Source organism: Perognathus longimembris, chromosome 14, assembly GCF_023159225.1.
Source record: "Perognathus longimembris pacificus isolate PPM17 chromosome 14, ASM2315922v1, whole genome shotgun sequence".
Lineage (NCBI taxonomy): Eukaryota > Metazoa > Chordata > Mammalia > Rodentia > Heteromyidae > Perognathus > Perognathus longimembris.
In genome coordinates, this window is record NC_063174.1 from 1,060,943 (window position 1) to 1,130,433 (window position 69,491).

The following is a 69,491-nucleotide window of genomic DNA, read 5'->3' on the forward strand; positions in this document are numbered from 1 at the left end:
TTAAATACTCCAATTTGAAGACTTCTGCTCAAATTTCAACACCAAACCCTCCCCCCCCCCCAAAAAAAAACATCTTTCTGCTTCTCAAGCATGAGTTCTTCTAAGTATTGTTCTTAGTTTAGAATCGATATGGAATGAAAGGAGAGTGTGAACTATTTTTGGTCTCTGGTCAAAACCAGTACAAACAGACAATACATTAAATTTTAGCATTCTCAATTTACAAACCAGGAAGCAAAGTGATCAAAGACATTCTTGGGATATGATATAGTACCAAATTGGGAAAGGAGGGTTGTGGAAGATTACTATTTCTATTTCTATGTACTCTGAACATACAAGTGGCTGATGACTGTCTATTAATGGTTCAATATAAATAAAAGCTAGCATAGGACTCTCCTCTCCTTCAAAGGGATAATATTACAGGTCTCTCTTTATACTGGAGTCCTTTTTTTTACATGAACTCTAAATGTATCAAAGTTTCATGTGACTAACATCAAACAGGACAGAAGAAAGGTTTTGTTTGTCCTGGGGCTTGAACTCAGGGCTTGGACTCTGTCCCTGAGCCTCTTTGTGCTCCAGGCTAGTTCACTTGAGCCACAGCGCCACTTCCAGCCTTTTCTATTAATATGGTACTGAGGAATCTACCCCGAGGTTTCATGCATGCTAGGCAAGCTCTCTACCACTAAGCCACATTCCCAGCCCAAGAAGAAAGTTTTGATGTTATATGTTGAGACAAATCTGTAAAGAAAAATTGTAGTTCACATTTTGAGCACTGAATTCTTTTTCATAATTTTTTTCATAACTCTAATTGACATCCACCTTCCTATTTTTATTTTACTCTCAGCATTTAAATAGTGCTTTAGAGTCTACAAACTGTTTTCTAAACAATAATTGAAATTTTTTCCTTCTCACTAAATATCTTGAGTAGACAAAGCCTGTTATTTTTAATTTCTGTAGTGCTGAGAATCAAACATGGGGCTTTACTAGGAAAGTATCTACCACTGAGCCAAACTTCCACCATCCCTTATTTTTAACATTTTAGTGGTTTAGGACGTTGAGCTCAAGGAAATATCTCACCTAGGTCAAAGACCAGACACTAAGTCAATAAACTAAGATAAGAAGGCTAACAGTGGTTTATACTTAGCTGTTTTCAAAACCTCAGTAGCTACTTGTCAATGCTTCAACTCTGTCACCTGAGAGAAAAGACTTTAGATTGGACCTTCCTTCTTCTTACTCTTATTATTATTATTAGATATAGGATCTCTCTATGTAGCCCAGGCTGGCCTTGAATTCTGGCCCTCTGTATGTTGTTTTTTGTTTTTGTTTTGTTTTGTTTTTTTTGGCCAGTCCTGGGGCTTGAACTTAGGACCCGAGCACTGTCCCCGAGCTTCCTTTGCTCAAGGCTAGCACTCTACCACTTGAGCCATAGCGCCACTTCTGGCTTTCTCTGCGTATGTGGTGCTGAGGAATCGAACCCAGGGCTTCATGCATGCTAGGCGAGCTCTCTACCACTAAGCCACGTTCCCAGCTCCCTCCTTATGTTCTCGAGTTGGTGTTATCACTGAGCCTTTTAATTGATTGATTTTTGAAGTGCTAGAGATTGAACTCAGGACCACACGTTTGTTAGGAAAGCACTCTAGGCTCCAACTCTTTCATTTCTCTTTTGTGTTTGAGATAAGGCCTTGCTGAATTTGCCCCCACTGGCTTCAAACTTCAAATGATCCTCTAGCCTGTGGCTTGGCAGTAGCCACCACACCTGGCTCTAACTGGCTATTTAAGACATTCACCTTGAGGGCAAGACTTCCTCTCTTCACCGGGACCCACAGGGCTCCATCTGGACCTCCTGATACTTGTCACCTTCTTCATGCAGCCCTCTGCTTGTCCATATCTTCAGGGTTTAACATGACTTTAGTATATGAGTGACGGTTCTTGTTTTGCATGCCTACAAAGAGAAGAACTCAATCCTTGTAACCAGAGAAAGGGTGAGTTCACTTGCGGATTCTGTGTGGACTCTGGGAGAGAAGGGCTGTGTGTAGGCTGACACCTACTGTACAGATAGGGAGATGGCAAGGGGGACCTGTTAACTTGTAGACAAAACACTGTCATGTTGTGATAGTCCCTTCTAGAACCGACATACGTAAAATGGCTGTTAATGGGTCACAAAACTTCATGCATTCCAGTCCTGGTTGTTGTTTTCCTGGAGCCAAATGACGGGATTTTATTCTTGTTCTTTATAATAGAGCAGTGAATTCTAAGGTTACCATCAAAACCCAACTCAGTCTCTCTCCCTTTCCCTTCCTTCCTCCCTCCTTCCCTCTTTCCCTCCTGGTCCTGGGGCTTGAACTCAAGGCCTGGATGCTGTCCCTGGTTTTTTGCTTACGACTGGAGTTCTACTATTGGAGCTACAGCTCCTCTATTGTCTTTTTGCTGGTTAATGGGAGAGAAGAATCTCAGCTCCTTTCCTGCCTGGGATAACTTCAAAACTTGATCCTTAGCTCTCAGCCTCCTGAGTACTTAGGATTACAGGTGTGGCCGTACGCAACTCATATCTACATGCCACAAGTCAGAAGGAATGAAAGTTTATGGTACATTACTTCATGGCTTCTGGAGGCAGCAATTCTGGACATTTTTTTTTTTAATGACCCCAGGGTTTGAATGTAGTCCTTCATGCTTGCTAGGCAAGTGCTGTAGCAGCAGCCTCTAGAAGCTGTCACAACTTTAAAAGCAGATAACAATTCACAAGAAAAAAGATGGGACTTTTTTTTTTTTAAAGTAAAGGTCAAAACAGGTCAGGAAGATGAGATGAGGAGACCCAGTCTGTTGATAAACCCTTTTTAGTTTGCCTCTTTGCCTTCTGAACACATTCACAAGTTCAAAGGCAGATGTGTCTTCTAGAATTTGCTCGGTGCTGAGCACTTGGATAGAGGAGACTATCTTGTTATGATGGTCAATTCATTCATGCTCTCTGGAGAGGATGATGAATCCTTGCTCTGACACTAGAGACAGACATTCCAGCAGCTGATCTCTCTGTCTGCTGCACTTGGCTGGCTTCACAGCCCCCAGCCCCGCACTAGTGGGAAAGGAAGGCACCAAGATGCACTCTTCAAAGCAGGCCAGGGTGCCCGCCTCCTCCGCCTGGCCCAGTCTCTCATTCTGCTTTCCAAACCTTCAGGTGAACTCTGGAGGATGGATTCCTGCGTCATTCCCAAGGTCAAGCAGGACAACAGGCTGGACCACGTGCCTGTCTGCAGGCAGGTTATTCCACTCTGGGCCGCAGGGGGCGGGGGACGGTGACCCCTCACCCAGGTGGAGTATGCCACTGTGGGGCTGGCCAAGGACCTCGCCCTGGGACCAGAACCCATTTTCTCTTTTCTGTTTCCTGGTTAAGCCCACCCCAAAGCCCAGTCAGCAAGCAGCACAACCTCCAAACCCGCAGGGAAGGTCTGTGCGCCTCGCTGTTCCTCAATAAACAGTTCTATGGGAGATCAAATCCAACCTATTCCTTTTCCGTTCTCCTCCATTTTCCCAACAAACCCTAGTTCTATTTATTTAAATATAGAACTATACTGCTCAACTGCTTAAAAAATATCTATCGTCAAAGTGATGTACAGAAAGGTTACAGTTTCATACATAAGGCAGTGTGTACATTTCTTATGCAATGTGTTACCTCCTCCCTCATTTTTGCCTAATTACTTTTTAATATGCTTATCCAAGATGAAGGCTCAAGTCATTTTTTTTTTTTTTTGCCAGTCCTGGGCCTTGAACTCAGATCCTGAGCACTGTCCCTGGCTTCTTTTTGCTCTAGGCTAGCAATCTGCCACTTGAGCCACTTCTGGCTTTTTCTATATACATGGTGCTGAGGAATCGAACCCAGGGTTTCATGTATGTGAGGCAAGTACTCTACCGCTAGGCCACGTTCCCAGTCCTTTACTTGTACATGTATAAACTAGTTTTAGCTTCTATATATGAGAGAAAACATGTCACTTGTCTCTCTGTGTCTGAATTACTTCACTTACTGCAAGGTTCACCAAAAGGAAACTGCCATTTTATTGGGGGGAGCAAACTGCCAGCCCACATGAGATGGAGGCTTGAGGAGAGGGGATGGAAAAGGAAGAAAAAAGAGGAGGGGATTATACAGGGGAAGGCGGGAGACAGGACCACAGCTGATGCAGAAGGGATCTCAGAGCCTGGGGAACCTCTCACTGACTGAGGGAGGCGTGGCCAGGGTGGCTCAGGAAATGACCTCAGTGGATGAGGAAGTGACCTTAGATTCTGGGGTGCTGACTCACAGTCAGGTGATTGACACCCAGGTAATTACAGGTTTCAGGCAAGTGCAGAGGAAGCTGGGAGGGGCTGCTCTCCCCGGGAGACCTCACATTCCTGGCTTTTGATTGATAGTTATGAATGGGTGGCGATTCTCTTTGCTTAATTCCTGCTGGCAAGAGGCATCAATGTTAGGGAAATAAGGCAGAGTTGTTGTCCAGTCCAGGAGAAGGCAGCAAGCCTTGGTGGTGACCGTGTGTGTGTGTGTGTGTGTGTGTGTGTGTGTGAATCTGAAAGAAATCTCACAAGCCAGGAGCTGAGCAATAAGAAAAAATATTAGAGGGCACACAAACAGCAAGAGGAAGGGCTCAGGGCAGAAAATGAAAGATTGCATGACGTGGCTAGTTCCTATCTCCTGCCTTCCAGGTGGTCCTGGAGTTGGAAGAAAATGTCCCTAGCTCCTTCTGACATCAGGCAGCAGGGCAGGGGGGAGCACGTCAGAAGCTGGGGCTGACTGTGGTTCAGGGCCCCAGTAGGAAGCCTCGGTAGATGTCTGGATCCTCGAGATGGATGGCACCCGGGAGTGTCCAAGGCTCACATTACATTCCTGTTCAGTTAGAAGACAGGTATGGGCATTCGGCATGCGCATTAACGGTTTCTCTCCATCTCCCAGCTCAGGTTAATCTTGAAAGGGCAGGCACCAAGTGGCTCCACTTACGATGTCACATCATCTCTCTCTCCTCTCCACGGCCCCTGGTTGCCTGGACTGGCTTTGTCCTGGGGATCTAGGTGCTCCTTGCTGGGATGGCTTGTCCCAGTTGGCATTTTTTGCCCATTGGCCCTGGTGTTGTCCCTGAGCTCTTTTGCTCAAGGCTAGCACTCTACCACTTGAGCCACGGCTCCATTTCTGGCTTTTGAGTGGCTAAGTGGAGATACAAGTCTCAGAGGAACTTTTCTGCCTAGGCTGGTTTTGAACTACGACTCTCAGGTCAAATAAGTCTCTGCCACAAAAACCCCTCTCATTTCCAATTAAAGCAACAAGGAGACCAAGGCTTACCTATAACTTGTGAAGAATTAACCAACAAATACTTGTCCGTTATTTTTTTTCCCTGTGGGCCCGGCTAGATACTGTAGAGTGTAAAATCTACAATGACAAAACTCAGTAAATATGATGAGAGTTTTAAAACTGCTTAACTGAGTATAGCACTTTAAGACGAAATGAACCACTGTCGGCTCTGTATCCAAGGTGGCTTGCATACCGGCAAAACGCCCATCATTTTCTAGTTTTTCTATTATTTCTGCTGCCCTTTCAAAGGTTCTGTTATTTTTATTTTTTTTTTTTTTTTTTTTTGCCAGTCCTGGGCCTTGGACTCAGGGCCTGAGCACTGTCCCTGGCTTCTTCCCGCTCAAGGCTAGCACTCTGCCACTTGAGCCACAGCGCCGCTTCTGGCCGTTTTCTGTATATGTGGTGCTGGGGAATCGAACCTAGGGCCTCGTGTATCTGAGGCAGGCACTCTTGCCGCTAGGCTATATCCCCAGCCCCCTGTTATTTTTATTTTAGGAGGTTCAGTTTTCTGCCACTTGAGGATGGCATAGTGTTCTCGTCGGGTAAATAAACTGAACTTAGATTTAATTTACTACGCTTTCCACAGCAAATGTATGAGATTAAGTCATCATCGTGACCCGTCCCCAATCCCTGGGATACAGGTCCCAGGTTCAGCAGGGGGCGGGGCCGACACGTCACGCCGGTCCGGCCCCGCCCACTCCCCGCCCCCGCAGCACGCCGGCCCCGCCCACTCCCCCGCCCCCGCAGCACGCCGGCCCCCACGCCGGCCCGGCCCCGCCCACTCCCCCGCCCCGCCGGCCAGGCCCCGCCCACAGCCTGAGGAGAGCGGCCACGTGGCGGGCCCTCTTTTCCCGCCCTTTCTCGCTGGCGGCGAGGCCTGCAGCCGGGAAGGTGCGGCGCGCGTCGAGCGAGGGTCCTCGCGTCGGGAAGGTAGCCGGGTTCTGAGCTCGGGGCGGGCGCCGGCCCTTCCGTGGCTTCCGGGCGCCGCGGTCTTAGTGGGGCGGGCATGGCGGCCTTGCAGAGCTGGAGGCCCGCCCGGGGCCGGGCCCCCACCGGTCGAGCGGACTCGCACGCGCGTGCACACACACACACACACACGGGCACAGGTTTAACACAAGTCTAGTTAGTGCAAGAGCAAGAACTTCACCCAGAAAGTCTGAGACCTCGGTCTTTTTATTTTTTTGGCCGTGGGGCTCAAACTCGGGGCTGGGGCACCGCCCCTGAGCCTCTTGGTGCTCAAGGCTAAAGCGCTACCTGAGCCGTAGCGTCACTTCCGGTTTCTGGTGGTTATTGGGAGATGAGCGTCTCCTGGGAACTTTTCTGCCCGGGCCGGCTTTGGACCGGGATCCTCAGACCTCAGCCTCTTAAGTAGCTAGGATGACAGGTGAGAGTCACCTGTACCCAGGAAGGCTTAGATTCTTACTTCAGAACTACCACTAATTAAATATGGAACTTTAGACAACTTAATTTCAGTGATAATCATGTGCATATTTTGAAAAAAAAACTGAATAAAACATCAAATTATTATTTTATTTATTTATTTTTTTTTGCCAGTCCTGGGGCTTGAACTCAGGGCCTGAGCACTGTCCCTGGCTTCCTTTTGCTCAAGGCTAGCACTCTGCCACTTGAGCCACAGCACCACTTCTGGCCATTTTCTGTATATGTGGTGCTGGGGAATTGAACCCAGGGCCTCATGTATACGAGGCCAAAAGCACTCAAAACATCAAATTATTTTCAAGGCACCTTCCAGCCTTATGCTTCTGAATAACTGTAGAGCAGAGGGAAAGTGTACAAGCTGAGACTCATCATTTGTCAGCCCTGTTTCCCTCACACAAAGTGTGTCTCAAGTGACCAGAGTATGATTTTTCTCTGCCCACTACCTCCCCTTCACTCCATTCCCCCCATGTCACAAAAAAATGAAGAAATAGGGGCTGGGAATGTGGCTTAGTGGTAGATTGCTTGCCTAGCATGCAAGAAGCTGGAAGTGGTGCTGTGGCTCAAGTGGTAGAGTGCTATCCTTGAGCAAAAGAAGCTCAAGGACAGTGCCCAGGCCCTGAGTTCAAGCCCCAGGACAGGCAGAAGAAAGAAAGAAAGAGATGAGAACTGAAAGAATGGCTTCATATTAGATAGCATTCACTGCCCCTACAAAAAAATTGTTTTTGTTTTTACCAGTCCCTGGTGCTTGAACTCGGCCTGGGTGCCATCCCTGATCCTGTTTGTGCTCAAGGCTAGTGCTCTACCACTTAAGCTAGTGCCACTTCCAGCTTTTTCTGAGTGGTTTATTGGAGATAAGAGTCTCATGTAGGCTGGGAATATGGCCTAGTGGCAAGAGTGTTTGCCTCATATACATGAAGCCCTGGGTTCAATTCCCCAGCACCACGTATATAGAGTGCTGCGGCTCAAATGGTAGCGTGCTAGCCTTGAGCAAAAAGAAGCCAGGGACAGTGCTCAGGCCCTGAGTTCAAGGCCCAGGACTGGCAAAAAAAAAAAAAAAAAGAGTCATGTACTTTTCTGCTCAGGCTTGCTTTGAATCACAATCCTCAGATCTCAGCCTCCTGAGTAGCTAGGATTATAGGCCTGAGCCAATGGCATCGGCTTAATAGTTTACTTAAAAAAATTTTTTTTCCTACTCAGTGCTGGTGACTCACACCTAATAATTCTAGCTACTCAGGAGGCTGAAATCTGAGAATCTTGATTCAAAGCCAGCCCAGGCAGAAAAACCTATGAGATTCTTATCTCCACTAAACTACAAAAAAAAAAAAAAAGCAGTAGAGCTGTGGCTCAAGTGACCAGATGTGCATCTGTGGCTCAAGTGGTAGAGTGCTAGCCTTGTGCACAAAAGCTCAGGGACAACCCCCAAGTGCAGAGTTCAAGCTCCAGGACTGGCAAAAATAAAATCAATTAGTTACAGTTGCTTTTTCTACTACAAATTGAGATGTTAATCTAGAATGCTTGAACACAAAGAAGAGTAGAACCAGGCATAGTGCTCATACCTGTAATCCCACTACTGGGGAAACTGAGGCAGGAAGTTATGAATTTAAGGCCAGCAGGTGATAAACAGTGACACCCTAATCTCAAAAACAAAAAATCTTGGGCTGGGGATATGGCCTAGTGGCAAGAGAGCTTGCCTCGTATACATGAGGCCCTGGGTTCGATTCCCCAGCACCACATATACAGAAAACGGCCAGAAGTGGCGCTGTGGCTCAAGTGGCAGAGTGCTAGCCTTGAGCAAAAGGAAGCCAGGGACAGTGCTCAGGCCCTGAGTCCAAGGCCCAGCCAGGAATGGCAAAAAAAACAAAAACAAAAACAACAAAAAAATCTTGCTACTGCCTTCCTACTGCTTTTCTAAGATAGAGTACTAAATGGACCAATAGAAAAGACTTGATGACATCATACTTACAAGCTTTCTCTAGCTTTATATGTTCTTTCTTATGACCCAATGGAATACCCACAGTCATGTGCTCATATCTCAGACTACCAGAAACTAAACCAAGTATTGTATCGATTTTGGAACATCTCATAATTCAGTTATTCTTCATATTGTTCTTACTCTTTATCTGCTACAGAATGGATTGGTTTCATTGCAACCTTTGTTACCGAAAAGATGGGGCCCACTTCTTTGTGACCAGCTGTGGCCATATTTTTTGTAAACACTGTATGACTCTGGGTAAGTGACTTGTTTTCAATTTCTGGCAAAACTGTTTTAATCTAGATATAATGATTAGCATTTCCTCTGTGATTTAGAATACAAGTCATTTGGTAGGCCTGTGGTGGTGTAGAGCTATAAATAGTACTGAGGATTGGTCTCAGGGCTTCATGCTTGTTGGGCTGATGTTTGCCACTTTGGCCATACTTCCAGCCCAGTTTTTTATTAAGCAGAGACTCAAACTTTTCTGCTGAAGCTGGCCTTGAACCTCCGTCCTTCTACTCTCAGCCATCTGAGTAGCTAATGTTGTGCCAAGTCGCAAGACCACCACCAAGGAAGACCACCAAGACTCAGACATTCCGAAATGCAATAGCAAGGCAAGACTTTATTTAAGCGAGCTGCAACTCGGGCCTCGTCCTACCCACCGACACAGCAGAGGTTAGGAGGAAGCCCGAGTTGCAGCTCGCTTAAAGTCTTGCCTTGCTATTGCATTTCAGAATGTCTGAGTCTCGGTGGTCTTCTTGGTGGTGGTCTTGCGACTTGGCACAACATTTGGGGTTTCGTCCGGGATGGCCCCAGAGACCCCCGAGACCCCAGACTCTGAAGGTAAGAAAATAGCGCTGTTCATTCTGTGTGTCTGTGTCTGTGTGATTTGTAGTTTTGTTTTCTGTTTTGGTCAGCCGCCTGAATCTGAACCTGTAGGTAGTGAAGAACCAGCCGGAGTGGACATGCTCGTATGGGCAGTCCTGGAGGACTTGGGGAACACCTCAAGCCCTCGACGGGGCTCAGGCTTCCCACTACCACCCTGAACCTGAAGGACTGGACCGGGAGGCCCTTCTAACGGGCGCCCGTCCGGTCCACTCTATATTCGGGGTTGTCTGGTCCACTCCTACACAGGAACGAGAGAGAGAGAGCCTCAAGACTGTGTGGTCTACCCCCTCACAGGAGCAGGAGAGACACAGTGAGACTGTGTGGTCTGCCCTCTCAAAGGGGCAGGAGAGACACAGTGAGACTGTGTGGTCTGTGGTCTGCCCCCTCACAGGGGCAGGAGAGACACAGTCGAACCTGTAAGCCGCGGCTCCCTCCTAACCTCTGCTGTGTCGGTGGGTAGGACGAGGCCCGAGTTGCAGCTCGCTTAAATAAAGCCTTGCCTTGCTTTTGCATTTCGGAATGTCTGAGTCTCGGTGGTCTTCTTGGTGGTGGTTTCGCGACTTGGCACAACAGCTAGGATTACAGACATTAGCCACAGAAATCACAGGTGTCTGACTTCTTATATCATTTTTAAAATGTAAAATATACTTATGAGGCCTGGGCAAGTGGGCAGTAGAGGGGCCTGTAATCCCTGCTAGTGGGCAGTACAGGGACCTGTAATCCCTGCTAGTGGGCAGTAGAGGGGCCTGTAATCCCTGCTAGTGGGCAGTACAATGAGTGGCCTGTAATCCCTGCTGGTGGGGAGGCTCAAGCGTTAACTGCGTGAGCCCAGGTGTTCAAGTTGCCTAGCCTGGGCAAACACAGTGAGACCTTGCCCCCAAACCCAAAGATAAATGAACAAAGAAAACAACCTTAAGATGTGTGTAAATTCCTTGCAGAAGAGGGACATAAGGTAGGATATTTTAGCCAAACTTTACAGAAGAAGTTTGTCCTATTGTTTGGGTTAAGAAGTAGATAAAGCAAGTCGTTGTTTAATTGAATATTCTAGTTTGAGACAATAGCAGTGCATAGACACAGGACATCATAAAACCACAGTGCAAAGGACTACACATACTTGGGATTGGTAGGAGATAAGGAATAAGGTAAGAGATGAGGAGAGATGAAGCTAGAGATCTGCTACACGGTGGACGTCTCTGTGTACCCAGCCGAAGATCCTGGACTTTATCCTGTAGGATAGGCAAGGCTTGGACGTGTTTTAGCATGCTTTTTGTTTTGTTTTAATTAAGTAGAAGAACATTTTGCACTTGCTAGCTAATGCTGAGAACAGTATGGAGGACAGACTGGGGAAAAAAAATCTTCTTTCCTCTTCCCCAAAGGAAAACAGGTAAGGTAATCTTCAGAGAAGCTTTTTCTCTACATGGGTCACATGACCCTTTTAAGTTACCTGCTGATGTAACAAGGCAGTTCACTATAGTAACAGCAGCTCTTTTTAGAGTGGTTTGTCTCTGAAGCATAAGCCATGTGATGTTTTCTCCTGACATGGCATTTATCTTAATGAATAACTAGCACCACCACTAAGTTTCCACTTTAGAGAATAGGAACTTGAATTTTTGCTTCTTTTCAGATGGGATAAATTGGAGCATAAGAGCTTCAAAGCATGTCTTGGAATACTAGCAAAGTGATAAAAGGGCAGGAATCACTGGAGGAGTTCCTGATAGAACACAGTATGTGTCTGCTGTCAGGCAGCTAGGATAAAAAGTATACTAACTTAAAGTTAAGGTCATGGTGTTGTTCCCATACTCCTATAAACATCCTCTTGCTCTCCCATTGAGTGTTTAAAATTGTCCTTTTGTCTCACAAAGGAAGATTGAGATTTTTATTTTTTTAGGACAGGAAGATGGGTTTGGGGATTTAGCTCAGTGGATGAGCATTTCCCTAGTCAGTTCAAGGTCCTGAGTTTGGTCCTCAGCTCTGGAGGGAAAAAAAAAAAAAAAAAAGACAGGAAGATTAGCCAGTTGCTCATTCCTGTAATCCTAGCTACTCAAGAGGGTGAGTCTGAGACAAAGCCAGCCTGAGCAGGAAAGTCCATGAGACACTTATTTCCACTTAACCACCAAAAAGCTGAATGTGGAACTGTGGCTTGAGTGGCAGAGTGCTTGCTAACTTTGAGTATGAAAGCTGAGACAGTGCTAGCTCTGTGTTCAAGCCCCAGGACAGGCACATACACACAGCACACACACATCCTACACTGACAACACACACAAAAGATGAATAGAAATGTAGTGTGAAAGCTTTCGTACTATTTCAGCATATTTGTTTGGCAATACTGACGTGGAGCATAGAGCTTAATGTTCCTTTATAGCACAATGATACTTCAAGTTCAGTAAGAACCCTTTTCTTGCTAGCCTCCTTGATTATTATCATATACATTAGGAAAATCTTTATGCCCATGAGAATCAAACTTTTTTTAAATCTTTCAGGAAAATGTGCTGTTTGTGGTACTCCTTGCAAGTATCTGGCTCTTTCTGATAATGTAAGTCACCTCTACTTCCCTACACCCCACCTCTGTTACAAACCATCTTAACCCATTCCTGGCTGTGGAAAGTATACAAAAAGTGTAGATGATACTTTAAAAAAAAAGAGGGGACAGGGGGCTGGGAATATGGCCTATTGTTAGAGTGCTTACCTCGTTATACATGAAGCGCTGGGTTTGATTCCTCAGCACCACATATACAGAAAACGGCGAGAAGTGGCGCTGTGGCTCAAGTGGCAGAGTGCTAGCCTTGAGCAAAAAAGAAGCCAGGGACAGTGCTCAGGCCCTGAGTCCAAGCCCCAGGTCTGGCAAAAAAAAAAAAAGGCAGAATTATTTTATTTCATTTCATTGTGGATATTCTTACTGAGTTTCTTACTGTTTTCATAGTTGAAACCTCAGGAGAAGATGTTCTTTCAAAGCCCTGTGGATACAGCTTTGAAATATTTTAGCCACATCTCTCAGGTATGGAAAAAAAAGTAAAGAAAATATGATTTTCTAGGTGAATTATAACTGCCTCATCCTTAACCCAAGGCTCGCCTTAGACTGCTGTTTTATACAAGGGTCAGAGATCTCTCTTTGCTTTCGTCCTTGATACAGATCTCAGCTAGTTAACTTTTACTGAACCAAAATCTATAATAGGCTATAAAAATCGCAATGGGTTTTTTAGTCTGAGACTGGGACTCGAACTTGGTACCTGACTGTTTTTCCTCATTGGCTGGTGCTCTACCAACTGAGTCATGTCTCCAAAACCAATGTACTTTCTAGTTCTGGTAAGAAGTCCCTGTGAGTAAGAGATGTACTAAGGAGCTTTCTCTTTCTCTGTAGGTAGACTCATCTTCTAAGAATTACTTTGAATATACAGGCCTCCTGCAAACAATGGATTTGGTAGTTTAACTCCCAACCTTTTGCTTATAAATCAACATTTATGACTGTATGTCTTACTCTCCACTTTTATTTTTCTTTCATTTTCTGTGGTGTTAAGGATCTAATAATGCTCATTTTCAACCACCCTTCTAATAGTAACTCATCACTTATTCATAACTGACTGCTTAAATTTTAGAAAATAAGTGTTGTTGTTGTTTTTTTTTGGCCAGTCCTGGAGCTTGGACTCAGGGCCTGAGCACTGTCCCTGGCTTCTTTTTGCTCAAGGCTAGCACTCTGCCACTTGAGCCACAGCGCCACTTCTGGCTGTTTTCTGTATATGTGGTGCTGGGGAATTGAACCCAGGGCCTCATGTATACGAGGCAAGCACTCTTGCCACTAGGCCATATCCCCAGCCCCATAAGTGTTTTTTTGTTTGTTTCTGTTGGTCTTGGGCCTTGAACTCAACGTTGGCACTGTCCCTGAGCTCTTTTCCTCAAGACTAGTGCTCTACTTCTTTGAGCCACAGCTCCACTTCCAGTTTTTGAGTGGTTAATTGGAAATAAGAGTCTCATGGGGGACTTTGCTGCCCCAGGTGGCTTTGAACCAAGATACTCAGATCTCAGCCTCCTGAATAGCTAGGATTACAGGCATGAGCCTGGCTCAGGGTGCCCAGCTAATAGATTTTTTTTTCTTCCTACTGTTTCATTGTTAGCAAACCACTGACCTGGTAAGAACAATAGAAATAAAGGAGAAAGTAGAAAGATGGTAGTATAACTATTAGGGAGATTCCCAAGTTGCAAAAAACGTAGTTGTTGTTTTTTCTTCCAATTCTACTGAGATTATTTCATAACCTCATGGGATTCCTATCTTGACACATTTCTTAAAATGTTATCACTGTCCTTTATGTGTGTTGTGGGGAGGGGCGTTCTTAGAATGGAACCCAAGGCTTTGTACATTCTAGGCAAGTGTTGTAACATTGATCTACCATCCCAGCCCGTGTTTATTTGAGCCAAGTAGCTTACACTATCCTCACATTCTCTGCTGGGCTGGGATTGTAGGTGTGCACCACTGCACCTGGCTTCACGGTTTCTCTTCTGTCTTTATGACTCCGGTTGTGCTGGGGAATCTAGCCTTGGGTCACCCAGAAGGTTACCATTTGCAGCTCCACTTTGGCTTTTTCATACTGGAATTGGAACTCAGAGCCTTCTGCTTGTTAGACAGATACTCCACCACTGAGCTATACCTCCAGCTCCTTTTTGTGCTAATTATTTTTGAAATTGGGTTTCACTTTCTGCCCAGGCACATGTCTGGACTTGGATCTGCCCTGTTTTAGGGTGTCTGTTTAACCTGGGGGAACATGTTTGTTCCACTCAGCTTCTTCTGTTAAGGAATCTCGTGACCATTTCCTATAAAATCAGGAGCAATGCAAAGATGTCCACTCTCTCCACTGTTTTCAATGCAATTTTGGAACTCCTAGCCAGAGCAATAAGGTAAGAGAAAGACATAAAAGGGATTTACATAGGGAAAGAAGAAGTCTAAGAAGTCTTGTGAACTTCTCTGCCAGGGCTAGCCTTGACCTAGAATCCTCCATTCCTCCCATTTATAGCGTGAGCCACTGGGGCTAGTGCCTCTTCTGTTCTTAGTAGAGAACAGCTTTCCTAAACATGCAGATGATTCTTAGGCATCTTCTGGTAGAAGATAAGAGAGTTAGCTTTTTTATTCAGAATGTTATCCCTTGGTTCTAAGTTGAGACGGTAAGGAGAATTAGAGCTTTGGTTACATCCTGGCATTTTAGCTGGCTAGGTGAGCTATTATAGTTGGGAAAGCATGTTTAATACAATAATGACATAAAATCCAGCTGAGACTGAAAGAGGAGTGTCAAAAAGGTCACATGAACAAGAGAGAGAGTAGACTTATGGTTAATAACTAAGCCTAGGGATAGTTAATCATCAGTAGAGAAATAAGATGTAGTTTGAATCTTAACCTACCTAATCAAGAGACCAATTACACACGGTCATATAATCAAGATAAAATAAATAGGAAAGCCTGGTTAATCATCACTTTAGCGAAGTGCCAGTTTGGTGAAGTCAGCAAAGTCTGAAAATGTATTTTCCTAAATCTGTAAAATTGAGTAACTGATCCGTGAAATATCCAGATTGAGTCATTCTGTCTTCTGCTTCAAACTTCCTTCCTCCATCAGATATTTACTGATTGTCATGTCTTAACAGCACTCTACTCCTTGTTTGACTCTATTTCTTATCATCACTTTTATCTCTAACTTTATATTATGTATTTGTTTATTGTCCAAGTTTTACATTGCCATGTGAGTGCCACGAAGACAGAGGTTGGCCAGTTGTGTTTACTGTTCTCTTAACTAATTCTTTTTTTTTATTTGTTTATTAATTGAACACAAATTTTTTTACAAGGTGTTGTGCAAAAAGGGTACAGTTACATAGTAGGGCAGTGTGTACATTTCTTGTGATATCTTACGTCCTGTTTTTCTATCCCTTCTCTAGGTCAGGTAGACATATATACAATATACAATGTATCAAGAACATATACAGTGTTCACAGACTTGGGCTCTACTGTCTCTCTGTCTCCCTTTGTTAACAGTCATATATCAGGGAGATCATGCCTCGCTCAACATTATTTGTTTGAGTTCTGATCATTTCCCTGCGAATAACAATATTTCACCATTCCTAATCGCTATGTAGTATTCCATTGTGTATAAGTACCATATTTTTTGGATCCATTCGTCTGTGGAGGGGCATCTGGGTTGTTTCCATATTTTGGCTATTGTGAATTGTGCCGCGATAAACATGGAAGTACAAATGTCTTTTTGATATCTTGGATTTTGCTGTTTAGGATAGATGCCTAGGAGAGGTATGGCTGGGTCATAGGGTAGGTCTATATTGAGCTTTTTGAGAAACTTCCATACTGTTCTCCAAAGTGGTTGTACTAATTTGCACTCCTACCAACAATGGAGAAGGGTTTCTCTTTCCCCACAGCCCCTCCAGCATTTGTTGTTTCCTGAGTTCAGAGTATAGGCCATTCTAACTGGGGTGAGGTGGTATCTCAGGGTTGTTTTTATTTGCATTTCCTTTACTACCAGGGATGTTGAGCATTTCCTCATATGTTTCTTTGCCATTTTTATATCTTCTCTTGTGAAGTCTCTCTTTAGCTCCTTTGCCCATTTCCTAATAGGTTTATTGGGCTTGGAGGGGCTCAGTTTTTTGAGTTCTCTGTAGATGACAGATATCAGGCCTTTGTTGCTGTGCTGGTAAATATCCTTTCCCATATTGTTGGCTGTCTTTCTATTTTGGTGGCTATGTCCTTAGCTGTGCAGAAACTTTTTAATTTGTAGTAGTCCCATTTGTCGAGTCTTTCCCCTATTTGTTGTGCCCCTGGGACTATATTCAGGAAGTTCCTTCCTGTGCCTATAAGTTCTAGCGTCTTTCCTACTCTGTCCTTCTCTTAACTAATTCTTAATATGTGTTATGAAACAGATGCTCTCCATATCCATCCTCAGTCTCTGTAATGACCTGGCAAGGCCATTTTTCTTCTGTACTCCATCCCATCAGTTGATCAAGCTGCCTTTCTGGAATTTCTTACTCACCTCTGGATAATTTTCAAAGGAATTAGAGTCCCATATGGACCCTGTTAGCTTTCTTCTAGTTTTAGGTCATAGAATACATCCTAAATACAACTAGCCAACTTTCAAATACATTGCAGTGATTCTTCCTTCTTTGGTAAAAGCTGTCACTGAAATATGCAGGCAGAGTCACTGTCCTTTGTACGTCTATCATTTCTTTTAACTCTGCAAAAGTTTTAACTTTGAAAAAGTGATTTATTTGTTCAGTTTAACTTACTGAACTGTGAACATTTCAAAGACAGATTTTGTTACATTCTATGTCTGACTGGGTACCAGGTACATAAAAATGTTTGTAAATGAATGAACACATATTAAAACTGGTTAAGAGGATGGTTATTTAAGGTAGCATCAGAGGATTAGGCACTGTATGCCATGGCTAGAAATTTAAATTTTCTGCATGCAGTAGGACATCAGTGAAGGGTGTTAGGTTTTTAAAGTAGGTAGCTGGTAAAGGAGAACGCCATGCGGTATTCAGGCAGGAGAGAAAGTTTATTACCGAACTGCTGGCCTGTGGCCAAGGTGATCCATGGCTGGAGAGAAGGGAGAGAGAGAAAGAGAGCGACCCCCACCCAGCCCTGCTTTATTTAGGGCAGGGGCAAGGGGTGTGGCCAGGTGGATTAGGAGGTGACCTCAGGGAAAGGGGAGGTAACTGCCTCCAGGTCTGCAGGTTACCCAGGTAACGGGGTGGAGACTTAATGAGGTGGGGGCATCTACATGGAGCCCTCAGGGAGAGGACCTAACAAAGGGTTTATAAGAAGTCTTACATTACCTGCAAACAAGGAGAGCATGCCCTAGAACTGAAGAGCTCAGCATTTGCCCTGCTGGCTTTCAGTCTTGCTCTGATCCTTCCTGTATGTCCTCCTCTTACTCCCATCTGGAATAGGAGATTTACTTTGTGTATATTGGAAGTATGTAACTTCTTTTTGACTTTATGTGGGCTTCTAGCTGGAGTTCAGTACTAGAACGTTTACCTGTGTGTAGTAACAGGCTGAACTCAGAGCCTCACAGGCATGTGCTTGGGCCATGCCTCCAGTCCTTTGTTGTATGGTCCTGGGGATTGAACTCAGGGTCTGGTTGCTGTCCCTGAGCTTTTTTTTTTGGGGGGGGGGGGGGAAGGGCGGCCAGTCCTCTGCCTTGGACTCAGGTCCTGAGCACTGTCCCTGGCTTCTTTTTGCTCAAGGCTAGCACTCTACCACCTGAGCCACAGGGCCACTTCCAGCTTTTCTGTGCATGTGGTGCTGAGGAATCAAACCCACAACTTCAAGCATGCTAGGCAAGCGCTCTCCCACTAAGCCACATTCCCAGCCCCCATTTTATATTCTTACTAGCCATTTTAGGCTAATTGTGCTGCTATAATAAAACATTTTGCCATGGGTAATTTGTAAATATAAATGTATTGTTACATTGTGGAAGCTGTTAAGTCCAAGATCAAGCCAACAGCAGATTCAGGGTGTGGTTAAGGCTCACTGCTTCCATGTTAGAGCCTTTTGCCACGTTCTCACTTGGCAGAAAAGCACATAGACTCCCTCAAACCTCTTTATAAGGCATTAGTCTCATCTGTGAGGGCTCTGTCATCCCGACCTATTTATCCTTTAAAAGCTCCACCTATCAACATTATTTCAGGACTAGGGTTTTTTGTTTTGTTTTTGTCTGTCATAGGGCTTGAGCTCTGGGCCTAGGCCCTGTCCCTGAGTTCTTCAGCTCAAGGCTAGTGCTCTACGGCTTTGAGCCACAGCGCCACTTCCTGTTTTTGTTTTCCTTCTTTTGTCCTTACTTTTTAGGTAGAGTCTCTTTTCTTTTACTCTCTTTTCTCTTCCTATTTCCTCTTCCTTTTTCTTTTCTCTTACCCTTTCCCTTTCCTTTTCCTGGAGCTGGTCTGTACCGACATTTCTCACTTAGTCGGGATTATAGACATGAAGCATCAAACCCAGCTTGTCGGTTGAGATGGGATATTGCTAGCTTTTTGCTTGTCCTCAGGCCAAGTCCTGAGTAGCTGGGATTATAGGCCCACCATGTCCATCTGAAATGTTTTTCTTCAGCAGTTCTGGGACTTGAACCCACGGTATGTCAACTGTTAGGGGTACATTTTAGGAATGAGCAGTATCCCAGTCCTTTTATTTTGAGAAAAGATTTCAGCTGCTTAAGCTAGCATCTATTTATAATATCATTGCTCTCCCACCATTTTAGGTAACTCCTAGGATTTTCACTGATTTTTTTTTTTGCCAGTCCTGGGGTTTGAACTCAGGGCCTGGGCGCTCTCCCTGAACTGCTTTTGCTCAAGGCTTACACTCTACCACTTGAGCCACAGCGCCACTTCCAGCCTTTTCTGTTTATGTGGTGCTAAGGAATTGAACCCCTAGAGCTTCATGCATGCTAGGAAAGCACTCTGCCAGTAAGCCACCTTCCCAGCCTTTACTAATTTTTTTTTCTACCTCTACTTCATTCAGAATTTCTAAACCACATATTTTACTTTTATTTAAAAACAACCACTGAATGCCAGTTGCTCATACCTGTAATCCTAGCTACTCAGAAGCCTAAGACCTACTGCATTGCAGTTCAAGGCCAGTCTAGACAGAAAAGTCTGGGATACTCCATTTCTGATATAACCAGAAAAAAGCCAGGCTGATGGCGAGGCTCAAATGGTGTAATACCATGAGCAAGCTGAGTTAACAAGAGGCCAAGTTCAAACTCTTTTACTGACTCCTCTCAGAAAACAAATCTATTTAATAAAAAGAAAATACATTCCTGTTTATCTAGAACTAGTTTTGTTTGCCTTTTAGAAATAGGCTAAATATTATATACTTCCTTAAATACAATCTTGTAGTAAGTTGGCAAATTAGTTTACAAATTGGATGAGAAAAAGGTTCTGAGAAGAGTTCTAGGATCTAGAAGGGACCCGATGAAAGGTTTACAGTTTGAACAGGGACTAAGGAGATGAGATACAAATACTGCCATATACTTGAAAGTAGTGCCTGAAAAGCTAAAATACGATGTAAATATTAACTTTTGATCTCTTTCAGCACTCCTATGATAAGTACATCTGTGTATAAATGGTAAAGTGACCCAGTAGATAAAATTACATGTCCATGGGCTGGGAATATGGCCTAGTGGTAAAGTGCTCGCCTTGCATACACGAAGCCCTGGGTTCGATTCCTCAGCACCACATATATAGAAAAAAGCCAGAAGTGGCGCTGTGGCTCAAGAGGTAGAGTGCTAGCCTTCAGCAAAAAGAAGCCAGGGACAGTGCTCAGGCCCTGAGTCTACACCCCAGGACTAGTAGCAACAAAAACAAAACAAATAAAATTACATGTCCATGCCCATAGACAAAATCAAGAATAAGTTCTCTTCGTCTCACTACAGCAGCATGAACAGCCTGCAAGTGACAGTCTAAGTGTCGTAGGGAAAATAAATGGGTCACCAGTGACCAAACTAATAATAGACAAGTCAAAACCATTTCTGAACTTGAGAAACAGTGATTGTTGTTGCTCAGGATGAAAGATTATGTTTTTAAAGATCTATTTGATAATGTCAGAATGTTCCCATTAAGATATTTAGAAAGCCAGTGTCCTGGAAATGACACATCCCCAGTGATGAGCTCTAAATTAGATGTTTCAGAAGAAAAAGAGCTCTACTCAAACATGGATTCTTGGATTTCCCTGTGTTGCCAAAAGTGAGGGGAAGGGAGTTACAGGAGTGCATCAAGACCTGTTTGTTTGTTGTTTTCAGGATTAAAAGGAAATTAACTAGAATTACTTGCTGAAAGATTTGTCATTGTTTCCTTATAATACCAGGGTATGCTGACCTAAATACAAGTACCAAATGCTAGCTAGGCATTGTATTCCTGAACTCTAAAGCTGTTAGCCAGAATATGTATTACTTGGGGGTTTTTTGGTTTGTAAAGAAAAAAAAGGGGGCGGGGTGAGGAAAGAAACTTTGTAAATGTAATTAAAATGGAAAAAAAAAGACATGTTTTTCCTTAGTAGGTGTGGCGTTTCCAGAAGAAACAAACAGATCTTCTCCTCACCTTTTACAAGCATAGGATTACAAAGTTCGAAGCAGCCTTGCAGGAGGCTCAGCAAACAATGGCCAACCAGAACAAGTAAGTGCCAAGCCAAGTCAGATCACATTAGGTGTCTTGTTTTGTTTTCAGAGCGGCTGTAGTTTGTATTCCATTATGATTACAAAGACTGAAAATCTCCTGTGTGGCTATGTTTGTCTAGGAAAATCAAGTATCGAATTTTTTATTGGTCCCTCAGTCTCCACTCTGCTACTTCCTTGTATTCAAAATTGCTGCTTAGGCTGGGCATGGCATTACATGCCTTTAATCCCAGCTACTTGGAAAATTAAGATAGGATGATTATGGTCTGTTTGCCTGGGTAAAAGTATAAGGCCCTCTCTGGTGTGGGTAGGTGGGGAGAACTAAAGCAAAAAGGGCTGGGGCTTGGTTCAAAAGGTAGAGCATTAACAAATGCTAGTCAGAATTCTTGTTCAAAATCCTAATATCACCCCACCCCCAAAAATACTTATTTCTTTAGATATTGCTTATTCACATTGTAAACATGAGGCATAACATTTAAAATGTTACCTCTGGAAGGGAATATTTTGGAAATATTAAGCTAAAACATGAAATTCTTTTTAAACACTGGAATTCTTTTTTTTTTTTTTTTGCCAGTCCTGGGCTTTGGACTCAGGGCCTGAGCACTGTCCCTGGCTTCTTTTTGCTGCCACTTGAGCCACAGTACCACTTCTGGCTTTTTCTATTCATGTGGTACTGAGGAATCAAACCCAGGGCTTCCTGTATGCGAGGTAAGCACTCTACCACTAGGCCACATTCCCAGCCTCCAAACTGGAATTCTTGCTGTAAATGTTTTAGACATCAGCAGGCCAGAGAATGTGTGAAGGGGAGCTAGGGTTCTATGCAGACCCTGAAGTCATACCGAGGGACTGCTTGTGTAGTTAGTTCATTTCACTGCGCCATCCAAACACTTGCATTTCCTTCCTGAATCACCAGCTCCCTGATGGAAATACCTGGTAGATCTGCAAGCGTCTCTCAGTAAGCAGGGACTGGGTGTTTAGAGTTATAGCAACAGTCCTAATTGTAATAATTCTTACCTACTGACCTGGATATGATTGTTCCATCTTTTGCCTAGAGAGCTGTCAATCCTAAAAAAGGAGAATGCAGAACTAAAGAAATGTCTAGCCATTCTAAAGGTGAATAAAATAGATTTTCTTTGCTATTATTTCTTTCCTACTTTTTCCATTTGTCTAGTTGTCTGTATAAAATTGTGCTTCCTAACATTTTTTATATCATTGCATATAGAAATTAGCATTGTACTCAAGCATACTGTAGCAAATGGATTAGGCCACAGAAGACCTTGGGGGGGGACTGAAAGGATCAATATTTAGCACACTTGTAATCCATTCTCAAGTGTCAGTGGGTTACACCATAAAATGCCCATTAGGAAGGTCTCATACAAAAGACGAATGTTGGGCTGGGAATGTGGCTAAGAGGTAGAGTGCTTGCCTAGCATGCATGAAGCCCTGGGTTCCATTCCTCAGCACCACATACACAGAAAAAAACAGAAGTGGCACTATGGCTCAAGTGGCAGAGTGCTAGTTGTTGTGTGGCCAGGTGGATTAGGAGGTGACCTCAGGGAAAGGGGAGGTAACTGCCTCCAAGTCTGCAGGTTACCCAGGTAACTGGGTGGAGACTTAATGAGGTGGGGGCAGCTACATGGAGCCCTCAGGGAGAGGACCTAACATTCCAGCCTTTTAATAGTTATGAAAAAGGGTGAAGACTCTCTCTGGCTGCTTCCTGCTGGCAAGGGGCGTCGGCATTAGGGGTAAAAGGCAGAAATGTGGGCTCTCCTGGAGAAGGCAAGCAGCAGGGTCTCTTGGTGGTAGATGCCAGTCCTTGAATGAAGCCTGGAAGAAGTCTCATGAGGCAGGGGCTGGGCAAAAAAAAATATTAAGGCAAAAGCAAGGGCTTAGGGCACAAAATTAAAAATTGAATGACTTGGCTAGTTCTTATACTCAGGTTTGGACATTAGATGGACAAGCTACTATCTCTTGATCCCCCGGCTCTGATTAATTTTGAAAGGGTGAGACAAAGTGACTCCATTTTGGATGGGATCATTTTCCTCTTACTCCACTCCATGATACTTGTTCCCGGAACTGGCTGAGTCCCAGGGGTCTAGATGCTTGTTGCTGGGATGGCTTGCCCCCGTTGGCATTCACGGGGTTTGAACTCAGGGCCTGGGCACTGTCCCTGAGCACTTCTGCTCGAGGCTAGTACTCTACCACTTGAGCCACAGCTCCACTTCCAGCATTTGGCTGGTAAGAGATCAGTCTTTTCAGCCATGCTTCCAGCCTGGCTCTTCGCTGATTAATTGGGAGATGGAGTTTGAGAGATTTTCTGCCCGGGCTGGCTTTGAACTGCAATCCAAGGCGTCTTTGCCACAAAAACCCTTTTTTATTTCCAATTAAAACAACAAGGAGACCAAGGGGACTAGAGCTTACCTGTACCTTGTCAAGAACTGACCAAATACTTGCCAGAATTCTGCAATGACAAAACTCAGTAGATGTGATGAGTTTTAGCACAGATATATAGCTAGATGGACATACTAACAAATGACATTTACATAGACATACATACTGTGCACATAGGTTTTACAGCATGCAAAAATGAATTTCAGCAGTAGACTCTTTTGGAATTCCAATAGTAAATGAAATTTTTTTTTTGCCCAATATTTTAAAACCACGTGGTCAGTTAGAAAAACAATTTTGCTAGCAAACAATTTTCAGATTATAAAATGGAGAAACCATATTTTGATAAACTCCAGTGGGGTGCCATGTTGAGGGGGGTGGCAGGACACAAACACACTGAGAACACGTGGCATGGCATAATGGCGCCTGAGCTGATACCTGTTAAACCCAATATTCACCATGTGGTCAATGCTAGAGAAGAGAACTTTTAGATATCTTTGCTGACAAAGCACATTGGAGGTCAAGCCTCAGTATCGGAGGTCTGTGAAAAGAGGCAGCTTTGTGAGCAAGGCACACAACAATGGTACGACTTGGGAATTTTATAAAGTAAGCAAGTAAGCAGGAAGATGAGAGAGGGAGAAAAAGGAAGAGAAAGAGAGGAAAAGAGAGAGAGAGCCTGAATATAAGTGACTTCTAACCATTTACCATTGCAGTGGCAAAAACTGTATCTGAGCGAGTATTTCGAGCAGGCCTCATTGCACTGTCAAGAGGCGTGCTAGCAGTGTCCCGGCTCAGGTGTGACTGTGATGCAACACCCAAAAAGCACGGGAGGGAGGCGCAGAAGCGGCAGATGGAGCGGCAGAGAACCGGAGTAGCAGCATTTTCACTTACCAGGGTAGACAAGTGGTGTGGAGGTGGAGGTGGATGTGGAGGTCAGCAATGGTATTAGTGAAAAGTGCCACGTGGCGTCTCGCAGCAGTTCGGTTCGTGGAAAAGGGCCGTCAGGACTGGGGATACTCCCAGAAAAAGGAGGAAAATAGATGGGAATTCCATCTGTCCTGACTCTTTAGCCCTTCCCGAGTCACGGCACCATATATGTTAGGTTTTGAAAGTAGGTAGCCGCTAAAGGAGAACGCCATGTGGTATTCAGGCAGGGGAGAAAGTTTATTACCGAACTGCTGGCCTGTGGCCAAGGTGATCCATGGCCGGAGAGAAGGGAGAGAAGAGAGAGAGATGGGAGAGAAGGGAGAGAAAGAGAGCGACCCCCACCCAGCCCTGCCTTATATCTAGGGCAGGGGCAAGGGGTGTAGCCAGGTGGATTAGGAGGTGACCTCAGGGAAAGGGGAGGTAACTGCCTCCAGGTCTGCAGGTTACCCAGGGTGGAGACTTAATGAGGTGGGGGCATCTACATGGAGCCCTCAGGGAGAGGACCTAACACTAGTCTTGAGCAAAAGGAAGCCAGGGACAGTGCTCAGGCCCTGAGTCCAAGCCCTAGGATTGGCAAAAAAAAAAAAAAGACATGTTGAAACTTAAAATTTCTGTTCTGGAAGCCCAAGACATCTCAGACTCTCTCCTCTCTTACATGCTGTATTTTCCAGACATGTCTTTCTCCTTGACAATATTCTGTGTATTTATATAAAAATTTCCTGGGGCTGGGGATATGGCCTAGTGGCAAGAGTGCCTGCCTCATATACATGAGGCCCTGGGTTCGATTCCCCAGCACCACATATACAGAAAATGGCCAGAAGTGGCGCTGTGGCTCAAGTGGCAGAGTGCTAGCCTTGAGCAAAAAGAAGCCAGGGACAGTGCTCAGGCCCTGTGTCCAAGCCCAGGACTGGCCAAAAAAAAAAAAAAAAAAAAAAAATTTTCCTATTGACCTCATTCCCATAACTGCTCTGGCTCATTTTAGTCATGCTGTGTTACTTTCAGTCCCTACAAATTCTCCTTATTTCCCCAGGTATATTACTCTACAGGATTATCAGTGTACTTTGATGAATAGAAACTTAAATTTTATTACCTCAAAGCTAATAATTTCCTAAGGAAATACTGCTGCTGTTTTTTTTTTTTTTTTCCTACTGGGAATCTTAGCCATAAATAAGGACCACTGCAAGTGAGTTATTGAACTAGTTAATACTGGCATCCATTGAATAAAATGTTTGATCTGTAACTTTCTTTACTCACACATCTTTACCTACAGGAATCTCCAAGTCGGTACCAAGGAAGCAGGTCAGTTTTATCATCTGCCATGAGCTGATAAAATTTCCTATCCTGAAATTTTATGTTTTATCTTAAAAAATGAATTGGCATATATTAATTGTACATATGCTGGAGTGCAGTCCAGTGATTTGATACATGCATACAATGTGGAATGATCCAATTCAGGTAATTAGCATTTTCTTCTCCTCAAGCATTTATCATCTCCTTGGGTTGGGCAGCTTGTAGCCTGTTTTTTGTTCTTTTGTTTGTTTGTTTGTTTGTTTTTTGGCCAGTCCTGGGGCTTGGATTCTAGGCCTGAGCGCTGTCCCTGGCTTCTTTTTGCTCAAGGCTAGCACTCTGCCACTTGAGCCACACCGCCACTTCTGGCCATTTTCTGTATATGTGGTGCTGGGGAATTGAACCCAGGGCCTCATGTATACAAGGCAAGCACTCTTGCCACTAGGCCATATCCCCAGCCTAGCCTGTTTTTTCTTTTTTTCTTTTTTTTTTTTTGGCCAGTCCTGGGGCTTGGACTCAGGGCCTGAGCACTGTCCCTGGCTTCTTTTTACTCCAGGCTAGCACTCTGCCACTTGAGCCACAGTGCCCCTTCTGGCCATTTTCTGTATATGTGGTGCTGGGGAATCGAACCCAGGGCCTCATGTATATGAGGCAGGCATTCTTGCCACTAGGCTATATCCCCAGCCCCGCCTGTTTTTTCTTGAGTCTTGTCTGTCTAGGTTCCATGATAGAGAAAATGATTGATGAATTTCTCTTTTACTTCTGTGAAAAAGAGTTATTTACTGAAAAGTGCTGAAGTGAAATCTTAATTGTTCACACTCAACCATGGCTCCATGTTTAGAAATCCTACTCATCCTTTAAAATTCAAAGCACTTCATTTCTTCTGCAAAGATTTCATTAGGCAAAGTTAGATGTTCTGTTTATTCAGTAAGTATTAGTTCAGTGCCGACTGTGCATTAAGTATTATTTAGGTGCTGGCTGAACACCAGTCTTTAATTGGTGGTATCTGTGTCCTACCATTGAGTTTGTATTTTTAATATAAGCCTTGCATTGCTGAATTTCAAAAAGGCACAAGCCGGTGCTGGTGGCTTGTGCTAGCTACTTAAGAGGCTGAAGATGGCAGTTCAAAGCCAGCTTGTGCAGGAACATCTGTGAGGCTCTTAGCTCCAATAAACTGCTTAGAAAAAAGCCACAGGTAGCACTGTGGCTCAAGTAGCAGAATGATAGCCTTGAATACAAAGAGGTTCAGGGACAGTGCCCAGGCCAAGTTCAAGTCCCAGAACCAGGAAAAAAAAGACACAGAATCCCTAAACTAACCTAGATTACCAATTAGTGTTCTTTCATACTTAGGAACACCCACTGTAATATCTAACCATTGTTCTGCTATCTTTGCAGTACTAGGAATGAAGCCCAGGGCCTTGCTAGACAAGCACTCTACCACCACCTATATAGCCACACTCTGTTTTTTTCTCTCTTTCTCACTAGCCTGTGAGCCTCTCAGAGAGGAACCTTATTATAGGTAATTATTGAAATTTCAGGATTTAGGACATATAGACACTAAGCAAGTACTTGTTGGATGGATGAATTAAGAGGATGGAGGGATGTATGAATGAATGGGTGGATAGATGGAAGGTAGAGAGTACTTGGTAAGGCTCTGTGAGAAGAAAGAAAGGAAATACTCCAAGGCCTCTACCATGGACAGTAGAGAGGTGAAGGTCTCAGTTCGGGGCTGGAAATGAAAGATCACATGTGAAACTTTGCTTCTGTATTTTAGGACAGACACCTTTAATACATGACGATCAGCAATCTGTGCTGATAAAGCAACCTACTATTTCTTTCTTATCTCAGTTGTGGAGCTTGAACTCAGGGCCTGGGTGCTTTCCTTGAGCTCTTTTCCTCAAGGTTAATGCTCTACCACTTTGAACCACAGAGCCACTTTTGGCTTTGGGGTGGTTAATTGAGATAAGAGTTTCACAGGGGGCTGGGGATATGGCCTAGTGGCAAGAGTGCTTGCCTCGTATACATGAGGCCCTGGGTTCAATTCCCCAGCACCACATATACAGAAAATGGCCAGAAGTGGCGCTGTGGCTCAAGTGGCAGAGTGCTAGCCTTGAGCAAAAAGAAGCCAGGGACGGTGCTCAGGCCCCAGGACTGGCAAAAAAAAAAAAAAAAAGTTTCACAGGGACTTTTCTGCCAGGGCTGGCTTCTAACCGTGATGCTCAGATCTTAGTCTCTTCAATAGCTAGGATTATAGGCATGAGCCACCAAAGCCTGGCATCAAGCTATTTCTATACTCAGTGATCTGACTGATCCTCGAAAACACTAAACTTTTCCTTAATGAAATTAAAGTCGCTTCCTTTTTTTTTTTTTTTTCAGATTGACCACACCTCGACCAGTAGGCATTACATCCCCGGCACAGTCAGGTAGAGAATATTTATTTTATATCTATGTGAGAGAAATAAATATCCTTTTCACTTATAGAAGATAGTTTTTCTCTCAGTGACTATACTGTGATTTTCCTAATCTTACATATGATATGATTAATATCACAGAGCCAGATAACCACCCCCAGCAAGTCAGTAAGCCAAGCAGAGTCCTCCATTCATGGCGGCCTTTCATCCTGTACTTTATTCTCTTTCAGTTACTCCACGACCCAGTTCCCTGCGTAGCAGCCAAGTAGTCAGGTACATAGAAAGCCTATACAGCAGCATTAAAACTGTTTGCAAACCTTGACCAACGAAGTAAATGCCTGCATGTGGCTCAGTTTGAGACTGAGGATACTTCAGACATGTGCTGGAGATTAACACCTAGTTTCTTGTCTCACCTTATGTAGCCGGCCCTCTTCCACGGAGTCCATTCCTTACAGAGCAGCTGGCTTCGGTAGTGCGGGACAAGTAAGTAGTACTCAACTTACCTTTCCAACTTGAGGTTTCTAATGCTCAGTGGAAACAATTATTGAAGTCAAGAAACTGAAATTTATAATGGTTTTGGCACATGATATTTGTTTGAAGCCATGCAGACCCTATTTTTGTTTGGTTTTGGTTTTTTTGGTTATGGGGCTTGAACTCAGGGCTTGGATGCTATCTCTGAGCTCTTTTGCACAAGGCTAGTGCTCTACCACTTTGAGCCACAGCTTCACTTCTGGTTTTCTGGTGGTTAATTGGAGTCTCACAGACTTTCCTGACTGGGCTGGCTTCAAATCTTGATCCTCAGATCTTAGCCTTCTGAGTAGTTGGTATTACAGGCGTGAGCTACCAGTGCCTGGCAGCAGACCTCATTTTCTTTGGCAATGGAGATCTGACACAAAAATCGGTTGACATGGGGTCAGTAGAGCATGAATGCGGGAAGTGCTCCGAGTTGAAGTAGTGGTATCTGTCGTGCTCATTTGGGAAGTAGCAAAGCCTGGGACACTCACTGGTAGACCCGTATGCCCACTCTGGGAATAGGAAGTCTAGGGAACTAGGATAGATTCGCTAATTCTTACTATTTGTCCCCCAGGGAGGCAGAGGCCTGCAGGAAAGGAGCATTCCCGGGAACTCTTACACTGGTGAGAGGAGCGGAAAGGGCTTGGGAAGTCAGTCATCAGATTCTGTGCAGACTTGTGGTTTTCCACGTATAATATAATGGCACTGCATTTTGTTTTTCCACATAGTGATTCCAGATAACCACACATGTATTACAAGTTTTCAAGTAATGATATTCTGTTCTCAAACTGATCAGGGACAAGGGATGATAACAATCTGAGTAGTAGCATCTAAGAAAACTAATTGACTTGCGTTTTTTATAAATTTCCACAAGGTGGCAGTACAAGTAAATCTAAAAGTAAAGTTCACTGAAATGTGGCTTCGCTGTGGTTAAAGGTGAAAACGTTTCCGTGAAGGCTGGCACCTGTGGCTCACACGTGTGATACTAGCAAGGCTAAGATCTGAGTGTCTTGGTTCAAAGCCAGACCAGCAGACAAATCAAAGAGATTCTTTCTCCAATTAACCAGAAAAATGCTGGGAAGTGGAGCTGTGGCTCCAGTGGAAGAGTGCTGTCCTTGAGCTAAAAAGCTAAGGGACAGCAAGAGGATCTGAGTTCACATTTTAGTGCTGTCTTGTGGACACACACAATCCAATGAAGAGGTACTTTGGTTCCCACACTAAATTCTTATTTATATCTCTCCTTAGAACAGCTGTTACCAGTTTCAAGGCCATTCGCCAATCCCTGCAGGATATCTATAGAAGATATTTTTCCCCCAGGCCTGTGGCTTGAACTCAGGGCCTGGGTGCTATCCCTGAACTTTTTTGCTCAAGGCTAGCACTCTACCTCTTGAGCCACAGCGCCACTTCCGGCTTTTTCTGTGTATGTGGTGCTGAGTTACCACACCGAGGCTTCATGCATGCTAGGCGAGCTCTCTACCGCTAAGCCACATTCCCAGCCCCCAGAAGATTTTTTTTTTTTTAACAAGGGGCAACTTTGGAATTTCCAAATCTTTGTTATTTAAAAAATTCACCAAGAGTGTCCTTGTAATTCTTCCACATTTACTTCTCTGAGAAATATATTCTAATCACTTTATTTCTGTCAGGTTGGTAATCTTGTTTTCTCTATTGTTTGGAGGTATTATTCCACCATTAGTAACCACAGTCTTTTTTTCTTTGCTTCTTAGTTTGCTTTCTTAGTTGTTTCAGAGAAACAACCTTTTTTCTCTATTATTTTTCTATTCTCTATTTCATCTACTTTTTTATTTTATTTTATTTTATTTTATTTTATTTATTTATTTTTTGGCCAGTCCTGGGCCTTGGACTCAGGGCCTGAGCACTGTCCCTGGCTTCCTTTTGCTCAAGGCTAGCACTCTGCCACTTGAGCCACAGCGCCACTTCTGGCCGTTTTCTGTTTATGTGGTGCTGGGGAATTGAACCCAGGGCCTCATGTATATGAGGCAAGCTCTCTTGCCACTAGGCCATATCCCCAGCCCTTCATCCAGTTTTTTAATATTATTTCCTTCCTTCTGATTATTTTGCATTGCTTTGTTCTTTTTTTCTAATTTCTTAAAGTAGGTTAGAATGTTGATTTAAGGTCTATGGGGGTTAGGGGAAAGGATTGTACTGGGATTTCAACTCAAGACCTCACTTACTGGGTTTTTTGGAAGGAAAGAAAGTATTTCTTCTGTTTTTTTGTTTGTTTGTTTGCCAGTCCTGGGGTTTGAACTCAGGGCCTGGACACTGTTCCTGAGCTCAAGGCTAGCTCTCTACCGCTTGAGCCACAGCACCACTTCCAGCTTTTTCTGTTCATGTAGTACTGAGGAATTGAACCCAGGGCTTCATGCATGCTAGGCAAGCACTCTATCGCTAAGCCACATTCCCGGCCCCCAGATTACTTTTTAATGTACCCTTAGTGCCCTATAACAATCTGTTTGGATTAATACCATGCTTAATATTAATAGCATACAAAGATTTTGCTCCTGGGGCTGGCTCATACCTGTAATCCTAGCTACTTAGGAGGCTGTCAAGGTTCAAAGGCAGCCTGGGCAGAAAAGTCCCTGTGAGAGTCTTATCTCCAATTAACCACTCAAAAACCGGAAGTGGTGCTGTGGCTCAAGTGGTAGAGCACTAGCCTTGAGCCCAAAGAGGCTCGGGGACAGCACCCAGGCCCCGAGTGCAAGCCCCACAGCTGACAAAAAAAAAAAAAAAAAAAAAAGATTTGCTCCTATGTAGTTCTGTTCTCTACCCCACTACATTTTGCTCTTAGTGTACAAATTACATCTTCAGAAATTGTGAGTTCATCAACACAAATTTGTAATTATTGTTAGGATTTCTTCACGTAGGTCTGATTAGTAACTCATCTCCTTTCATTTCGTCCAGAAAGACTCCCTTTACTATTTCTTATAAGGCAAGTTTGATAGTGATGACTTCTCTATCTGAATTTTTATCTGCAGAGTGTCGTAATTTCTCCTTTAATTTTAAAAGGCAGTATCGACGGATACAAAGCTTTAGGTGGCAGTTCTCAGCGCTTTGCACGTCATCCTAGCGTATTTTAAAAGGCAGTGTTGACGGATACAAAGCTTTAGGGGACAGTTCTCAGCGCTTCGCACGTCATCCTAGCGTATTTTGGCCTCCATGATGCCTGATATGAAATCAGTGTTAATTTTATTAAGGATCACTTGTATGTGATGAATGGCTCCTCTCTTGCTGCTGCTTTCAAGATTCCTGTGTGTGTGTGTGTGTGTGTGTGTGTGTGTGTGTGTGTGTGTGTCTTGTTTTTTTTCCCACTATGGCTGGCACTCTACCACTCGAGCCATACCTCCAATTCCCCGATTCATTCTTTGAATAAGTCTCCTGTATGACAGATATTCTACCACTCGAGCCATGCCCGAGGCCCATTTTCACTTTCTTGAAATGGGCTTTTTTTTTTCCTTCCTTACTTTAAGTTTCATATTTTCCTTTGACCTCCTTGGCTTCTCCTTTGTAGTATTCTTTTCGGTTTCCTCTCTACCCAACTCTAAACAGCATCCCTCGAATGTTTGCCTTCCATACCCAGGAGATCACTTTAAAGGACACTTAAAATAATGAAAGGCTGGGGGGCTGGGGATATGGCCTAGTGGCAAGAGAGCTTGCCTCGTATACATGAGGCCCTGGGTTCGATTCCCCAGCACCACATATACAGAAAACGGCCAGAAGTGGTGCTGTGGCTCAAGTGGCAGAGTGCTAGCCTTGAGCAAAAGGAAGCCAGGGACAGTGCTCAGGCCCTGAGTCCAAGGCCCAGGACTGGCAAAAAAAAAAAAAATGAAAGGCTGGACGCTGGTGGCTCACACCTATAATCTTTGCTACTCGAGAGGCTGAGAGCTGAAGACTGAAATTTGAAGCCAGCCCCTGCCACAAGTCTGACTCGTAATTACCTCCAGTTAGCCAGAAAAAAGCCAGAAGTAGCAGTGTGGTTCCAATGGTGGAGCACCAACCTTAAGCTAAAAAGCTAAGGGACAGAGCTGAGTTCAAGCCCCAATACTGGTACAACATACACACACACATACATACATACGTACATACATGCAGCAATGATGAACATCCTTTTGTATAAAGAGATAGATTTCAATATATGCTGCTCTCTGTGCACTCAATTTTTTTGTCCATTTTCCTTTGCTAGACCCTTATTGTTTCTTTCCACAGAGGTCTTTCTGTTTCTGTACACTTTTTTCCCATCATACTAGTGAATAGATAAACTTTAAACACACTGGTCCTGTTCCAATGATGTGTAGATATAAACTCAATTAATCTTCACAATTACACTGTGTTAACAGCTATAATAAAACTCATTTTACACATGAGAAAAGTTTGTATCTTTGAAAAGTTTTACTATATATTTGGTTGTAGCTTTCTTTGAAATTATATGTTTTGAGTTTACCCTGGTTGGAGTTTCTTAAGCTTTTCATCTAAGTTAGAAAGCTTGGGGCCATTATTTCAGCTGTTATTTCTTCTTCCTGATCCTGTCTGTGCCTTTTCCACATCCAGAATTCTCACAGTGTGTACATCCTCATCACATCCCACCAGGGTCTCAGAGACTTCGTTTTTCTTCATTCTTTCTCTTCCTCAGATTAATCTAAAAATTCTGATTACAATATATATAAATTTGCTGATTCTGTTTCTGCCTTTTCATCTCCACTGACGAGCCAGCCCCGGTAATTAAGTTTTCATTGTACTTTCAACATGTGTATTTTGGGCGGGGTATTCCTGTGAGTTGACCCAATTCATGACCTTCCTATCTCAGCCATCTAATTCCTAGGGTAATGGTATGTGTCTCTATGCCCGGGATTTGCTGCTTTTTCATACAATTTTTCTTTACTGATATTTTCTTTTAAAGCATCATTCTCATCCTTATGTTTTGACACAGCCTCTTTGTTTCTTCGCATATATTTAAAACAGCTGATTTGAAGTCTTTTCTGGCCAGGCACCAGTAATTCTAGCTACTAAGGAGGCTGAAATCTTAGGGTCAGAGTTGGAAGCCAGTCCTAGCAGGAAAGTCAATAAGACTGTGAGCCCCAGTTAGCCACCAAACAGCCAGACGTGGAGCTATGGCTCCACTACTAGACTGTGAGCCTTGAAAGAAAAGCTAAGGGCAGTGCTTGGGCACTGAGTTCAAGTACCAGTACCAGCGCAAAAAGGAAAAGGAAAAAGAAATTGTCCAGGTACTGGACTTTCTAGAAAAGACTTTTTTGTTTTTTGATGCTGGCACTGGAACTTGAAATTTGCCTATGGCTGCCGGTCTTCCACTTGGTCATGCCTCCAGTTCCACGGAAGCAGAAAAGAGACACGCAAGTTAAAATGCCATAAAGATTGCTATTTTTTTTCTGACATTTAGTGGGGTTTGTTTGTGGTTTTTTGTTTTGTTTTTTGTTGGTCATGGGGCTTGAACTCTGGGCCTGGGCACTGTCCCTGCTCTTCAGCTCTAGGCTAGCGCTCTACCACTTGAGCCACAGCGACACTTCCAGTCTTCTGGTGGTTAATTGAAGATATGTGTCTCATAGACTTTTCCTGCCAGGACTGGCTTTGAACCATGATCCTGAGATGGCAGCCTCCTGAGTAGCTAGGATTGCAGGCGTGAGCCACCAGTGTCTGGCTAGAGAGTTGTTGTTTTGTTTTTGTTTGTTTTTTGTTTTTACGAACAGGGTCTAGATTGGTACAATTTTTTTTTTTTTGGTTGGTCGTGGGGCTTCAACTCTGGGCCTGGACACTGTCCCTGAGCTCTTTTGTTCATGGCTAGCACTCTACCACTTTGAGCCACAGTGCCACTTCTGGTTTTCTGGTGGTTAGTTTGGAGTAAGAGTATCACAGACTTTCCTACCTGAGCTAGCTTTTTTTTCCGTCCTCAGATCTCAGCCTCCTGAGTACCTAGGATTATAGGCTTATTATTATTTCTAATAACTGTCTTTAGCTTTACTTTTTGGTAATCTCCAGCTTATAGAGAACATCCAGGTACAGGTACCTTAGAGTACATCAAGGCAGTAATGGATCACAAAGGGAGAATAAAGCACCTTCATATGACAATGCTAGGTGATTTGTGTGCCTTTTCACTTCATTCACACAAAGTCAAAAATGTTGATCTCCATTTCCTTTCTTCTGGTCTCAGTATACCTCTTTTCCAGTTCCTGAATTATCTGACCTGCTCATTTTTATGTTTCCCAGAAACCCCTTCACCAGCTTCAACTCACAGCGTGTCTTACAGGTGAGTGGTTATGCTTCTGTCCTGTAGGGGGGGGGGGCACCGGCACTCTGACAGCAGCCCTGGAGTCACTTACGTCTCTGCTGGCATGTATGACTCAAGTTCATAACCTGCCTTCTCAACAAGAGAGGCTGGAGTGGCACTGTGCGGAATATGCATGTGCATGCAGATTCCTTTTATTTTCAGTTGTAAGCCTCTCTAGGCTAAATGCATAGGCCTGACTCTTCTTCATGCTTTTTTTTTTTTTAACCTTTATCTTCCTTTTCTCTGCTGGTGCTTATTTTATTTCCTCTCTTTAGGCCTCCATCTGCCTCCTTTGGACAGAGGATTTCTTCTGTCAGAACATTCCTCAATGGGAATTCAGCCCATCCAAGAGTCCTCACCCCCAACAATTCTAGTAAGTTGTGACATTGCCAAAGTAGTAGTTTCATTCATTGGCACATATGCTGAAATGAAGCTTTTCTGAGTTAACAAGTTCAGATTTACCTCTGCCTGCCAAGGGCATTCAAGGGCATTGTCACCAGTGTAGTTAAGAGCCATCCTGTTTTCCTAGCAGTGAAAGGAAACCTGGATTTTGTTCGTTACTCCTCACCCTGTCTCCAGTTTCCTTGTAGGATTAAAGTGGCTTGGGGCTTAGGGGGTTGGTTTTGGTTTTCTTGTGGGAGATCAAACTCAAGGCCTTGCGCATACTGTGCAAGCACCCACCACTGAGATCGACCCTCGGCCTTTTTTGTTTTTTTTTAGGTAGTTTGTGTGGCTTAAGTTGGCGTAGAACTCTGTGGTGTGGAACTCCAGTGCAGCAGCCAGGATGGCCTCAAACTTGGCGTCCGCCTGCATCAGCCTCCGCAGTGCCAGCGTTGGTCATGTACCACCATGCCTGGCCTTTGGGGGTTATTTTGTTTCAGATCCCATATTGACCATGCTGAGGGCTCAGTTCTGAGAATTTAAAGCCAGTATCCATTCTACTCCCGATCTTTTTCAGTAAAAGAATCGCTGCTCCCAGCCTCTAGATAAGGCACTAGTCTATAGTTGGCTATATCTTTAGATTGTGTCTTCCCACTCATAATTAAACTTAACGCATAGACCATGCTGTCCTCACCCTATCCTCGCAGGAAAAGGATGGACGTTAGAACCTGCTCCTCAAGAGTACTTAGCTCCTAGTGTTTTTGTTTTGTTTTTTGCCAGTCCTGGGGCTTGAACTCGGCCTGAGAACTGTCCCTGGCTTCTTTTTGCTCAGGGTTAGCACTCTACCACTTGAGCCACAGTGACACTTCTGGCCTTTTCTATATATGTGATGCTGAGGACTCGAACCCAGGGCTTCATGTATATGAGGCGAGCACTTTACCACTAGGCCATATTCCCAGCCCCAGCTCCTAGTGTTTTTTTGAATAGTGTTTCTTTAGGAGCCACCTACGGTGGTCCAAAGTAACTGGAGCTGCCTAAGCTAACTTTTACTGTTCCCTCCTGTCCCTCAGGTCAGAGAGAGAGCAGAACCACACTAGAGAGTCTCCCTGCTTTCCAGCTTCCAGCCCTGCAGGTGAGGCCCGGCTTATCAGCTTACCTGTGTGAAAACTGCCCGCTGGGGCCTCGTTCTGCTCCCACAGGAGGTGGTGGTGGAATGGAACCAGTGAGCAGTGGCGTGGGTTTCAGTGTGGTGAACACATGCTCACCGTTTGCCAGGATTTTCAAATTTGTTCTGCCGTCCTGTCAGATTAGCTTCCTGATGTGGGATGCTTTTAAGAATAAGCTGCATAATAGAGAATTTCAACCTAAGAGGCCTTGGCCAGTGACCCATGCCATTCCGTGGTTCTGCAACAGTGTGTCCTCTGGATGGAGGTACTGCTTGAACTCGGGGAGCTAAAATAAGGCCCCGGAGTCCTGATTCAGGGAGCAGGAAGAAAAAGAGCATGGTAGAGAGGCTCGGTTTACATGTCTGTCTGCAGATTGAAAGCCCATGACTGGAAGTGTCCTTCTGTGGTAGAACATCTGTCTTGCAAGTGCAAAGTCTTAAAAGAAAAAGTGCATTTTTTTTTTTTTTTGCAGTAACTGAGGTTTGAACTCAGGGCTTCATGCTATGAAGGCACAGGCTCTATCAGAGCCATACCCCTGATTCTTTTTTGCTTTTTGTTTTTTAGATAGGAGGTGTGTGTGTGTGTGTGTGTGTGTGTATGTGTACATACTTGTGTGTTCGCATATGCATGTGCATACCACACTAATCCTTGAACACAAAAGCCTTGTGCTTTTGCTCGGCATTTTTGCTCATGGCTTACTTTTTTGCTCATGTATTACTTGAGACATGTCTTCTAAGTTCTGGCTTTTAGGTTCGAGATGGAATCTCACAGATCATCATGACCTGCCTAGCTGCAAACTGAGATCCTTGTATTGCAGCCGCAAGTGGCTAAGGCTATAGAGATAAGCCAAGCCACTGGCACCCAGTCGCCCTGCCCCCACCAGCCTCCAGCTAGCCTCGGATCCTAGTCCTCCTTCTCTGTGCCTCACATGTGGCTGGGATTGTAGGTGTGGACCACCACACCCAGCTTATTAGTTGACGAGGATCTTGCTCATTTTTTGCCTGGACTGGCTTCAAACTGCAATCCTCCTGACCTCTACCTTCAAGTAGCTAGGATTTTAGGCATGAGCCACCATACCCGGCTTTAACTTTCATGGCTCAGGTTTGGAGGATACTGAGGTTCATTTTTAGTGCAAGCTTCTGGTGACCTTAGGAACAGCTCTTAAATATTAAGACTGACATTCTGGGGCTGGGAATGTGGCTTAGTGGTCGAGTGCTTGACTGGCATGCATGAAGCCCTGGGCCCATCCCTCAGTACCAACTAAACAGAGAAAGCCAGAAGTGGGGCTGTGGCTCAAGAGGTGGAGTGCTAGCCTTGAGCAAAAGCAGCTTTGAGACAGTGCTCAGGCCCTTAGTTCAAGCCCCAGGACTGGCAAAACAAAAAACAAACCTGACATGCTGTTTTGTTTGCCAAATCAAAAATGCTCTTGATATTTATCAGAAAAATATTAGAGCCTAAACCTTAAGAGACAACACTGTGGAAATAGTATCTTTCTGTAAAATCCTTGCAAATGGAGGTATCAACCTTCAACGGAAAGTGATTTGAGATCTGTAAACTGTAAACAAATACAAAGGCCTAAACTGTTTTTTAAAATAACTTATTGAGTATTTACTTACGCCAAACCCATTTCTTTCTTTCTTTTTTTTTTGTCGGTCATGGGGCTTAAACTCATGACCTGGGTGCTGTCCCTGAGCTTTTACCCATGGCTAGCTTCCTACCACTTTCAGCCACAGCTCCACTTCCCATTTTCTGATGGTTAGTTGGAGATAAGCATCTCATGGACTCCACTGCCTGGGCTGGCTTTGAACCATGATCCTCAGATATCAGCCTCCTGAGTAGCTAGGATTACTGGCGTGAGCCCCCAGTGCCTGACTGCCAACCCCATTTATAAAGCAGTTAAACTATATTAGCTCATGTAAAGACACTGCGTCAAGCTGAAAAGGTGTCCAATATAGGCAGATGACGTGTGTGCGCTGACTTTAGGTAATCATGAACACTACTTTCCTTGGAAATCCAAGTCTAGTACTTTCTCCGAGGACACAGAAGTAAGTTGGCAGAAAGTGCTGTCCTTCTCCAGAGATGGCAGCACCGCTAGTTTCTCCTGAGAGTGGCAAGCTACATTTTGCTCTTTGTCATCCAAACTAGCTCTTGATTTTTAAAGTGGTTAAAAAACCTGAGGCAAGGGGCTGAGAATATGGCCTAGTGCCAAGGGTGCTTGCCTCGAATACATGAAGCCCTGGGTTCGATACCCCAGCATCAGATATATAGAAAACGGCCAGAAGTGGTACTGTGGCTCAAGTGGCAGAGTGCTAGCCTTGTGCAAAGAGAAGCCAGGGACAGTGCTCAGGCCCTGAGTCCAAGCCCCAGACTGGCAAAAAAAAAAAAAAATTGAGGCAAACTGGGTGCCAGTGGCTCACACCTGTAATCCTAGCTACTCAGGAGCCTAAGATCTGAGGATCGGGTTGGAAGCCAGAAAAGTCCCCGTGTGAGGCATATCTGCAATCACTCACTCATAAACCAGAAGCTGCCTTGTAACTCAAGTGGTAGAGTGCTAGCCTTGAGCACAAAGAGGCTCAGAGAGAGTGCCCAGGCCCTGAGTTGAAGTCCCACAACTGACCAAAAAAAAAAAAAAAACCACACACAAAAAAGAACAGTTGAAGAAACATGGATAACTGTTAGATAGCTGATACTTAAAAGCTTTTAATACTGGGGATGTTCTTAAGTATGATTCTGTGATTATGTATAATAAATAACCCATACTATGATACTAATAGCATAATATTATAACATACTATGTATGATATGGGAATCCATACATTCTGAATTTTTCTGGAGGTTAGTAGAAAGGAAGGATAAGAGGAATTTAGAAATAAAAGATTTGCGGGGTACTGGTGGCTTACTCCTTTAATTCTAGCTACTCGGGAAGCTGAGATCTGAGGATTGTGGTTTGAAGCCAGCCCAGGTAGGAAATTCCATGAGACCTTTACCACCAGTTAACTACCAAAAAGTCAAAAGTGGAACTATGGTTCAAGTGGCAAAGCACTTGCCTTTGAGCAAAAAAAGCTAAGGGACAATATCCACTCTCTGAGTTCAAGCCAGTACAAAAAATCCATCAAAGAGGCTGGGAATGTGGTACCACTAGGTAGAGTGCTCGCCTTGCATGTATAAAGCTTGGGTTCGAGTCCCCAGCACCACATATATAGAAAAGGCCAGGGCTGGGAATATGGCCTAGTGGCAAGAGTGCTTGCTTCCTACACATGAAGCTCTTGGTTCGATTCCCCAGCACCACATATATGGAAAACGGCCAGAAGTGGCGCTGTGGCTCAAGTGGCAGAGTGCTAGCCTTGAGCAAAAAGAAGCCAGGGACAGTGCTCAGGCCCTGAATTCAAGCCCAAATATAGATATATAAAATAATTCATCTCAAAGTTTTAAAATTGACTGAGTGCCACCTCCACAAAAGTGAAAGAATTCTGCCTCCTTGTCTCTGGATATAAAACTCATTGTCTGATTTTCAAATATCTGATCTTGTCATTGCAGTCTTGTAAGCAGCAACAAGACCCTTGTCACACAAGATGAACCAAATCTTTTTTACTTATTTTCTTTTTTTGCCATTCCTGAGCCTTGAACTCAGGGCCTGAGCACTGTCCCTGGCTTCTTTTTGCTCAAGGCTAGCACTCTGCCACTTGAGCCACAGCGCCACTTCTGGCTTTTTCTGTGTATGTGGTACTGAGGAATCAAACCAGGGCTTCATGCATGCTAGGCAAGCTCTCTACCACTAAGCCACATTCCCTGCCCAATATGAATCAAATCTTTTTGGCAAAGTAGTCATCATAATGTTGAAAACCACTGGAAATCAGTAATAGGAAAATCCCAGTTCACTTGATGTAATGACCCACGGAGGTCATTACTGGTCTGTTTTTTTATTGTAATAAGCACTCACACCTGCCTCTCTCTCCTCTGCTGCAGACGCCCTACCAACAGAGGCAGGTGGGCTTAGCCGGGGAGCGAGAAGCGTGGAGCACTCCCCACTAGCCCGACGGGCACCTGCTGCTGGACGGCCACGGCCATTAGGAGACATGGCTTCGGAAAAGAGGCTCCTGCTTCCCTGGTTTTACTTTGTGCCTCATTCCCTCTTGATCTTTGCGTCCTCTGTTCTCTTACCACTCAGGACTGTGGTCAGGTCTTGTGTAAGAATACAGGAAGGTGTTTATGCTCCCCACCACCAAAAAATATGTAGCTCCTTTTTTTTTTTTTTTTTTTTTGCCAGTCCTGGGCCTTGGACTCTGGGCCTGAGCACCATCCCTGGCTTCTTTTTGCTCAAGGCTAGCACTCTGCCACTTGAGCCACAGCGCCACTTCTGGCCATTTTCTGTATATGTGGTGCTGGGGCATTGAACCCAGGGCCTCATGTATACGAGGCAAGCACTCTTGCCACTAGGCCATATCCCCAGCCCCTGTAGCTCCTTTCATGTCTTACCATTTGAAACTAAAGTTGTCAAAATAAGTCACTGTATCATGCTTGGAGTTGGGAGATTGGATAACATACTCATTAAGTATTCATTTCTGGACTTCATTTTTCAGCTTTAAATATATTGTTCCATAACCAACATTAGCAAGGGACAACTCTTCTTTTCCTGATTGAGTATACTCTATTGTTTCCTCTATGCTTAGATACTGTTAAGATTGTTGGTTTTCCTTTGTCAGAACAATAGTTAGAGACTGCAGGTTCTCAGCATACTGAGGCGCATGAATAATAAAGATCTCCTTCGTGAGTGTTACTAGCAGCTCTAAAATGGTGGGGTGCAAAATTGGGGTTACTTCCAAGCTTGTTGAGCCTGTCCTTGCTGAAACGTTTGTGACCCCAGATACTGACCTCTTGTCCTTTACTTTACCTCAATAAGTCCTGCCCCTCTGAATAATAACGCACCCACCAAACCGAAATATCTTAAAACGAGTGATGGGATCGAGCCCAGGGCGTAACACAAGGTGGGCAAGTGCTCCATCGCTAAACCACAGCCAGCCCCCAAATCACACGTGTGTTATAACGGACTTGGATCCATTACTCGCTAGGCCCTAAGCGTGCCAAAGTGGAGAAGAAACAAACAACTTTAGTTTGGGCCTTTATTATAGTCTAGCAATTTGGGGATTCCACCCTTCAGATGACTAAACCAGTGATCCACTTGCTTTACATACAATCCAACTGATGAAACTGTCCCTCTGTCCACAAAATAGAACCGATAGAGAAGGAAGAGTCTTTTCTGGATACAAATTGAATCAGTAGCAAAATAGGAAAATTCAATCTCTCAAGCAGGACAGGTGGTGTCAGGTTTGTAAAACCAAACCTAGAACTCTGCTACCTTCCACCGGGAGAACGCGGCCCTTCTCCGTCGCTCTGACACCATCCCACTTTTAAAGTATACCTCCTCTAATTCCCACCTCGGATCAACAGCCGGCCTAACTGCTCACCACCCAGTGACACTCACACTCACACGCGCACACACGCACGCACTACGTGGGAAGGTTTGCCCTGAGACAAAAGGGATTTCGTGGCGATCCAAAGGTGGCGGGCCGAGCGGCCCCAGGGTTGGAAGTGAGGACGCTGTGTGGGGGGGGGGGGGGGGGGCCCGGGGGCCCCCGGAGCCCTGGCAGCCGCGCGGTGGGTGCGGCGGGTGCTCCGAGGCCAGGCCATCGCGGGAAGGGTGCGCGCGGCTTCCGCGCTGAAGCCGGTGACGGCCCCGGGCCCGGCGCGGCCCTCAGTCCCGCAGCATCGTCGCGTCCTCCTCGTCCTCGTCGTCCTCGTCCTCCTCGCCGTCCTCGTCCTCCGGCAGCTCCTCCTCCTCCTCGTCGTCCTCTTCATCCAGACAGACCACCACCTCCGCGGGCGCCGGGGACGGCGGCTCCGCACAGCGGCGCGCGGGGCCGGGCTGCGGGGCGGGCCCGGGGCCGGCGGGCCGGGCGGGCCGGGCGGGCCCGGGGGCGGCGGGGGGCGGCGCGGGCGCGGGCCCCGGGGGGGCGGCGGCGGCGGCGGCGTTCTCGCGGAACCACCGCAGCTGGCCGTGCTTGAGGGCGTAGCGCGTGTCCCCGAACCACTGGATGATCTCGGGGCGGGGCAGGCCGGTGGCGCGCTGCAGCCGCAGGTAGTCCTCGCGGCGCGCCCACTGGCAGCGCAGGAAGAAGGCCTTGAGCACGGCCAGCTGCTCCTTGGTCTTGCGCTTGGCCTTGCGCGGGCTGCGCGCGCCCCCCGCGGGGAGGCCGGGGGCGGGGCCGGCGCGGGGCCCCGGGGGCGGGGCGGGGGCGGGGCCCGGCGGCGGGGCGGGGCCCGGGGCGGGGCGCGCGCGCGGCGGCGGCGGCGGCGGGGGCGCGCGCGGCGCGAAGGGCAGGAGCGAGCGGAAGTGCAGCTGGTCGCGGTGGAAGAGCACGCGCGCGCGCGTCTCCTCGATCTCCTCGGCCGACCAGCTGATGCCGCAGCGCAGCCGCTGCGCCATGAACCAGGCCTTGACCTTCTCCACGGGCAGCGCGCAGCGCAGGCACAGCAGCGCCAGGTCCGCCAGGCTCGGGTAGGGGAAGTGGCTGAAGGTCCGCAGCAGCTGCTCGTGGCCGTCCAGCTCGCTCGTCTGCGCCGCCGGCGTCCACACCAGCCGCACCTCCTCCGACAGCGGGGGCAGGCACACCAGGCCCGCGGGGGCCCCGGCCGGCCGGCCCGCCTCCTCGCCGGGGGGCATCGCGGCCCCGCCTGCCGCTGCAACGAGAGCACCGGGGCCGGCGCGTCACGGGGGGGGGCCCGGCCGCCCCGACCCCGACCCCAGACACCGGGGGACCCCCGCCCGCCCCGACCCCGACCCCAGACACCGGGGGACCCCCGCCCGCCCCGCCCCGACCCCAGACACCGGGGGACCCCCGCCCGCCCCGACCCCGACCCCAGACACCGGGGGACCCCCGCCCGCCCCGCCCCGACCCCAGACACCGGGGGACCCCCCCCGCCCGCCCTGACCCCAGACACCGGGGGACCCCCGCCCGTCCCGACCCCGACCCCAGACACCGGGGGACCCCCACCCGACCCGCCCCGACCCCAGACACCGGGGGACCCCGCCCGCCCCGCCCCGACCCCAGACACCGGGGGACCCCCGCCTGCCCCGACCCCAGACACTGGGGGACCCCCGCCCGTCCCGACCCCACCGCCAGCCACTCGGGGTCCCCCCATCCGCCAGCCACTGGGGGTTGCCCGCTCCTCGCTTCCTCTGCCTTCCCCCCCCCCCTCTTTTCTGTCTCTGTTGTGGGATTTGAACTCGGGGCCTCGCACTCACTGGGCAGACGCCCCACCACCCGACCCGTCTCCCAGCCCTACATCATTTGATCTCTACAAAACTTCCCGTTCACGTGGTGCTGTGCCGAGTCGTCCAGCGCCCCCAGGGTGCCCTTCGGAGGCTGCCAGAATCCCCGGGTTTTTATGTGGAAGGAGTAAAGCTCGGGGCTGGGAATGCGGCCTAGTGGTAGATGCACATCTGGCATGCATGAAGCCCTGGGTTCGATTCCCAGCACCACATAGATAGAAAAAGCCAGAAGTGGCGCTGTGGCTCACATGGTAGAGTGCTAGCCTTGAGCAAAAAGAAGCCAGGGACAGTGCTCAGGGCTCTGAGTCCAAGGCCCAGGACTGACCAAAAAAAAAAAAGTTCATGGAACAGGAGTCATTAAACGAAGATTCAACTACAAAACCAAAAAAAGGAATCTCATTACTTTGGGGCTCCTCACAATTTACTGTAGAATGTGGAGACAGAAAAGCAACCGGTAACCAACTCTGCCCACCCTCGTGCCCTCCTTCCCTTCCGGGGGCGGGCACCGTTGGGAGGAGGGGAATGACAGCTTGCTTTCTCTTTCATCCCTCAGGAGATGGGAGGCTTGAGATCTGGGGCAAATGGGGCCACTCCCTGTGGTTTCTTCCCCCTTAGCTCTGGAACAAAGGTTAGCCCCTCCCCCTGCCTTTGTCAGCTCAGCTCATGCCCCCCCACCCCCCCTGCGCGAGCGCACACACTCTCCACGAAGCCCAGAGAGCCCCCGCCCGGCCCAGCTCAGCCTTCTCCTCAGAACCAGGTGGGCAGGTTCACTCGGAGCGACAACCCGCTCCTCCTCTCAGTTCTCATCTGGTGTGGTGGTGGGGTGGAGCGCAGGGCACCACGCAGAACCCCACCCCTCGGGGCACCCAGCCCTGGGGATGTTCTGTAATTTTAAAAGTTCCCCAGCACTTGAGTGCCTACTGCAATCGATAGTCCGTGCTTTTACCACTGAGTCTTAACACGAAGAATGCAATACAGATCCTAAAATCAGGAAGCCCGCGGGACATGCTAGGTGGGTAAACGGAGGCAGCGTGGCTCGGCGGGTAGACGGCTCTTTGGTCTGGGACTTTGTTTTAATGCTGAGCATCCTGCGGCCTCCCCCCCTCCACTCCCGCCCATGGTTCTTTCTTTCAGGTGGCAGGCAGGCGCTCTACTGCTTGACTCACACCGCCACTTTTTTTGCCCATGGTTGCCCAGGGCTGGCCTCAGATGGTGACCTGGCGTAGCTAAGATGACAAGCATGGATCACCACGCCCCGCTTGTTTCACCGAGCTGGAGCTGAGACCCTCCCGACCCGCCTCCAGTAGCTGGGATTCCAGGGGTGAACCACTGGAATATGAGGTTTCTAAAGCTTACTTTGCAGAGCTGGGATGGGGACCCAGGGACTTGAACGTGCTAGGCAGTGCTCTACAAAGGAACTACACCCCAAGGCCCCGGCTTTTATATTGTCTACATTTTTGGGTTTGTATACAATTTCAGAATAAATTTTGCTGCTTTAAAAGAAGTATTCTGGGTGGGAGCCTCGGCTCACGCCTGTCATCCTAGCTACTCAGGAGGCTGAGAGCTGAGGACCACAGAAGCCAACCTGGGCAGGTTAGTCTGTGAGGCTCTCATCTCCAATAGACTACTCAGAAAAAGCCAGAAGTGGCGCTGGGCTCCAGTGGTAGAGCGCCAGCCCAGGAGCAGAGCCCAGGCCCTGAGCTGAAGCTCCAGGAAAAACCACAAACAATTACCCCCTTGGGTGCTTCTCTCATTATCAAGAAGACATTTAAGAACTTCTGCCATTTCCATTCCCAACTTCAGGAAGACAGTGCAGGCACCTGCTTATGGGTAAACAGCTTGGTGTCCTGAGTGGGAAGAGAACACAAAGGGAGGGACAGAGTGTCTCAAGTATCAGAGAGAGGAAAGGGTGCTCCCCCGGTCCAGAGCCTGGCTCTCAGCCCTATGGGCCCCTCCACCAGCACAGGGCAGTCAGTGGTGCTCCCCACAGCACCGCTCAGCTGATCTGTGCGAGTGGAACTGCTTGGTGTGATTCTAAAACCACCTGTGCCCATGTTTTTTCCTGTATGTGTATGATAATGTAGTTAAGTATCATACAAGCCTATAAGAATACTGCATTATACACTGGTTCCTGGGGCTGGAGGCGTGGCTCCGTTGGTAAGAGTGCTAGCCATTGAGCAAAAGCATCAGGTATTGAGTTCAAGTCCCAGTCCCTTGGACACAGACACACACCCAGAGATAAAAACTGTTCCTATAATAACTGAGTCAATTTGGGAAGCTGACGCTGGAGGACTGGAGTTTGAGGCCAGCTCAGTCAGGCTGCAGGTTAAGACCCTATCCAAAACAGAGTAACAGTGTAACCCTTCGGAGAGCCACAAAGAGGAATATACCTTTCGAAACTGGTAAGCTCGCAGAGACAAGGCAACTGCAATTGGTAGTGAGACTTGAAAATCTCAAAAGTGCTGCACTACCAGGGAAGTGTCCAATCTCACTTCATGTTAAAGAGACAAACTGGAGCTGGGACCGTGGCCTAGTGGTGGAGAGCTCGCCTAGCACGCATGAAGCCCCGGGTTCCATTCCTCAGCACCACAGACATGGAAAAGGCCGGAAGTGGCGCTGTGGCTCAAGTGGCAAGGCAAAAGAGCAGCTCAGGGACAGAGCCCAGGCCTGGCAAAAAGAAAGAAAGAAGCTGGCGATTACAGATGAAAGGTGTCTGAGGGGCTCCCATCTAGAGTTACACACTAGAATGACCTGGAAACGTTAAAAGACCACCCTCCTCTCAATTCTGATTCAATTAGTCTGGGTGGGGGCCCCAACATCCCTAATTTAATGAAGTTCTCAGGGTGCAGCCAGGAGACCCCCGTGTGTAGTTAAATAACTTAGAAAGGCTATTGGGAGCTCCAGTCAATACACTAACAAAGTCTCAGCACTAAAAAGTTGAAGTGAATGTACTGTTACTTATTGTGCTTAAGATAGGCAGGCATTATCTTTAAAATTCCTTTGGCTTTTTCAGTTGGCGCTATCATCACTACCTAACCTAACAATGCAAGAGCTTCAGTTGTACGGCGAGGAGGCTATAGGACGCAGAAATGACCTGACCTGGGTCTGCATTACCCAACGGGTCTCACTGAGTCAAAGGTTAAGACACAAACGACCTCAGAGGAGCTGGGCCCGGGTTTCCCGGTTAGTTCTCTGCCTGTGGCTGGGCCGAGGGGGCGGGGTGGGGGGGTGGGGGGGTGTAGTCTCCCTAAAACCTCAGTCCAGTTCTGCGAGTGTTGGGGTGGACAGGGGGTTGTCATGGGGATGGGGGTGGGGAGCAGTCTCCCTAAACCTCCCAGTCCAGTTCTGTGAGTGTTGGGGTGGACAGGGGGTTGTCATGGGGATGGGGGTGGGGGCAGTCTCCCCTGCCCCCCAGTCGGGTCTGCGAGTGTGGGGCTCACAGGGCCGCCATGGGGGCGGGGATGGGGGTGGGGCAGTCTCCCCTGCCCCCCAGTCGGGTCTGCGAGTGTGGGGCTCACAGGGCCGCCGTGGGGGCGGGGATGGGGGTGGGGGCAGTCTCCGCTCCACCCCCCGTCGGGTCTGCCGGTGTCGGGGCTCACAGGGCCGCCGTGGGGGCGGGGATGGGGGTGGGGGTGGGGATAGTCTCCACTCCCCCCCCCTCCGTCGGGTCTGCGGGTGTCGGGGCTCACGGGGCCGCCGTGGGGCCAGGGATGGGGGTGGGGGCGGTCTCCCCTCCCCCCCCGTCGGGTCTGCGGGTGTCGGGGCTCACGGGGCCGCCGTGGGGGTGGGGGGCGGCCCGGGGGAAGTACCTGCCACCCTCCATTTCGCAGGCGCTCCACAGGGCTCCGAAGTGGGTCGGGAACACAAAGTTGTTGAGCCGCTCCGGGGAGCCCGGGAGGCGGCCATCCGGCCCTCCCTCCGGCCAAGGCGCCCCCGCACGGGCCCCCGCACCCCCGCGCCCGCCCCAGTGACGAGTGACCCAGGAGTCCCGAGGCGGCGGGCGGGCGACGGGGAGCCTAACATGTCCCCTCCCGGCCGGGAGAGGCCCGGAGGTCGGAAGTCGCGCCCGAGGCGGGGGGGGGGGGGGAGAGGGGGGTCCAGGGCTGGGGGTCACTCACCGCGGTCCGGCCCGGGCGGCGGCTCCCAGCCTCGCACCATGGGCCGGGGGTGGGGGGGGAGGCGTGGGGGGAGGCCCGGGGCCACCGACCGCCGCGGCCTGCTCCAGGCCCACCGCGCCCAGCGCCGGGACCCAGCCCGCCCCTCCCGCCCCCGGGAGGGCGGGGCCCGCCCCACGCCTGCGAGCCGGGGGCGGGGCCGGCCGGTGGGGCGGGCGTCCCGGGGGCGGGGCCGGGGCGGCCTTCGTTCTGATTGGCGGGCGTCGGGGGGCGGGGCCGGCCCGGCCCGCCGACTCCGGCGAGCTGGGGGCGGGGCTGGCGGGGGGAGTGCGCGTCGGGGGGCGGGGCCGGGGCGGCCCTCGTTCTGATTGGCGGGCGCCGGCGCTACGCCCTGGCCATTGGCTGCGAGGGTCCGGCTAAGCCCGCCCGGCTTCCGGCGCGGTCCGCCGCGGGCGTCCGGGTGCCCGGCCCGGCCCCTCCCCCGCTCGGCGCTCCGGCTCCGGTTCTTCCCCGCGTCCCCTTTACCTGTCCGGACGGCGAGCGACTGCATCTGCGGCTCCTGGAGGGCCTCTGGGGTCCCGGGGAGGCGCGGGCCCCGGACCCCGGGCCCCGTCGGCCGGTCAGCCGTCACCAGGCATCGCCAGCCGGGGAGACTGGAACGACAACAGGGGGAGCAGCGCGTCTCCAGCCACACGGCTCCCGCCCGGCCGTCTCGGGGGTCGAGCCGACGCCAGCAAGGGCTCCCCGAGACCAAGCGCGGGAGGCGGGGCCGGCACCCGGGCGCCGCGGAGGCCGCGCTTCCTACGGGGGCGCGGGGGTTTCCCGCGCAGCACCAAGCTCTGGGCCCGACTTGGGGTGCGTGGGACTCCCTGTCTTCGGACTAAAGCCTGGGAACGTCTGTCTCTAGTGACATTCTTCAGGTGGTCTTTAAAAAAGCGCTCGCCTCGTATACACGAAGCCCTGGGTTCGATTCCCCAGCACCACACACACAGAAAAGACCCCAAGGGGCGCTGTGGCTCAGGTGGCAGAGTGCTAGCCTTGAGCGGGAAGAAGCCAGGGATGTTGCTCAGGCCCTGAGTCCAAGGCCCGGGACTGGCCAGAAAAAAAGAAAAAAAATATGTGTATATATATATTTACATACTAATTAGAAACCAGTGATGATTCTTCAGTGTGTAAGCGAGGACTGTTGATAGCTATCTATTAGGACATTCTCCGAAGTCATTACAATGCACTCCTGATTTGTATGTAATCATGGAAGGAAAAAGCAGAACATTTTATCTAGTGACAGCCCTCAAGAAAGAGATTATTCCCTCATAACCCAAACAGTTTATTAGACTAGATTAACTGGAAAGAGGTCGTGTTTGGCTGGAAAGCCAGGATGGAACTCTCTGTGGGAACTAATTACCTAACCCTGGAAGTATTGGTGAGTCACTCTGGGTGATCTCTGATCGTGAAATTGGAATGACAAAAGGTAGACAACTTGGTCACCTTTCTTTTTCAAAACATTCCCAAGTGGGGGAGTGGGAGGAAAGGGGATCATCGGGAAGGGAAGCACCTCCCTTGACCCAGTTCTAGAGGGTAAGATGAAGCCTCTTCAAGTTTCACCCTGTGGGTTTAGCCGATGGAGTGCAGCGAGGTAGGACTGGATGAAATGAGGTCTAAGCAGGCTTTGAGGGAAGGGACCCACCGTTAGCAGGACACCACTCAGCCCAGCTCTTTCAGGAACCTGTGCTGAAGAATAGGGACTCCTATTCAACATAGAGATGTTCATGGCTCCATCTTTGGTAAACGTTTTCTCTCCTTTTGCTTGGTTCAGTGATTAGCAAGAATGATTGATACCTTTACCCTGTATATCTAGGGAATCCAAAGTTTTAAGACACTTCCCGGAAGGTAGTGAGAAAGACATAGCCACATGACAGTGTACTTGAGGTTTTTGTAAAATTTGCAAAAATTGGTTAAGATCGGTACCTTGCCAGGCATGGGTGACTCACCTCCTAGCTCTTCAGGAGGCTGAGATTTGAGAGTTGCAGTTCAAAGCCAGCCTGGGCAGAAAAAAGTCCCCTGGAGACCCTTATCTCCAAGTAACCACTAAAATAAAGGGGGGGAACGTGGATCTGTGGCTGAAAGTGGTAGAGGACTAGCTTTGGGCAAAAGTTCAGGGATAGTGACTAGGCCCTGAATTCAAGCCCCACAACCAACATCAACAAAATGTTGGCGTCTCTTCCCTTTTTATTTCCCATTGTTCATCACTTAGCAAAGTAGAAGCCCCAGGTATTTTGGAATTGCCTGAGGAAGATGAGTTGGAAATACATGTAGTTTGGGGGCTAGGTGTCAGCGCTCATACCCATAATCCTAGGTACTCAGGAAGATGAGATCTGAGGACTGTGGTTTCAGGCCAGCCTGGGCAGGAAACTGTAAGACTCTCATCTGCAATAAACTACCAAAAGAGGCCAGAAATGGAGCTGTAGCTCAAGAGGTAGGACACTAACCTTGAGCAAAGAAGCTCAGGGACAGTGCTCAGGCCCTGAATTCAAGCCCCTGCATTGGCATAAACAAAAAGCCATTTAGTTTGAGTTTGGTAGGTATACTTACATATAGTTAGTAGTTACTTCTGTGAATAAATTGTCTCCATGTAGATATAATATTATGGGCTGAACTCTGCCAGCCCCCTACCCCAACTCATGTTAAAGCAGCAACCCCCTAGCTCCTCAGAATGGAGCTATATGGACATAAGGGTTTTTTTTTTTCTGGTTTTTTGTTTTACTTTTAAAATTATTATTGGCTGGAAATACAGCCTAGTGGTAAAGTGCTCGCCTCGTATACATGAAGCCCTGGGTTCAATTCCTCAGCACCACATATGTAGAAAAAGCTGTGGCTGTGGTAGAGTGCTAGCCTTGAGCAAAAGGAAGCCAGGGACAGTGCTCAGGCCCTGAGTTCAAGCCCCAGGCCTGGCAAAAAAAAAATTATTATTACTAAGTCATTGTACAAAGATATTTCAATTCCATAAGTCCCAAGCATCTTGATCAATGGGAGATAAGAACTTTTTTTTTTTTTTTTGGTAGTCCTGGGGCTTGAACTCAGGAGCCTGGGCACTGTCCATGAGCCTCTTTGTGCTCAAGGATAACATTCTACCACTTGAGCCACAGCACCACTTACGGCTTTTTCTGAGTAGTTTATTGGAGATAAGAGTCACGCAACTTTTCTGCCCTGGGCTGGCTTCAAACCAATATCCTCAGATCTCAGCCTCCTGAGTAGCTAGGATGACCAGTGTGAGCCACTGGTGCCTGGCTCCTTATCCTTCATAATAGTAAATATTACATAATCATCATATCAAAGAACGTACAGACATGAAATATATAGAAGAAAACCTAGGAATTTGCCACAAAACCTTTCATCACCTTTGTAACAAAAAAAAAAAAAAACAATTTGTTTGGTATCTTTCCTCACATTGTGCCCAAGTTTGTGTTTGTAATTTCCTATATTTTTTTTCTTCTTCAAAGTTGCAGACTTTTGCCACCCAGAAACATGGCTCTCCCCCTGGGACTACCCAAACAGACAAGGGCGGCCTGCTCCAGCGTTCCGTCTCATCTTCTCGGAGCTACCAGAGCTGGCAGACCTGCGAGCCCTGGGAATTTGAGATGACCTGAGGTAGCAAACCTTCTCTGAAGATGTTTGTGAGAGAAGGTGTTCTTTCCAGAACCCATCGGGAAACTAAGAGGTCTCACGAGGGGTCAGGGCCACCGAACCCCGAGGCAAGGATCCCTGGGGAGAAGCCCCGGGGCTCACCTCTCTGTGGGTGTCTGCTCCTCATGCAGTGCCTCCTCACACTCTGCGTGGAAGCGTGGGTGCCCTGTGGTGACCTCACAACGTGGTCTTTGTGATGTGATGACGGATCTGAACTTGCTCCAGCTGGGGATTCTGTGTTAGTAAGGTGGTTGTGGGTAATTGAATTCTTTCATCTTTCAGGTGATTATGAGAGTTAATCCTGCTAGAACTCTTCTTTGAAGAACTTCCCTTTTTGCTGGGTACTAGAGACTGAACCAGGGCACTGTGTATGCTAGGCAAGTACTATGTACCGCTTGAGTGAGGTCACAGACAGAACTTGATCTTTTTCAAGGACTCGGTTCGGGATCCCGTCTTCTGCCAAGGCTGCCAGTTCCTAGGTATGGCTTTCCCATTCAGCTTTTCCCAGAAGGCCTCCAGAGAAAGAGAGTAGGGGGGAAAAAATGAAATGACCAAGAAACAGAAGGCAAAGCCTAAATAAAGAACACTTCTGGCTGGGTCTGGTGACGCATCTCTGTCATCCTAGCTACTCAGAAGGCTCAGCTCCAAGAACTGCGATTTGAAGCCAGCCCGTTGAGAGTCAGTGAGACTCTTACCCCCAATGAACCACAAAAAAGGGCTGAGTGCGGCTGGGGCTCAAGTGGTAGAGCGCTAGTCCTGAGCAAAAAAGCAAAGGGACAGCACCCGTGCCCTGTGTGCAAAGCTCAAGCCCCACGGCTAACTCACCCGCGCCACACAAATATTTCTAAACGTCTTTTGCGTATTTCGCCTTTATTTCAAACATAAGGCCTTATACCCAGAGGGAAGAACAGCTGCCCAAAGTTGAACAGGGGTGCAGTGCTAGTGGGCCCCCCGCACAGGCGGCCCGAGGGGGGGGTCCCACCCCAGTCTTTCACTTCCTTGACGCTACCAGCCTTTGTAACAAGTGCTCTTCAGCAACATCACCCAAACAGGTCCCTTTGCTCCCTTTATGCCCAGAAGAGAATGAAAACTAGTAGCAGAAATAGGGGACGTTTTCTGTATTACCCCTGGCCACGCACAATCGTGTTTGGAGTGTCTAAAGACTCGATTCTCAGCAGGGTAATCAGAAGCAACTGGAAAGCCTGGTTTCAAGTCCTGTTTTGAGTGGTGCTACCACTCAAGTCACTTCTCCTTGAGCTTGTGTGTTCTTCTGTTACAGAAGCTGGACCGATAATTTTGAAATGTGACTATGGCGAGGGTGGAGAGGGCTCCAGGCAATACACACTAGAAGCAAGAAACTGTAGGCATTGGACTGGAAAGTTGAAAAGCGAGGACCTAGTCCAGTGAGAAATGGGCAACATTAGTAAAGAGAAACAAAGGAGTCCTCCATGGTGGTAAATGCCAGTAGCCAGAGCACTGGAGAGGCTAAGATAAGGAAGATCTTGTGTTCGAAGACAGCCTGAGCTACCTGGTGGGATCATGTCTCAAAAGAGTAGTAATAATAACCACAATAGAAAGGAGCAAGAGAAAGCTACAAGACAGACAGGTGTTAGAAGATTTCTGAGGTTTGAATGAGGGGGAAGGGAGAACTCTGGGCACCGTGGCTCACACCTGTCATCCTAGCTACTCAGCAGGCTGAGATCTGAGGATCAGGGTTCAAAGCCAACCTGGGCAGGAAAGTCTGGGAGACTCTTATCTCCAATTAACCACCAGGAAACTGGAAGTGGTGCGGTGGCTCAAGTGGTAGAGCACTAGCCTTGAGCTGAAGAGCTCAGGGACAGTGCCCAGTGTTGTATCCCGGTCACCAAGGTGGGATTCTAACCCACGGTGGTGGGTTAGACCCACAGGGTTTTATCCCAAATTCAAAGAAGACTCCAAGACGGTCAGTTAATTGGGCTAGGATTTTTTTTTTTTTTTTTTTTTTTTTTTTTTTTTTTTTTGCCAGTCCTGGGCCTTGGACTCAGGGCCTGAGCACTGTCCCTGGCTTCTTTTTGCTCAAGGCTAGCACTCTGCCACCTGAGCCACAGCGCCACTTCTGGCCTTTTCTGTATATGTGGTGCTGAGGAATTGAACCCAGGGCTTCATGTATACGAGGCAAGTACTCTTGCCACTAGGCCATATTCCCAGCCCTGGGCTAGGAATTTATTAACTGCAATTTGTCTGCACTCCGCCGTTCTGGGAGCGAAGTGCAGCCCCAAGCCTCCATAGGTCTGGGTTTTGAAGGTGAAAACCACACGCAGGTGGTTGAGTAAGTTAGGCAAAGTAAACATAATAGTTACAGAGGATTCCAATTCCAGCAAACAATGTGATATTGACCAGAACATATTCTGGGTTTTTCTTTTTGTATCTAAGACTAGACCACCTTCCAGGTTTTTGCACTCTTCCAAGGGAATGTCCCCATCCCCATTGGGGCCTTCTGTGCGGAGTCACCAGAGTCTGGACCCCACGCCCAGGCCCAGAGTTCAAGCACCACCACCACCACCACCACCACCACCAAATCCAAACACTGGGGACCAGGGTGGCGTTGTTTCCCTGCCCGTGTGTGCTATAGGATACCCCACGTTTCTCATTCACAGTCATTATCCTCAGCATTGTAATCCTACAATAACACACAGCACACAACCGGACCCCTGAAGATCTGGCCAGCTCCTGAAGAGTTCTCAGCCACCAGGGAAATAGGAGGCGCTGGCTGCGGCTCCACAGAGCACTCTTGTTTACTGGAGCTGCAGGAAATGTGGGTGCGTCTTGGGAACAGTACAGTGGAGGAAAGGAAGCATAGACAGATCTCGTTTGATGTGCACAGTGGGGTTTACAACACTGCTGTGCCAAGTCTGCCCGAACTGAGGAAAAGTCAGCGGGGAGGGACAGCCTCACCTCACCTCGAGAGGGGTGCACCCCAAAGGCTGTGGGCAGGACTTCTGGGAATCAGAATATTTATTATTTTCCCCCATTCTGCAAGGCAGGGTGGCACTGCTAGTTTGTAAGCCCAGGTCCCATTTGTCATTCAAGGGAAAGAAGGCAGCTCAGCCCAGGCTCCCCCTCGAGACAATGGAGGAAACGGATAACTGACTTCCACCAATGGGGAGTGGAAGCAAGGGAACTCCTCACAGAAAGAACGCGGAACTCTGGCCTCCCGGCCCCCACCTGCGGCGGGAGTTACTCACTCAGAAGATAAAGCCCGGGCTCTCCTAGGGGGCTCCGGCAGAGCTCTCTGGAGACTGTTCTTGTGGGAGGGCTAGGGATTTGCCATCGAGGCCGTGAGTGGCGGGGCAGGGAAGCACTCAGAATGTTCTCTGGAGAGTTGGTGGAGCCAGGAGAGAGCACGTGGCGCGGAGAGGTGTGACAGATGGGTGGAGAAGGCAGGGGATTTATATTATTTTTAACGACAATAAAAGTGGGCGGACTCAAGTTAGAACCAGGAAGTAAGCTACAAAGCAGTTAGGGCAGTTAGGCTCCCTCCACTGAAACGCTCAATTAGAAAACAGTTAGCTACCTGAAATTGCTTTCTCTTTTGAAATGGTAACTGCATGGACACCGGGTGAGAGGCTTATCGGAGGAAGTGAGCCTGAGACTCGCGTAGGGTGCCTGTGTTTTGAGTAGGCCTCCAGACACCTGCGTAATTGTAGGCTATTAAGTTAACGCCTATCTTGGTTACCAGGACCATTGTGGAGGAGTTGAGGGGCTGCTAGTTGTGACTCCCTATCTGTATTCCCTTGGCTCAGAAGGAACAAAGGCAGCAGGCAAGAGCTGCCATTTTGAGTCTTTAACTCCCATTTCCTACAGGGGAGGTAAACACATTTCTTTCTCCTTACCTTAACCTTGTCATATGAAAATAAGACCTTTCCAAAACTTTTGCCCCTTAAGTCTTCCCTTCTGGAAGCCACCCCGAAATTCCTTTCCCACGCTGATCTCAAGGGTCTGCGGTTTTGTACTGAAACCAGCAAGCGGAGCAGAGGGAGCCTTCAATGTCCTGGTGGTTAGGACGGGCCTCTGGCTGCCAGGCCCAGGATTCCACCCCGGCTCCGAGAACTCAAGCCTCTCTGCGTCCACAGCTTTCAGTTCACTGTCAAATAAACGGACTGACCTGGTTTATCTTAAACACTCCTGCCTTTCATTGTTTTTTTTTTTTTTTTTTGGCCAGTCCTGGGGCTTGAACTCAGGCCCCGAGCACCGTCCCTGGCTTCTTTCTGCTCAAGGCCAGCACTCTGCCACCTGAGCCACAGCGCCGCTTCCGGCCCTGTTTAGGTGGTGCTGAGGAGCTCAGGGCTTCCTGCCTGCGAGGCGAGCATCTATCACCAGGCCATAGTCCCAGCCCCCCCCCCCCCCCCCTTTATTTAAGCAAGAAAAGGAGTTGTATTGCCCGCTGAGGCTGACGGGAGCAACGGCCACCTTCCGCTCTCGGGTGGGTCGTGGTCCGCTCCTGTGGACGGCATCAGGGGCCCCAGCTTCTCCAGCAGGCAGGGGGTGGGGGACACGGGCGCCGGCACGCGGCAGGTTCCTAGAGGAGCAGAGGAAGCTGGAGGCCCTCGGTGCTCGGCCCCAGCAGTCACAGGACTGGGAGCAGGGAAAGACAGGGTGATATACAAACGAGGTTTAATCATTTTATTTCTGAAGGAAAAACGAACACCATGGTCATGCATACACAGGCTTGAGATTTCAATCCTGGCAGGTGCTCGTCCACACATTACTAAGTCTTTCTGAGTCATATCTAACACAGAGTGAGGACTGACCAATAGATTTTGAGCATGCATGCGAAACACACTCTAGCAGACACATGCTAAGTGGGGGTTATGATGGTTAATACAACGTAGCAGCAGCACCGACCCACACCCTTGGACCTTAGCGCAGTCTTCCGGGGCTCCGCAGACAGCAAACAGCACCGAGTGGAAGCTTCCACGTCGCCTCTGTTCACATCGCGGGAACGTTAACCTGAAGGTCAGCAAGATGTGTGCAGTTCTTTTTCTTGAAAAGATAAGGGTGTTGCTTGAATGGGCACCTGTTGGGGTGACCCCGCTATCTCTCGTCAAAGGCTCTCCGCAGAGGAGGCGCTCTCTGCTGAGTATAAATAGGGGCGTCCATGCCCACCCTCTTTTACTTACTGGCAGAGGGAAGGAGAAGGCAGGAAATGTGGAGGAATGAACGACGCGGAGGGCCGGGCAGCTGGGCGCTCGCTCCAGTCACCCGTAACAGGAGCTGCGGCGGAGGAGCCTGAGGCAGCGAGGACGATCAAGGGAGGAGGAGGGGCAGAGAGGACCAAGGATAAAGAGGGAAAGGAAGACATAAAGGCAGATACCCCACGTGTTCAAGGAAAGAAAGGGGGGAGGAAGGGAGGCAAGGGAAGAAAGAGGAAAGCAGAGAGGTTAGAAGGTAAAAAGGAAAGCATGGACTGGGAAGGCGGCTTAGTGGTAGACGCTCGCCTAGCGTGCACGAAGCTCTGGTTGATTCCTCAGCACCACAGACACAGAAAAGGCTGGAAGTGGCGCTGTGGCTCAAGTGGTAGCGTGCTAGCCTTGAGCACAAAACAGTGCTCAGGCCCTGAGTTCAAGCCCCGGGGACAGGCAAAAAAAAGAGAAAAAATGGAAAGCATGGACTCAATAAAGAAATGATCCAGAGGTTAAAGTTCACCAGAACAAGCCAATCTAGTTTTTTTTTTTTTTTTTTTAAATACTTATTGTGGGGCTGGGGATATGGCCTAGTGGCAAGAGTGCCTGCTTCATATACATGAGGCCCTGGGTTCGATTTCCCAGCACCACATATACAGAAAATGGCCAGAAGTGGCGCTGTGGCTCAGGTGGTAGAGTGCTAGCCTTGAGCAAAAAGAAGCCAGGGACAGTGCTCAGGCCCTGAGTCCAAGCCCAGGACTGGCCAAAAAAAAAAAAACTTATTGTCAAAGTGATGCACAGAGAGGTTACAGTTTCATATGTTAGGCCTTGGGTACATTTCTTGTACTGTTTGTTACCTCCTCCCTCATTCCCCGAGTTGTTCAGTTGGTTTACACCAAATGGTTTTGCAAGTATTGCTTTTGGAGTCGTTTGTCTTTTTATCCTGTGTCTCTCGATTTTGATATGCCCTTTCCCTTCCCTAGTTCCAATACCAGCAATAATGTAGTGGTAACTTTAGCTCTGGTCACAGACCTAAGCCACCAGCACCCAGCTATACCAATAACCTTTTCTCATCCAGAGATAGCCCCACATTGCTTCATTTCATTTTGGGACTTCTAAGCATTACTTCTCCAATGGAGATTCACTTCCTATGCTGCCTGGGAGGCCCCCTTGCTGGCCGTCTGTGGAGGATAAGCCTCGGTTTGGAAGAAGTTCTGGAATACTCTGCAGCTGAAGGCCGGTCTGTTTCCTGGGCTCTGGAACGTGCGTGCCTCCAGTGTGGGGCCCAACCCGGGGGTTGAGGACGTGGCTTCTTTGTTTTTTTTTTTTCTTTGCCAGTCCTGGGGCTTGAACTCAGGGGCTGAGCACTGTCCCTGCCTTCTTTTTGCTCAAGGCTAGCACTCTGCCACTTGAGCCACAGCGCCCCTTCTGGCCGTTTTCTGTATATGTGGTGCTGGGGAATCGAACCCAGGGCTTCATGTAAACGAGGCGAGCGCTCTACCACAGGCCACATCCCCAGCCTGAGGCCGCAGCTTCTGATGTCCAGGGTGCTGTGCACAGTCACCCAGCTCCGCGGGACACCGGCCCCCGAGGAGCCACGCGTCCAGGCTCACGCGGCTCCTCCCGCGCCCGGACAAACGGTCCCTGAAGGACGTGGGGGTTCCGAGGGCGCTGGGGAAGGCGGCCGCGCTCCGGAAGCCCCGCGGGGATCCACCTCTGGGGAGCCGCTCAGGAACTGGGACGGGGTCGCCGGCCCTTCCCGGCCCCCCGCCGGCCCGGACGGGGAGGAGCGCTGACTGCGAAGGCCGGGAGGGAAGGGGGGCCCGGGAGCGACGGCAGAGCCGCGCAGCTGTGGGTGGGAGCAGGGTACGGGGGGCCGGGGGGCCCGGGGCTGCGGGGGGGGGGGGCGGGCAGGGCCGGGGGGCCCGGGGGCTGCGGGGGGAGGGGGGGGACCAGGCCGGGCCCGGGGCTGCGGGGGGGGGGCGGGCCGGGCCGGGGGTCCCGGGGCTGCGGGGGGGGGGGCGGGCCGGGCCGGGGGTCCCGGGGCTGCGGGGGGGGCGGGCCGGGCCGGGGGTCCCGGGGCTGCGGGGGGGGGGAGAGGGGGGACCAGGCCCGGCCCGGCTGCGGGGGGAGGGGGAGAGGGGGGACCAGGCCGGGCCCGGGGCTGCGGGGGGGGGGGAGAGGGGGGATCAGGCCCGGCCCGGCTGCGGGGCCCGGGGCTGCAGGACGGCTCCACTCCCCGAGGCCTCCACGGCCACGGGGTCAGCTGGCCCCTCCCGGACGCCAGGTGCGGAGGCCCCGTCGGCCGGCCTTCCGCGGGCTCGGAGGCCCAGGAGCCCCGGCCAGCGCCCCGGCTCCCGGAGGCCCGGCCGCCCAGGGCGAGCTCCCGGCCGGCGGCGGGCGAAGCGGGCGGCGCGCGCTCGGGGGGGGGCGGGGCCGGGGACGCGGACCAATCAGAGGCCGGCCCGGCTTCCGGCTGGCGGGACGCGGCCCGGAGCCCCTCCCGAGTGTCCCCGTGTCCCGGTGGGGACGGGCCGCCGTGGCCTCGGGGTGCGGCCGGGCGGAGGCTCCCCGCCGCGTCCCCTCCCACATGCCCGCCGCGGCCAGCCGGGGGGTGGGGGGGCGCCGGGGGAAGAGCGCCCGCCGCCCCCCGGGAGCCTGCGCGGGGCGGGGGCCTGCGCGGGCGGGGCGGGGCCTGCGCGGGGCGGGGCGGGGGCCTGCGGGGGCGGGGGCCTGCGGGGGCGGGGCCTGCGCTCGGCGGGGCGGGGCCTGCGCTCGGCGGGGCGGGCCGCGAGGGGGTCCCCGAGGCGTCCGCGGCGTGTCGCAGGGCCCGCCCCGCCGCCGCCGTGGGCCCCGGCCCGGCCTCTCCCGGCTAGCTGGGAACGGGAAGCCGCGCCGCGCCGCGCTCCTCAGCGCGCAGCCTCCGGAGCCGCGGGGCCCGCGCCGGGCCGGCAGGGCGTGGGCGCGGGGGAGGGCGGGCGCCCGGCCCGCGGCCCGAGGCCCCGGGAATGTCCGGTGGCCCAGCGCTCCGTCACGCCAGCCGAGCGCGCACGGGGTCCTCCTGGCCGCGGTAAAAGAACCGGCACTTGAAGTCACTACGAGGGGCTTGAAGCCAACGACGTGGCCTCCTGTTCATCGCGGAGGCGGCTGCCTGGTCCCCAGCTGAGCCCGCATCGCCCTGTGGATCACATAGTGGCTGGTGGTCCCGCAGCCGTCCTTTCTTCCTCCCCACCCAGTGTGGGGCCTTGAACTCAGGGCCTGAGCGCCGTCCCTGGCTTCTTTGTGCTCAAGGCTAGCACTCTGCCACCTGAGCCCACAGCGCCCCTTCTGGCTCTTTCTGCGTATGTGGTGCTGGGGAATCGAACCCAGGGCTTCATGCGTGCTAGGCCAGCGCTCTGCCACTAGGCCACATTCCCAGCCTGTATTCCTGAAATCTAAGCACTAAGGAGGCAGAGGCAGGAGGACCCTGAGTTTGGGGCTGGACAAAAACTTGTCTAAAAGAGAAGGAAAAGAAGGAAGAGAAACGGGGGAAAAGGGATGGAGCAATCAACTAGCCCTTGATAAAGTCCTCGCAAGCTGTTTCTAGTATCACAGAAAAGACTTGGCTTCTTTACAGACTTTAAGGGTAGAATGTGCACGTAAGGCCCCAGAGACAGCGGGCAAATGGAAAGAACCAAAGGAAAGCAGAGAACTGGGCTGTCTGTTCCTGGCCTTTGGCTGGTGCTGGCTCTCAAGGGAGCTGAAGAAATTGCCTGCTTCAAGAGTTGGGGTGACGCCTCCTCCAGGTCACAGCGCCCGAGGGTGTTCATGTGGCTCTGCTGCTGTCAGAGGCTTCCTGCCCTCCCAGCTTGCCCTGTATAATATACCGCCATGTGCAATGACATAGGTCACCCTCAGGAAGGACACACGTTAACAGGGAGGCATCCGCAGCTAGTAGGGAGTGGGTGGAACTGGGTGTGTGTGGATAGGTTGGTCCTTGAGCTTGTAGGCATTACTGTTCTCGTTCCTCATCATGACAATGTGTGTGTATTGGGCTAAAAAGTAATTAAATGAGTCAATCCGATTGCAAGAGAAAAGAAAAGTACCTGCAAGAAACTGCGCAATCCAAGTCCTGGCGCTGCGGTGCCCGCCTGAAGCCTCAGTTTACTAATCGCGCTTCGTTTCCACGCACATGATCCGGGCTTTAAAAAGTTCAACAAGTGCCAAGAGGTCTGGAAACGCTGGGCGCCCGGACCACCCTCCCGGCCCGCAGTGCCGGGGGGGGGGGGGGGGGGGGTGGGGGGTGGGGGGGGTGGGCCGGCGGCCGCAGTGCCCTCGGGGGCCGGCCTCTCCCCCGGAGTGTCGGTCCTTCCCTGGCCTGCGCCCCGATCCTTCCCCGGCCTGCCCCGGCCTTCGCCCCGGCCCTTCCCCGGCCTGCGCCCCGGCCCTTCCCCGGCCTTCCCCGGCCTGCGCCCCGATCCTTCCCCGGCCTTCCCCGGCCTGCGCCCCGATCCTTCCCCCGGCCTGCGCCCCGGCCCTTCCCCGGCCTTCCGCTGCCTGCGCCCCCGATCCTTCCCCGGGCCTGCGCCCCGGCCCTTCCCCGATCCTTCCCCGGCCTTCGCGGCCTGCGCCCCGATCCTTCCCCGGCCTGCGCCCCGGCCCTTCCCCCGGCCTGCGCCCCGGCCCCTTCCCCGGCCCCTTCCCCGGCCTTCCGCGGCCTGCGCCCCCGGCCCTTCCCCGGCCTTCCGCGGCCTGCGCCCCGGCCCTTCTCCCCGGCCTTCCGCGGCCTGCGCCCGCGGCCCTTCCCCGGCCTTCCGCGGCCTGCGCCCCGGCCCGCGCCCCGGCCCTCCCTCCCCGGCCCCGCCCCCTCTCTGGGACGCGTCTCCCGGCCCCATCATCACCCGGCGCCGGGCCCTCCCTCCTGCCCCCCTTCTCCTCCCTCCTCCGTCCCCCTCCCTTCCTCCCCTCCTCCCGCCCGCCCAGCTCCTGCACCAGGAAACGGCCGGATCCGGCGGCGGCCTGACCCGTGAGATCCCCGCGCCCGGCCGCCGGCGGGCGGGTGGGGGAGGGAGGAGCGGGCCCGGGGCGGCCCTGGGCGGGGGGCCGGAGCGGGGACGGTGCCGGCCGGGGGCCCTGGCCCCGGGGCCCCCGCCGGGACCGTCGTGGGGCACGGATGCGGCCACACAGCTGGTAGGGACCTCGGGGGGCCGGAGCCCCGTCCGGGGGGTTCCAGCCCCTCCCGCCCCCCCCCCCCAGTCCTCACCTCCCCTTCCCCTCCCCAGGGCGCCCCGCTGGCCGGGAGGATGAACGGCCCCGGCCGGGGGCCCCTCGCCACCAGCGCCGGGTCCTAAGAGCTGCCCTCCCGGCTGGGTGAGTGCCCTCCCCCGCGCCCCCCGCGCCCCCCGCGCCCCGCGCCCCCGCCTGCGCGTCCTCGGCTCTGCCCCTCCCGGAGGCTGGCGGGGCGCCCCGGGGCCGGCGGAGGTGCTGCTGAGCCCGCCCTCGGCGCGGAGCCAGGGGGGCGGGAGGCCACCCCCGCCCCGGCCCCCCTCCCCGCCCCGCGCCCCCGGGTCGGCCCGGCCGGGGGACCGAGAGCCGCCGGGCCAATGCGCGGCCCGCGCGTCCGCGCCAGCCTCCGTCTCCGCCCCTTCCAGCCGCCCGGATGGCGACCCCAGCCTCGGCCCCGGACACACGCGCGCTCGTGGCCGACTTCGTGGGCTACAAGCTGAGGCAAAAGGGCTACGTGTGCGGCGCCGGCCCGGGGGACGGCCCGGCCGCCGAGCCCCTGCACCAGGCCATGCGCGCCGCGGGGGACGAGTTCGAGACCCGCTTCCGCCGCACCTTCTCCGACCTGGCGGCCCAGCTGCACGTGACCCCGGGCTCGGCCCAGCAGCGCTTCACGCAGGTCTCGGACGAACTTTTCCAGGGGGGCCCCAACTGGGGCCGCCTGGTGGCCTTCTTCGTGTTCGGGGCCGCCCTGTGTGCGGAGAGCGTCAACAAGGAGATGGAGCCGCTGGTGGGGCAAGTGCAGGAGTGGATGGCGGCCTACGTGGACACGCGCCTGGCCGAGTGGATCCACAGCCGCGGGGGCTGGGTAAGGAGCTCGCGCCCCGCGACGCCGCTCCGGGAGGCCTGGGCTGGCGCCCCCGCCCCCCCCCCAGGGCGCCTCTGATGGGGCCCCCCTGGAGGAGGCCTGGGGCTTGCGCTCCCCCCCAGGGCGCCTCAGATGGGGTTCCCCCCACCCCACCCCATGGGCTGCCTGCCATGAGGTCCTCACTGGACTACTCGAGCTCCCAAGCCGAGGACCCACCACATGGCACCCAGTGCCCACTGCCCAGGCGGGAAAGGTGGCACACCTTCCTACACGGTGGGCGGAGTGGGGAGGACGGGGTTGGGGTTCCGCCTGGGCCAAGGAGGGCAGTTGTGAGCTGAATCCCCCTAAGGCCCAGATGGATGGATGGATGGATGGATGGGTGGGTGGATGGATGGATGGGTGGGTGGGTGAGTGGGTGGACAAGTGGATGGGTGGATGGATGGGTAGATAGATGAGTGGGTGGGTGGGTGAATGGGTGGGTGGATGAGTAGATGGATGTGGATGGGTGTGTTGGTGGATGGTGGATGGGTAGATGGATGGGTGGATGGGTGGGTGGGTGGGTGGATGGGTGGGTCGGTGGGTGGATGGATGGGTGGGTGGATGGGTGGGTCGGTGGGTGGATGGATGGGTGGGTGGATGGGTGGGTTGATGGGTGGATGGATGGGTGGGTGGATGGGTGGGTCGGTGGGTGGATGGATGGGTGGGTGGATGGGTGGGTCGATGGGTGGATGGATGGGTGGGTGGATGGGTGGGTCGGTGGGTGGGATGGATGGGTGGGTGGATGGTGGATGGGTGGGTCGGTGGATGGGTGGGTCGATGGGTGGATGGAGGGGTGGGTGGATGGGTGGGTCGGTGGGTGGGATGGATGGGTGGGTGGATGGGTGGGTGGATGGATGGGTGGATGGATGGGTGGGTGGATGGGTGGATGGATGGGTGGGTGGATGGGTGGGTCGGTGGGTGGATGGATGGGTGGGTGGATGGGTGGGTCGATGGGTGGATGGATGGGTGGGTGGATGGGTGGGTCGGTGGGTGGGATGGATGGGTGGGTGGATGGTGGATGGGTGGGTCGGTGGATGGGTGGGTCGATGGGTGGATGGAGGGGTGGGTGGATGGGTGGGTCGGTGGGTGGGATGGATGGGTGGGTGGATGGGTGGGTCGGTGGGTGGATGGATGGGTGGGTGGATGGGTGGATGGTGGATGGGTGGGTCGGTGGATGGGTGGATGGGTGGTGGGTGGGTGGGTCGGTGGGTGGATGGGTGGAGCTTGCTGGCGGCAGCGGTGCGGATGGGCCAGGCTCCTGGGAGGCGGGCGCTGCGGGGCGCCGTGGGCGCAGGGCCGCTTCCCCCCTCGTGTTCGCCCTCCCACCCTGACCCCCCTCTCCTCTCTCTCCCGCTCCCCTCTCTCCCACAGGCGGAGTTCACGGCTCTGTACGGGGACGGGGCCCTGGAGGAGGCGCGGCGGCTGCGGGAGGGGAACTGGGCCTCAGTGAGGACAGTGCTGACGGGGGCCGTGGCGCTGGGGGCCCTGGTCACCGTCGGGGCCTTTTTTGCTAGCAAGTGAGGCGTCGGGGCCAGGGCGGCCGGGAGGAGGAGGCTGTCAGCCGGAGGTTGTGGGGAGCGTGTACGAAGGTGAGGATGGGGGGAGGAAGGGGCGCCACGCGAAGCCCCTCCCCGAGGGAGCGGACCCGACGGGGCGTCCCGTGCCGGGCGAGGGGCAGAGGCGGCCGTGGGCGCGACGGCGGGGCTTTTGGAGGAGAAAGCAGGCCTTCTTGCAAAGGCAAGGAGGGGGGATGGTCCGTGTGTCCCCCTCCCCCCGGTTGCTGGAGGCTGAGGGGAAGGAAACACTGTATCCACACCGAGGACGCGGCCCCCCGCCGAAGGCACCGCAGGCTGTGGAGAGGGAGCCGCGCGCGCCCCGCCCTTCCTGCATCTGCGCTCCGGCCGGGGCTCGGGAGCTGGACGGCTCGCCACCCCTCCCTCCCTCCCTCCCTCCCTCCCCCTCCCTCCCCCTGGGGCCCAGGGCGCCCGCCCGCCCGCCCGCCCGGCCCCGCGTTTCCTCCCGCGGGTGCGGGGCGCGCGCGTCGTCCGGGGCCTGCGGGGTCCCCGCGGGGTCGAGGCCGCCTTGGAGGCGCGCCCCGGCGCTGGGCACCCCGGGCCCGGCCGGCTCCGCGCGCCCAGCGTGGGTGCCGCTCTTTCAGGGCCGGGTGGACGGAGGGGCTCCGGAGCGCCGGAAGCACTTAGGGTTCCTTCAAGGCCACCTCGTCTGCACCGCTGTCACTTTCTCTGTCCCCGCGTCCGAGCACACTGAGCGCAGGGTTCAGCGGTCCTCCCTCCGGAGCACCGCGTCCGAGCACACTGAGCGCAGGGTTCAGTGGTCCTCCCTCCGGAGCACCGCGTCCCAGGACACTGAGCGCAGGGTTCAGCGGTCCTCCCTCCGGAGCACCGCGTCCGAGGACACTGAGCGTAGGGTTCAGCGGTCCTGGAGCACCGCGTCCCAGGACACTGAGCGCAGGGTTCAGCGGTCCTCCCTCCGGAGCACCGCGTCCGAGGACACTGAGCGCAGGGTTCAGCGGTCCTCCCTCCGGAGCACCGCGTCCGAGGACACTGAGCGCAGGGTTCAGCGGTCCTCCCTCCGGAGCACCGCGTCCGAGGACACTGAGCGTAGGGTTCAGCGGTCCTCCCTCCGGAGCACCGCGTCCGAGGACACTGAGCGCAGGGTTCAGCGGTCCTCCCTCCGGAGCACCGCGTCCGAGCACACTGAGCGCAGGGTTCAGCGGTCCTCCCTCCGGAGCACCGCGTCCGAGGACACTGAGCGTAGGGTTCAGCGGTCCTGGAGCACCGCGTCCCAGGACACTGAGCGCAGGGTTCAGCGGTCCTCCCTCCGGAGCACCGCGTCCGAGGACACTGAGCGCAGGGTTCAGCGGTCCTCCCTCCGGAGCACCGCGTCCGAGGACACTGAGCGCAGGGTTCAGCGGTCCTCCCTCCGGAGCACCGCGTCCGAGGGCACTGAGCGTAGGGTTCAGCGGTCCTCCCTCCGGAGCACCGCGTCCGAGGACACTGAGTGAGTGTAGGGTTCAGCGGTCCTCCCTCCGGAGCACCGCGTCCGAGGACACTGAGTGAGTGTAGGGTTCAGCGGTCCTCCGGAGCACCGCGTCCGAGGACACTGAGTGAGTGTAGGGTTCAGCGGTCCTCTGGAACGCATCCAGACGCTCGCGCCTCCTGCTGCGGGAGCGCTGCACTCCAGATGCAGGCCCCGCGCCGGAGCGACCTCAGGGCGCACGCCCGCGCGCTCCGATTGCTGCTCTCCAGCACCGACCCCCCCCCCCCCCCAGGGCTCCGGGACCCCGGGTCCTCGGGCTCATCAGCTCAGCCACACCGCGGTGGGCTTCTTGGGGATCTTCCCCTTGGTCCTGGAATGTGGCACCCTAGCCCTGCTTGCTAGGATGTGGGACCAGACTGGCCTCAGGTGTGCAGTCCAGACCTTGCTGTTGGGACGGGGCTGCACTTTTCAGGGGCGTTTCTGGGGGAGGGGGTTGGACGGCATGAGCTGTCAACTCAGAGCCGGTCTGTGGCGTGCAGCTGGGGTTGGGGGAAATCTCTGACTTGCTCAGGACAAACTAGGCCAGTGGTTTTCAAACTGCTTGGCAGAGCCCCGAAGTATCCTAGGGGTGGCACCTCAGGAGTCCTTGGGGGGCTGGAGGGGGTGGGGGCTGGGGGAGGTAAGCAGACTGGGCAGCTTGCCCTCAAACAAAACAGCTCCCCTTGTAGCTGTGTGAGTATCGGGGTTCAGGGTGAGATTTTATTTGCATTGAGGGGTTTGCTGCTGGAAGACATTGGGAAACCACTGAGCAGGCCATCAGCTTCCCTGGTTCAGAGCAGATGCTTCACCCGCCCCCTACCACAGGACAGCGTCCAGGTAGCTCGGGGCCTGCACTCAGGAGAAGCAGGGACCGCCCGAGGTTACCGGGCTGCCCGGGTGGACGGGAGGCTGTTTGCTGGGAGGGGAAGGGCTTGGTCTGGGTTCCGGGAAGCAGAGCTCTGCTAGGACCGCCACGGGAAGGAAGTTTTGACCTTTCTGCCCCTCACGGGAGTGGGCAGGGGGATCCCAGAGACTCTTCTGTCAGGGAGAACTAGAAACTTTCAGAGCCATATAGATTCTTGGGATTAGCTCTTGGCCAGGAAGGCTGACATGGCTCCCGGTTTTTAAGTCCATTTCATTTTTATGAAATGAGGGAAATAGATATAACTACCATTTTTAAATAATACATAGATGGAGAGGGCGTTTCTTGCTCCCAGAGCCCCAAGGGACAGAGACTCTGCTTAGGCCAAGGAAGAAGCGGATGTAGGGCGACTGAGTCTTGCGATTCACCCCACTTCCCACCTACTCTAGGACATACATACACTATTTTACTTTTTTAAATCATAAAACGGCAGGAGAAGAGATTTGGTTAGTTTAGAAGAAAAGAAAAGCTCTATATAAATATAAATATAAATATATATTCCTGTATTTTTATTTAATAATTTATAAATATCAAGTTCATTTGACTTTTATTTTTGTGTAATATGTAATGGTGATATTAAACAATAAATAAAGCCCAGAAGTTTAATGAGAAAGGCCTGTACAGGGTTTTGTGACTTCTCTATGCTTTAGCCTGGGGCCAGAACATTGCTTAATACAATCAACCCCTGCCCTTGCTGAGAGTTACAGGGATTCTGGAAAGTGTGGAGATTTAAGAAACAATGTTCTGCCATCTTCCTCCACCTACCCTGCCTTGGTTGAAATCCCAGAGCCAAAACTCCAGCTGTTCTGACCTGCACCCCAAGACAGGGTAGGTAGATGGTACTTTGGGACAGACATAAATATGAGACCAAGGAAACGTAACAAAAAGACTTGCAGTTCCCAGTGGGAGTCCAACTGTTTGCCAGAAGTGTGTGGTCATCTGCAGTATCCTCCCCCGCCCCCAAATCTGGGAAAATGGAGCCCCTGCTTCCGTGCTGTAGTTTTGGCCACTTTAGTGAAAACTGCTAAAATGGTTGGAACCTGCAGGATTCTTCAGCTCATCTTCTGTACCTTGTAGTCTAGGACCACAACGTCGTGTCTGAGCAGGGCACTGATGGCTCACGCCTGTAATCCTAGCTACACAGGAAGTGAAGAGCTGAGGATGGAAGTTGGAAACCACCCTGGGCAGAAAAGTCCACGAGATTCTTATCTCCAGTTAACCAGCAACAAGCTGGAGTGGAGCTTTGGGCTCGAGTGGTAGAGTGTTAGCCTTGAGCAAAAAAAAAAAAAAAAAAGCTAAATGAGAGCACGGAGCCCAGGATTCAAGCCCTAGTATTGGCACTAAAAGAAAACAACAAACATAACTTCACAAGAATAATGATACGAATCTTAAGTCCCAATTGGAAAGTACTAATCTTTCTATAATTAAGTACAGTAAATTGGCATTTGGGTTTTTGTGTTGTGAGGAATATTTCTTAGAGTAGCTCGTGTTGCTACTCCATTTTTAGAATGGAAGCTGTAGGAAAACCAGTGACTTGACGAACTTGGCACGAGGACAAAGAATTAGATGTACTTGGTGACTACTGTCAGGTTTGATAACCAGTGCATTCATTTCTACTGCAGTGTGCTTGATCAATATTTGATTTATATTTGCCTAGTTCTAAAAAGCTTTTGCAACACCTTACCATAATACACAAAAGAAAAAAAAGCAGTGAGAAGATACAGGTTTTTAAGGTATGGATAAAGAGATGGTTGGAATATACCAAGATAAAGCAAAAATTAATACACAAAGAAGCATTCTTTTTATTTTCTGCCAGTCCTGGGCCTATGCACGGTCCCTGAGCTTCTTTTGTTCAAGGATAGCACTCTGCCACTTGAGTCACACCACCACTTCCGGCTTTTTCTGTGTACTGAACCCAGGACTTCATGCATGCTAGGCAAGCACTCTACCACTAAGCCACGTTCCCAGCCCCCAGAAAAGTGTTCTTACAGCTGAGCACAGTGGTGCGTGAGCTGGGAGGATTTTATCTTCAAGATCAGCCTATTTATTTATTTATTGCCAGTCCTGGGGCCTGAGCACTGTCCCTGGCTTCTTTTTGCTCAAGGCTAGTACTCTGCCACTTGAGCCACAGCACCACTTCTGGCCTTTTTTGTTTATGTGGTGCTGAGGAATCGAACCCAGGGCTTCATGCGAGCAAGGAGAGCTCTCTACCGCTAATACATATTGCCAGCCCTTTTTTTGTTTTGTTTTGTTTTAAAGTCCGAATTTTGGAGTCTTTATTGGGACACTAGCGATCTGCAGGTGGGCCATTTACAAAAACCTGCAGCCACGTACAGAGCTTGCAGTGAGCTTTTAAAGACAAAGGTCACGGGCTGGGAATATGGCCTAGTGGCAAGAGTGCTCGCCTCATATACATGAGGCCCTAGGTTCGATTCCCCAGCACTACATATATAGAAAATGGCCAGAAATGGCACTGTGGCTCAAGTGGCAGAGTGCTTTGAGCAAAAAGAAGCCAGGGACAGTGCTCAGGCCCTGAGTCCAAGGCCCAGGACTGGCTACAACAACCAAAAAGACAAAGGTCACATTAACACAGCAGATGGGACCATCTTTTAAAGAAAGTTATCCTATGAATATGAGTTCAGGTTTCACCTTCTTGGCATTTGGAAAGCAATGAGATTCATAGTCCTTTTATTACTGGGGAAAACCTATCAAATGTTTGTGGTTTTTCTGAGATAATACTTAATGATACAGTAGACATCATTCTCTGTAACACCTAAACAGCAAATATGACATTGAACTTTATCTATACAGCTGTTTCCTCTAGAAATACTAACTGGGGATTCGGAAAGTCTTAAGTTTGTTCTGTGAGGCTTATAATTTAACTCAAATATGTTTTGTTTTGGTCTTGGGGCCTGGGCGCTGTCCCTGAGCTCTTCAGCTCAAGGCTAATGGCTCTACCACTTGAGCCACAGCACCACTTCCAGTTTTCTGG

The 69,491-nt window shown here is 50.5% G+C and overlaps 3 protein-coding genes across 6 annotated transcripts in view; 2 read left to right on the forward strand and 1 right to left on the reverse strand.

Annotated features, from left to right (window-relative positions):
• Positions 1-8,707: 8,707 nt before the first annotated feature.
• Positions 8,708-40,170, forward strand: Rnf212b (ring finger protein 212B). The gene is made up of 14 exons (XM_048362761.1): positions 8,708-8,993; positions 12,104-12,156; positions 12,544-12,618; positions 20,656-20,771; positions 21,823-21,883; positions 25,356-25,384; positions 27,749-27,795; positions 28,014-28,056; positions 28,206-28,266; positions 28,871-28,919; positions 34,531-34,570; positions 34,867-34,964; positions 36,043-36,104; positions 40,105-40,170. The coding sequence occupies exons 1-14, from the start codon at positions 8,783-8,785 to the stop codon at positions 40,168-40,170; spliced, it is 1,011 nt and encodes a 336-aa protein (XP_048218718.1). The 5' UTR covers positions 8,708-8,782.
• A 1,074-nt stretch (positions 40,171-41,244) lies between these two features.
• Homez (homeobox and leucine zipper encoding) lies at positions 41,245-47,378 on the reverse strand. Its single transcript, XM_048362873.1, has 4 exons — positions 47,278-47,378; positions 42,480-42,876; positions 42,152-42,377; positions 41,245-42,061 (listed from the first exon to the last, which is right to left on the reverse strand). The coding sequence occupies exons 1-4, from the start codon at positions 47,372-47,374 to the stop codon at positions 41,891-41,893; spliced, it is 891 nt and encodes a 296-aa protein (XP_048218830.1). The 5' UTR covers positions 47,375-47,378; the 3' UTR covers positions 41,245-41,890.
• Positions 47,379-59,030: 11,652 nt separating this feature from the next.
• Positions 59,031-69,491, forward strand: part of Pabpn1 (poly(A) binding protein nuclear 1) — a 26,654-nt gene continuing 16,193 nt past the window's right edge. Inside the window, exons 1-4 of one of the 4 annotated variants that reach the window (XM_048362767.1) lie at positions 59,031-59,043; positions 61,691-61,778; positions 62,060-62,499; positions 63,910-64,506. In XM_048362767.1, the coding sequence (XP_048218724.1) occupies positions 62,068-62,499; positions 63,910-64,059 (582 nt within the window). In that variant the 5' untranslated portion in view covers positions 59,031-59,043; positions 61,691-61,778; positions 62,060-62,067 and the 3' untranslated portion in view covers positions 64,060-64,506. Of the gene's footprint in view, positions 59,044-61,358; positions 61,435-61,510; positions 61,599-61,690; positions 61,779-62,059; positions 62,500-63,909; positions 64,507-69,491 lie in introns of those variants that run through there. The other 3 variants (XM_048362765.1, XM_048362766.1, XM_048362768.1) reach the window with 3 other exon arrangements.

Coding starts and splice junctions, on each gene's coding strand:
- Rnf212b (XM_048362761.1), top strand. CDS start 8,783: ATGTGCTCATATCTCAGACTACCAGAAACTAAACCAAGTATTGTATCG. Junction 8,994..12,103: donor TAAACACTGTATGACTCTGG/GTAAGTGACTTG, acceptor TAAATCTTTCAG/GAAAATGTGCTGTTTGTGGT. Junction 12,157..12,543: donor ATCTGGCTCTTTCTGATAAT/GTAAGTCACCTC, acceptor CTGTTTTCATAG/TTGAAACCTCAGGAGAAGAT.
- Homez (XM_048362873.1), bottom strand. CDS start 47,374: ATGGCCGCCTCCCGGGCTCCCCGGAGCGGCTCAACAACTTTGTGTTCC. Junction 42,378..42,479: donor GCGCCCCCGCCGCCGCCGCC/GCCGCGCGCGCG, acceptor CCTCCCCGCGGG/GGGCGCGCGCAGCCCGCGCA. Junction 42,062..42,151: donor AGAACGCCGCCGCCGCCGCC/GCCCCCCCGGGG, acceptor CCCGCCCCGCAG/CCCGGCCCCGCGCGCCGCTG.